Raw genomic sequence first — 72,089 nt, forward strand, 5'->3', positions numbered from 1 at the left:
TTTGTAATCTTGCCGGGGCACTGTATAGGGATTTCTTAACAACGCTGATCAAGGGTAAGTGATCGTTTTCTACAGTTATGTGCCTACCGTAGATATATTGTCTGAACTTTGTCATGCCAAATACTATGGCAAAAGTTCTTTCTCAATCATGGCCCATGACCTTTCTGAGTTGGTCAAGGATTTGCTTGCAAAGGCTATAGGTTTTCCATCTTGCATTAAAGTAGAAGCACAGCCATACTGAGAACTGTCAGACTGAAGTACTAGTGCCTTATTTGGATCAAAAATAAGATAACACTGGGCCTGGACACTCAGTAAGTATGTCTTTGACTTTCTGAAATGCTCGAACTTGAGGAGCATCCCAGTGAAAAAATGACATCTTTCTTTAATATTTCTGAGAGTGGATGAATGATCTCGGACAAGTTTGGGGCATATCTAGATAGATAAGTTATCATGCCAAGTATTGTCTTAAGCTCAGACTTGTCTTTAGGCGCTTCCATCTCTTGGATAGCCCTACATTTTTCGGGGTCTGGTTTCAATCCATCAGCTGAGAGGATGTGACCAAAATACTTAACCTCCGAGACGCAAACAACAAGTTTGTCTTCGTTTAACCTAATGCCCTTTAGGCGCCACCTATCAAGTAAGTTTCTTAAGTTTATGTCATGCTCTTCTCGAGTTGAACCATAAACAAGAATGTCATCTACAATGACACTACAGCCAAGTAAGCCTTCTAAGCACTCATCCATCTTTTGCTGGAAAAGATCTTGGCTGCATTTCAGTCCCATGGGACATCTTAGATACCTATAACGACCTTGAGGGGTGTTGAATGTGGTTAGATATGATGATTCATCATCTAAAACAACTGACCAGTAACCTGATTTGCAGTCAAGTTTTGTGAAATATTTTGCAGACTTTAACTGCGGCAAAATATCATCTAAGGTTTTTGTAGGATAATGTGGCCTATGGATTGCCTTATTAAGGTCTTTAGGGTCAATTACAATTCTAACTTTATCAGAATGTGGCTTGTTGACTACGACCATACTATTCACCCAATTTGTTGATGTGGTGACCTTGGCTATGATTCCAGCCTTTTCCATAGCATCAAGTTCCATTTTAACCTTGCTCTGAAGAGCTACAGAAACGCGTCGGGGAGGATGAATTACTGGGGAATACTTGGGATCTACTTTGATCGAACAAGCACCAGGTAATTTTCCAAAGCCATGAAAAACTTCAGGAAAGTCACGCAAGACAGAATTTTTATTCATTTGCTCCTTCTGGTCTACGGACATTACAATCTGAATTAGATTAAAGTCAAGGCATGATTGTAAACCTAGGATTGAGGGTTTGTTTGTTCTCACAACAATAAAATTCTACAAGTTTTTGTGCATTTCTTCTTGTAGCTGCATGAGAGATCTACTACTCCTAGAACCTTAATTTCAGTGCCTGAGTAAGCAGTGAGTTTGACAGTTGGCTTCTTTAAGGGGGTATTGACCTTGAGGGATTTGAAATCTGCCTCAGAAAGGATGTTACAGCATGCCCCTGTGTCAAGTTTAAACTGTTTAAAATGACCTTTAGAGCCCACCTGTAAATAACAAATACCTGTCCTTTTGAATGTGAATCAACTGCACCAATAAACAAAATTCACTGTCACTGTTACTGTCACTGTTATTGTTTCCGGTTTCGATTTCATGCACTTTTTTTGTTTGACCTACACACAACTGCAGTAGTGATTCATTTATGGCAGTTCTTGCATAAGTTTCCTCTCTGCCGGACATCGATCTTTGCTGTGATGTGACTGTCCACATATTTCCACATTTTGTTATATGTTGGTTTTTGTCCAACTCTTGAATGGTGATTGTGTTTCTTTCCAGTCTCGTTTTGGTGTTTTGACGTGGAATGTCGTTTATGATGAATGTCATCAATGCTATTGGAATTAGTCATATCACGTAATTGTGCCTGTGCATATTCATGTGACTGTGATATCCTGACTGCTTTTTCGAGAGTCAATGCTTCACCTTCTGTGATAAGTTTTTCACGAACTTTTTCCGACGTAATTCCCAATTACTATTTGATCTCGTATTACATCATCTCTGTACCCTGCAATCAAAGCGCAATCATTTGCTAATGTTTTTAAGACGTGTGATGAATTGTTCTATCGTACTGTTTCCCCTGTTTTTCATTGTGGAATTTGTATCTGCTAAATACAGGATTTGATTTTGGTTGTAGATGTTTTTGAATTGCATCGAAATTGCCTTTATTGATTTCCTTTGGAGCTCAGTTAATTTTAAGAGTATTATATATCTGGCGGCCTCTTGTCACCATCCAAAGTAATAAGTAAGTAAACTTGCACTTCTTCATCTTTTTTCTCTTAATGCGCCAGCTAAATATAAGTTCTGCATGCTGCCTGAACTTTTTTGAACTCCTCCATAGGGTTCTGACTGTCCCAGTTCATTGTTGTGTATGGTACACCCATTTAAATCCATTGTAGAGCTGTAGAATTAATTGATTTCTCTGAAGAAAGTTAAATGTTTGTGATGCGCACAATTTAATTTCTTTCCAGAATGCTTGTTAAATCCGATTCCAAATATTTTTTTTTATTAAATTGCTTTTATTGCAATATTATTCCTTTAGTTTACTTCTGACACCATGTTATGTTGTATGGATGATAACAAGATTCAAACTATTCTACTATTTATTATAACCATTTAATACATGTTGTTAAGACCAGAGCTCAAGTGAGAATGCCCAGGTATCAGAGAGGCATGATCATATATATATAACATAGCATTAATGAATATCAAGTATAGGGAAGTAATCCCATTAACTATACAGCTAAACATGTAAAGAGTTATCTAATCTTGATATCATAACACTCCTTTGCGAACATTCATGTTGTGGTGAAATTGTTATTTTATCTACTAATCTGATAATTATAATTCGACAGATAATAGCAGGACAGAAGGAATATTTTTAGTATTATTCAACCTTCACATTTAGTGATCCGGAAGGGGTTTGCCTAAAATACGAAAGTGAGATTTTTGACGAAAGTGAGCGAAAGTGAGCGAAAGTGACTTTTAGAATTTGAATTGTATCGTTTTAATAGAATTTTACAGTAAAATTGCTGTTTTTCGACGTATATTATTAGCAACTTATTATATATATATTATAATAAATAACCATAATCATGATTTAATCGCCATTTATTGGCCTAATTTCTATATACAAGTTCAGCGATCTTCCTTTCGCTTACATTGAAAACTACGAAAGTGACTTGTAAAATATCAAATATTGAGTTTGAATTGAAAATGTCCTTAAACTGAAGTTTGTAAACGTATATTTTCAGAAATTAATAATTTGATATTCAACACTATATTTCAGTTAAACCTTATATTTGATATTTTAGAGGTCACTTTCGTATTTTCACTGTGAGCGAAAGGAAGATTGTTGATATGTATATATATAAATTATGTAGAAAAAATGGGGTAAAATCATCATAATGATTATTTTGAAAATAAATAATATTAATTTTGGATATTATACGCCTGAAAAATGCAATTTATGTATAACTTTCAATTCATATTTTACAAGTCACTTTCGTATTCTTCAATGTGAGCGCAAGGAAGATCTCAGAACTTGTGCATAGAAATTATTCAAACAAATGGTGATTAAATCATCATACTGATTATTATTGAAAATATATATTATATATTTCTGATGATATACGTCTGCAAACTGCAATTTTAGTATAAATTTCAATTTAAACTCTATATTTAATATTTTACATGTCACTTTCGTATTTTTCAAAGTGAGCGAAAGGAAGATCTCAGAACTTGTGTATAGAAATTGTGCAAATAAATGGCGATTAAATCATCATAGGGATTATTTTTGAAAAGAAATATTATTAGTTGCTAAGAATATACGTCTACAAACAGAAAATTCACTGTGAAATTCTATTAAAACGGTACAATTCAAATTTTAAAAGTCACTTTCGCCCACTTTCGCTCACTTTTGTCAAAAATCTCACTTTCGTATTTTAGGCATACCGATCCGGAAGTGAATTATTCGGATAGTCTTAGACTTCTACATTCACTTCAATCAATACGAAATAAGACGAAATAAGACGAAATGCTAGGTCTGAAATATTTTGCATAGATCTATAGGTATTTCATATTCAGTTTAAATATTTCATCGAGATTAGTTGTAAGTCTAGTTTCATTGAAACTATTGAAATTAGCTGGCTGGGAATATATCCAATAAGAATCGGTGGGAAATGTCACTATTATGCTGATTATGGGAGGGGTATCGATTTAGACTGATATTTGTGTTAACTCATCATGATGATCAGTGATGACAACTTCACTGACACAGAAATACTTAAGTAAGAGAACTATGTTATGATGTCGAAAAATATGTCACCACCAACCTGGGAACAGGACACTTCACCCAGTGTTTCAGCAACTCTGCGTTCTTGACGAATTCTGAAAAATACAAAATTAGAATCTATAACAATTATATTTATTTAGTGTCGAGGTTATCTATGCATCAGAGTTATCTTTCTGACCAGAATTGACCTTTTCGAAAAGCTACCTAAACACCGTTTTCCGGTACATTACGTATTTAGCTCTGGGAAATTACACCAAATGAAGTATCCCGGGACAACCAATATTCAATCAGTTAAGCCATTTTTAGCCAATAATAAATGGAAGGAGAAATTATACTTCAAATTTATTTTAGCTATTAATGCATCTATCAACACTTTTTCATTTTAAGGTTGGTACATTTTCAACAAGTCTTGATCTTTCTTAGAAATTCAATAAAAACGATATGACCCACTCAGGTCACTCTCAGAAATATTTTAACCTAAATTCAAACAGCAGGGTAATCATTATGGAAAATTTGTTCAAGATAAATCAGGGCCACTTAAAATTGTAGAAAATTTCACAACAGTCTATTCAACGATTTTCAACAGTTTTTTCAAGATTTTAAAAAACTTACACTAAATGTTATAACATATGTAAAGTACAATGCATTAGTATGACTACTGTTAATGTGTATAAAAAGGCAGTTAAAGGTGTCACTTCTTAGTACGCTATTTGGGTTGCAAAATGATAAATGCATCCAATCTTTACAGCATTTTACCTTCCCCACTTTATAATACTAGCAAATACGGAAACTTGTTTAGATCTGCCAGTTGCTATTGCCTACAAAACAATTATTCTACAATCATCACATGAAAAAATTGATAACAATAAAAGATTTTATTAATAAGGACCCCCATGTAAAGTCTGATGAATATTTAGTGGTACATCATATAAATAAATGTTTTAAATACACTTAGGACTGAGGTAAATGGTAAAACTCTTTAGCCAATACTTTATAAAAAAAAATTAACTTGCTTGGAAAAAATTTTCCACTATTTTAAACAAGTGACTATTTTGATATAGTTGAAGTTGGACAATTTATATTGTGTCACTTAAAACAAACAGTTTCTTATTGTTTTACTGATAACAACTGACAATTAATCAAGTATGGCATTTCTGCAAGTTTTGAAGTTAATACAACATGTGACTTTATGCAATTTAGTCAGACATGACATCAGTGCCACAGAATTAAGAATGTGTTTGAATTTAGGTTGTGATTGAAAATTGGTTGTTTCGGGATACATGAAATTTCTATTTTTGTATCATTATTTGCCGTTTTAATGTTGAAAGAACTTGATGTGTTTGAAAAAAAATCAATGTTCCTATAATATCTATTGCAAATTTTTCAAAAAAATAAATTGTTTATAATGAAAATCAATAAAATTAAATCGGTCGTAGGGCATCTTTCATAATGAATAAGAGATATGCCTTATTCTCATCGGTTCGTGCCTTCTCATCGTTTCGTGAGCTAAATAAATGTCTGGTATAAATACTTCTGCAAGGACATACGCCACCTGAAAACTACACAAGTATTATTAGACACTCGATTTGACAATTCTATCCAATCAAAATGCGTAATTGCACAGTTGTAAATGTGCTAAATACCCTACAATCAGCTGATGACCTAGTTACTTTAAAATATTCAATATAAATGATTTAATTTATCAAACACACTTACAATTAAGCCAATAAAATGTTCATTATGCTGTAAGAATTTTCTTACGACTTTGAAACAAATAATATTGATCAGATCATACTGAAAATAACCATGCGAACATTTAGTGGTGTGAGCACCTATATTTTAATGATCTCACAGGGTGAATCGGATTTCACAAATCGATGGGTAAGCGTCCAGTCGAGCAAGACAGCCATGGTTGACATGTTCAGATGCTCTAATCTTTGAGCGGTTGTTTATTGTTTATAGAAGTAATTTAAAGTTTTTGAACTTTTAGATAATGAATTTTTTTAACAAATGCACTAATTGAACTGTATGTATGTCTGATATTTGTTGTGCAAGTGCAATTTTTCCAAATAAGAGTCACAAATTGATGAGAGAAAAGCATATTTTCTGCGTAAACTTGTGTATTTACTTAATGTTTTGCATGGAATTATTCATACAATTATATTCAATTATTTTCTTACAAAGAAATAACTGTTTTATTACTCTTTTAATTAAAAAAAAAAGACCAAAAACCCTAAGTTCGTTATTACACTTCATTACGTGAATACCCCAGAGCTGTGTATGTATGTGAGAATGTACCAGAAAACGGCGTTTAGCTAAGTTTTCGAATTCGTGAATAGCATAATAAATAAAATATTTGAAATTTGCAAAGCACGTTTTCTGTGACACCAGTCATAATTAAATAATTGGATGTCTTTTCATAAAGTTATTTCTATTATTAGCACCATCCGTTTTAAATCCGCAAATAAATTAGGTATCTGAAATTTATTTATTTCCTGTAACTGCGTGTATGTATAAATTGGTATCCAGGATTAAGACATCTTCGGTCTGGGTAAACAAGCGATTTGTGATCAGATTTGTTAAAAGATGTCTGACAGATCTATTAAATGTTTTAATGCAAATAATTGGTTCTTTCTTTAGATAGAAGATAGAAGTGAGAAATTGAAGTTTACATGTGAAATTAAACAGTTCTGAGATTTACTTTTGTAGTTTTTAAATTTTTTTCAAATTGACCATTCATAAATTTCAAATGACCCCCATATTTTTATACAGAGGGTCACAAAGGACCCCAAAAAATCTAGTCTGGCAGAAACACTGTCCCCCCCCCCCCCCCCCCCAGGCCCCCCTCAACCTAGTATTGGGCAAAATTTTTATATCCTATATTTTTATATGCCTAATGGCCATACTGCTTAAATCAAGTTTTTTACAAATTGGTTCCAAATTTTTGAACGGAAAAATATACTCCATTGAAATTTAATGCAGACATAGCAAAAACATTGTCTGTTGATAATTCAGCTAAACTGGCTTAATTTTATCTGGTTGTGGTATATTGGTAATTTCGGATCATTCACTTATACACCAGTCAGTTTTATGAGTCGCTTGGAAAACATTGAAGCAAAAGTTTCAGGTTTATGAAGAAGGTTTAATTCATGCCCAGATGTTTCAAAATTTTACCAGTTCCTGTTAAATGTAAAATCTGCTTAAGCCGGTGCTTTGGGGGCATGGACAGCAACTTGCACTTTCCAGTACCGTCCTGGACTCCATGAACAGGCTCAATCAAACTACATTGTAAATCTGCAACGTTTTCAATTTTGTCAATTCTGGCGTTCTGTAGGGATTCAGTTTTTTCTCTATTGTTAAAGAATGTTATAATTTTTATTTTATAGATAGAGTTGTCTAAGGAACTACTGGACTGGGATAGTGATTATGTCACAGAATAAGAAAACATCAACTTGTCCACACGTGACCAGTCTCGGGGCTGTTTCATGGAGCATCATCCGAAAAGCTCAAAAGGTAAACATTGAACGCAAAATGTATTACATACACGTATATTTTTTAAAATTCTTCTTGTGAAGATATGAAAATATTTACACCTTTTTATAAAAGTACAACATGCACTTGATACCTTGAAGCTGGGGTACAAGAACCCAAAAAAATTGTTTACTATACCTGTAGGATGATACCTGTAGAATGATTCTGGGCTCTGATGGAAGGGCCACGCCCTTTTTAAGCCCCTCTTCTTTTGACAATCTTTCACTACTTCTTAGAACAGGAGAGAAAATTTGTTCAAACAGTGTTTGCATACACTATATATGGTGACAGTTTTTTTACACATATTCAGATGTGCAAGCTATTGAATTTGATATATCGTCAATATTCAGCTTTCTTATATTGATTTAAAATTTTTCAACAATAGTGAAATACAATTTGATTTTACATGCAAACAAACAATTTTTTTATTTTATGTGTTTATAGTGGTTTTTAGTCACTTTGACTGATTTTTTTGCTGTGTTACTTCTTTTTAGCTCACCTGTCACAAAGTGACAGGGTGAGCTTTTGTGATCGCTTTTCGTCCGGCGTCCGTCCGTCCGTCCGTCCGTCGTCCGTCCGTAAACTTTTGCTTTAAATGACATCTCCTCATAAACCACTGAGCCAATTTCATCCAAACTTCACAGGAATGTTCCTTTGGTGGTCACCTTTAAAAATTGTTCAAAGAATTTAATTCCATGCAGAACTCTGGTTGCCATGGCAACCGAAAGAAAAATCTTTAAATATCTTCTTTTAAACAACCCTAAGAGCTAGAGCTTAGATATTTGGCATGAAACATCTTCTAATGAGTGTCTACCAAGTTGTTCAAATTAAAGCCCTGGGGTCAAATTGGCCCGCCCCAGGGGGTCATTGATTTTCCCTATATGCATATAGTAAAAACTTAAAAAATCTTCTTTTAAAGAACTGTAAGAGCTAGAGCTTAGATATTTGGCATGAAACTTCTTCTAGTGAATGTCTACCAAGTTTGTTCAAATAAAAGCCCTGGGGTCAAAATTGGCCCCGCCCCAGGGGTCATTGATTTCCCTATATGCATATAGTAAAAACTTAAAAAATCTTCTTTTAAAGAACCCAAAGAGCTAGAGCTAAGATATTTAGCATGAAACATCTTCTAATGAGTGTCTACCAAATTTGTTCAAATTAAAGCCCTGGGGTCAAAATTGGCCCCGCCCCGGGGGTCATTGATTTTCCCTATATGCATATAGTAAAAACTTAAAAAATCTTCTTTTAAAGAACTGTAAGAGCTAGAGCTTAGATATTTGGCATGAAACATCTTATAGTGAATGTCTACCAAGTTTGTTCAAATAAAAGCCCTGGGGTCAAAATTGGCCTGCCCAAGGGGGTCATTGATTTTCCCTATATGCATATAGTAAAAACTTAAAAAAATCTTCTTTTAAAGAACCCAAAGAGCTAGAGCTAAGATATTTGGCATGAAACATCTTCTAGAGAGTGTCTACCAAAGTTGTTCAAATAAAAGCCCTGGGGTCAAAATTGGCCCCGCCCTGGGGGGTCATTGATTTTCCCTATATGCATATAGTAAAAATTTAAAAAATCTTCTTTTAAAGAACCGTAAGAGCTAGAGCTTAGATATTTGGCATGAAAACATCTTCTAGTGAATGTCTACCAAGTTTGTTCAAATAAAAGCCCTGGGGTCAAAATTGGCCCCGCCCCAGGGGGTCATTGATTTTCCCTATATGCATATAGTAAAAACTTAAAAAATCTTCTTTTAAAGAACCCAAAGAGCTAGAGCTAAGATATTTAGCATGAAACATGTTCTAATGGGTGTCTACCAAGTATGTTTAAATTAAAGCCCTGGGGTCAAAACTGGCCCCGCCCCAGGTGTCATTGATTTTCCTTATATGTGTTTAGCAAAAACTTAAAAAACTTCTTTGAAAAAAAACAAATAGCTAGAGTTTAGATATTAAGCATTATACAATCTTTAAGTAAATATCTACAAAGTTTGTTCAAATAAAAGCCCGGGGGTCAAAACTGGCTCTGCCCGAGGGGTGTCATTGTTTTTAACTATATGTGTATTATAAGTAAAGACCTTAAAAAATCTTCTTTTAAAAAACCCAATGAGCTAGAACTTACATGTTTAGCATGAAACATCTTCTTATGGGTGTCTACCAAGTCTGTTCAAATAAACAAATAAAAGCCCTTGGGTAAAAATTGGCCGGGGGGGGGGGGGGGGGGGGGGGGGGGGGGGGGGCTATAAACAGGTGAGCGACCTCAGGGCCATCATGGCCCTCTTGTTTAATCATGACATGTGAAAATGTTTGTGTGCTTCTCGAAATCAAGCATATTTAAATATGACAAAGTGTTTTTCTGAAGAGATTTCCATTATGATTTATGTATGATAAATTCTGTTCATCGGCATTCAAATATTGTCCAGCTAAAGTGAAAACTATTTTTTGATATTATTAAAAATAAATTTTAATTTCACTGTCTATTAAAAACAGGTAATAAAACTTATTATAAAACCATATGCTTTACAGTTTAATAAATTTTGATTATACATATGAGCCGCGTCATGACAAAACCAACATAATGGGTTTGCGACCAGCATGGATCCAGACCAGCCTGCGCGTCCGCGCAGTCTGGTCATGATTAATGCTGTTTGCTTACAAACCTTATTACAAGTAGCAAACTGATAGTGAACAGCATGGATCCTGATCAGACTGTGCGGAGGCACAGGCTGGTCTGGATCCATGCTGGTCGCAAACCAACTATGTTGGTTTTGTCGTGACGCCGCTCATATATTTTATTAGCATGAGGTATGTGATACGTGTGAGATGCGAGCCACAAACCTTTGGCTATGTTTGGTTGGCAGATGCACATACGTGGGGTGCGGTGAATCGTTAAAGGACCACAGCTCACATCATGCTCAGGTCAGTACTTTAAATGTCCATTTTCTTGCAAGTTAAATATTCTTGAAATATTTAGGGCCTTGTGAAGGCATGTAGCCTTATTTGTTGCTTGCTGTATAATATTGGTCTTAGAAGCTTTAATGAAATACAGCATCGTATAAACTGTATATAATCTATTTCAACTTATTTTAAAAAAAAACATGTTTGCATAAGACAATGTCATACATTTGTATATTAACATAATGTAATTATTAAAAGACATAATGTCATTAAAAAGAACATAATGTCATTAAAAATAACATATTTACAACAATTTCAGTTGGATTTTCATTGCTTAGCGATTAACCTGGCAACGCTACGAATCTGGTGTTACCGCTGTCAATCCGAGGTGTTCCACGATCGAAACAATCCCCCTGTGTTGTAAGTGTTCTCTTTTCTATTGTATCAAATCTTGAGAAACTGCATGGTCGAGTAGTTAATGTGTCGGACAAGTAATCTAATGATCGCTAGCCGCATTGGTTCAAACCCTTTAAAGGGGCAAGTCATTGTTTCCTTGAGCAAGAAACTTTATACTCATTGCTCAGTACTTGTTGGTTCCAGGAACAGATTCAAAAGTGTGTCTATAAGCTTATAGCTTTCTACACAGTTGAACTAGAATAAATTCTGTATAAAACAAATCAAATATATATAATATAAAAATATCGCTTTTTTTCGAAGATTTTTGCATTTTTCTTTCATTATCGTATATAAATGGTGTGAACAGATAAATTAGGCGTTTTGAAGTGCATTTTGGTGGGTGAAAAGGCAAGATTTTAGCATTTAATCATTCAGGTGCCTTGTCTGGTATATAGTGTCTCATTAATCATTATGTTTGTAGAATTCCGGACAAATTAAGCAAGGAGATGGAAGAAGATGATCAGCATAGTGAGTTTACACCGGATAACTCTCCGCAACATTCTGCCTTCGGTGGTGACGACACAGAGTCTGATGGTGATGACGAGGTGCACCACGGCAAACCTAAAGGTTTAACCGGTCTACAGAACCTTGGCAACACTTGTTACCTCAATGCTGCCTTACAAGCCTTGTCTAACTGGTAGGGTTTTTTACTGATAGACCTCTAGCTGTTTTTGTTGGGATTTTTTAAAAATACGTTTAGGATTGTTATTTTCAAAACTTCTGGAAGTGAGAAATATGTTGATGTTGCCCGACAAAGTTAATAAAGAGATGTAACAGATATAGTGCATGGCAGTGTTTCTGATCAGTGATGTTAAATATAGATGGTAATTGCCCAAAACTCTCAGGTGCTAGAAATAAAGCTTTCCAGTTTTATAAGAGCAAAATAAATGACTTTGCCTAAAATTTTAGATCAGAAATTCTATACCTTTAAAAATCAGTGCTAGTAACAATTTGGTCCTAATTACAGAGTGGTCAATAGTTGTTTTTTGTAAATTCTTATTGCTTAAAACTGCAGTGAACCAAAATTTTCTTAAAAGGTGTGTTATAAATTCCAGTTATAAATACTTGACTTCAGACCCCTTTTCACGGCCTGCTGTCCAGGCCTATGATCCATCATGGCCCTCTTGTTTCAAAAGGGGTCACTAATTACATGTAGAACAATGAAAATGTGTTTTAAAATATTTCTTATAAAAGACACAATTCAGTTATAAAATCATTATTCATTATTATAATCTATTATATATAATACAGGATTTTTTTAATGATTTTACATTACTGGATTGTCATTATTTGTGATGTTTTAAATAATAAAAAAATTTTTTTTTAACATTTTTGGATTGCTCTTTCATTATGGATTTTGTTCTTCTACAAAATAGAGGTGGGGTGGTAGTGTTGAGAGCTAATCGGGGGTGGGGTGGGGGGGTGGTAAAATGGAAACATATAACTTTCCTTTTATTTAACACTCACTGCAAAATACAGTATGAAAATGTAACCAAAATTGAAGGGATCATTTTTCCTTTAGAAAAGCCTTAATTGTGAATATAATGTAATCAAACATTCTTAACGTCATGATGATACCTACGCTACAAGATATGTTATACAAAATTAAAAAATAAAATTTTTAGATATACATATGAGCCGCTTCATGACAAAACCAACATAGTGCGTTTGCGACCTGCATGGATCCAGACCAGTCTGCGCATCCGCGCAGTCTGATCAGGATCCATGCTGTTCGCTAACCAACTCTATTACAAGAAGAAAAACTGATAGCGAACAGCATGGATCCTGCTCAGGCTGCGCAGATGATCAGGCTGGTCTGGATCCATGCTGGTCGCAAACGCACTATGTTGGTTTTGTCGTGACGCAGCTCATATATCTCTTTTGTTGAAAGGTATAATTATTTAATATTTTAAAAACAGTTCATATTGGTCGGGAATGCTGTCTCTGTGTGGGCGGCTCCCATTCAAATCGTTAAACATAATTATAATGTTATGAGATAAATTTTCTGTGTTATTGTTTTAGCCCACCATTGACGAGATTTTTCCTGGATTGTGGTGGATACGTTCATGCAGATCGTAGTATGTCGCTCAGTAAAAACTACATGAAACTTATGCACGAGATATGGCATCGTAAAAGGTATTTAGAATGGATATTTTATATTACTTGCCTAAAACATGAAGCAGACAGCATTATAAGCAAATGACAAATTTTTCCCAGCATGCAAAGAGTTAAAGGGACTCCTCTGTGGTTTTTTCTTGGGTGGGGGGTGGGGGGTGCATGACAGGACTGAAAATGTTTGTTCAAGATTTGTGTACCATTTGATGTGGGTTTGAACCAATGAAATAAAAAAATTGTGTTTATAATTTTAGATCATTCTCTTACACACAGATTTACCTGAATAATCTTTTTATTGTGCAAAGTGACACAAAAAATGAAAAGCAATGCTTTTCGCTCATATTCGGGCTAAGAATTGCACTCAAAAATCCGTATTCAAATTAATTCTTTAGGTTATTTCTTCATAATCATTTACAGATTTCATCCGGTTTAAGTTCTCCACTTATCTATGTAAGAATTTCTAATTTTATGTTTTAGACTTTTTGACCTCATTGGAGTTCCTTTAAAGCAAACTTAAAAGATGACCATTAGAAAAGTTTAATAATGATCAATTAAATTATTTTCATAACTGTTTACATGTGAATGCTATGTGTTGGTGGTCTTTGTTTCCTAAAAATGAATGAGTAAATAACATTAGAATAACATTGTAACTTAAAGATCCTGTATGTTATAATTGAGGTTGTATACCACACTTATGTGAAATTTTATATATGTATATAATTATGTTTATAAAACAATTTTCAAACATAAAATATGTAAAACATGTACTGCAGATATTTGTGCACATTATAATCATGTAATCATTAAATTATATGCATTCATTTCTTATTGAAAAATTTGACTAAGACTTTATAGAAAATAAATTTTTAATTACCTCCCTTTATTTACATAAAATGTTAAATTCAGTAATATCTTATAAATAATGCTTTTCGTAACTTACAATATTGATAAATCTTTATTTGAGCATCATATTTATGATATAAAGCCATAAAAATTGTCTGTTACATGAGAATCTTAAATATTTTTGAGGAATTTTTCCATTAAGTTTTTACATAATCTTTCATTTTGTAAAATATTTTTAGTTATTTTAAATATGACACAACAGGTTATATTCAAATATTATTCTCTAAAGGTTTGAAATGAAAAGCACTGTGCATAATAATAGTGCACTTGAGGGGCCAATCAAATTAAAGTAATTGACTGTAAAATGCTCTCAATGTTTACAGACCGAGTTACTTGGTACCAAGCGGTATAGTGAGTGGTATAAAGTTGGTACATCCGATGTTTAGAGGGTATTCCCAACAGGTAAGTTAAATAATATGAGACGCGTCACGACAAAACCAACGTAATGACTTTGCGACCAGCATGGATCCAGACCAGCCAGCGCATCCATGCAGTTTGATCAGGATCCATGCTGTTCGCTTACAAACCCTATTACAAGTAGAGAAACTGATAGCAAACAGCATGGATCCTGACGAGACTGTGCGGATGCGCAGGCTGGTCTGGATCCATGCTGGTCTCAAACGCATTATGTTGGTTTTGTCTTTGTCGTGACGTGGCTCATATACAATATGAGTGGTATGAAAATAAATATTTTATGAGTGCCGGGAGCCACCAGTGAAATATGTCAATTTTCATACCACAAGATGAAAATAAATCCTGTATTTATAGTTATAGAACAAACTTGAATTTTCTGATTATTATATACATTTTTCTCTTTTTTGACATTTCAATTTTAAGGACTTTTCTTTAAATTTTGTATATTGGCTGAATTTAGAAGAAAGTAGTACGGCAAGACACTAGTGAAAATATGGAAAATATGTTTCACTGCAGTGAAAAATAATTTTTTTAGAGTGAAAATACTGAAAATGAAAATACACATTTTATTTCATCAGTTTATCTCAATATGAGACATATAAGTATAAAATAAATAATTAATTCTTTAATATTCTACATGTTAATCTTTCAGTAACATATAATTATATAGAATTATGTTTATCATGCTGTAACTGGCTTTATATATTAGAGGCACATTGAGTTTTTCATAGTAACTGCATTCAGGGTGCTAACAAAAAGTTACATAGGATATATATTTGACCCATCTTTACCTACTTTTGTGATTTAGCATATAGTGGAACTCACTTAAAGCAAATTAGGATACGGCATAAACTCAGTTATTAGACACATAATTGCTAGGTCCCAATTTGTTCCCTTCTTTATCTTACATGAAAAAGATACTGTATTACTTCGAAAAAAAAGCAAATACATTATACAATGCTGTTTAATATATAAGAGTAAAGAATACATTGAAATTTGCCATTTTTTCACATGCTAGGATACTCAAGAGTTTCTAAGATGTTTCATGGACCAGCTACATGAAGAATGTAAACAACCAATCATTGAGGAGCTAGATGACCGGGAGGCGGAGACTGAAATTCATGAAGAACACCAAACTTCATGTGATTGGTCGACCAGTTGTCAATGGAAACCAGCAGCTGCAGTAGCCAATCAGATGGTGACTATGAAACTTGTGATTCTGCATCAGGAAGTGAACGTGATATGCAACCACTCTAGTGATAGAAAATAGTGATATTAAACGATGTTGTCACAAAAATGAATTTATCAACAAGACAAAATAGGTCAAAGAATTCCTTTTGTAAGTCGGAGGATGCCTCTGATGCTATAAATAGACCTGGTTATCTGAAAGTTAAGAAAGACAGTATAAATATGTCGATGAGAGCCGGAGACAATACAAGTACTTGTTCTGACGATCAGAGAAGTGATTCTGGCGACTTTGTTGACGCAGAAAATGAACCATTACGATCGCGACGGCGTGGTGGCAAGAGGACAGTGTCAGATTCTTCCGACCGAGAGCAAGCCAACTTGTACAGCAGACGACAGCCAGTCCAATATAAACAATCTGTTAGCACAGGTAATATATTACTCATTTATTACACCATAGAATTTGTTGTATTTTTTGGGGTTTTTTTTTAAATAAGAACATGAAAATGTTTATACTTGTTGGATAAGTGGCCAGGATAGGCGACTAATAATCACTTGTCTCCCTACTGCTTTGGGCTCAGATCCCAACTGAGACTTTCATGTGCGGAACATTTCTAGAACGTAATTCAATATTGCGAATATTATCTTTGAGGCATACATCTATTTCCTCCCTCGAGGGTATCTGAATCAGCAATATATTTATTTTCTCAAATGGCTAGCAATTATCTATAAATAGGAGCATTCTAGCATCACGATCATGTCATTATCTGAAACTCCTATGAACCTGTTTATTGATGTTTAGTTCATATCAGAAGGATAGAAACAAACTACTAGTTATTGGCTCAATAAATATAACAAAGCTGGCAATACACATGAAAAATGATGGAAAGCGATTAGGTTAATATTTTTAGCACTGGCACACATGCACCGAGATAGAGTACTTGCACTGAATGAAGGGTTAGACATGTTCGTATTGATCTCAGGGTTTCTTTGTAGCTCTCTTATCTGGCTCTGGCAACAAAATAATATATTTGCGGAGATCACATATTGATTAAGTAATACTTAAATTATTGCACGGGTAGAGTTATTCCATCCCTGTGGCGACTGAGCACTTCGTAGCTCACACTTATGAGTTTTCAACGTGAAACAGACCAAGTACATTAAAAATTATGAGAGAATTTGTTACTCCTGACAGAGTATAAAATGTTGACGGACAGGTAGGAGGAGCAAGAGGGTAGAACGAGACACAATCAGACGGAGACTCAGATTATAATAGTTACTCCTTCTCTAGCTCTTCTCTTCTAAGGCAGGGGGTATTAAATAAGGAATCAATATAGATTTTTGGTATTTCCATGAGATTCTAACAAGATATGAATTTAATATTGTAATAAGAAATAAGTTGATATAATGTTATAACACTAAATATGATGTATTAGACTTTATTTTATATATATTGCATTTCAACTCAATAGAGATAACGACATAATCTTAGTAATTATTATCAAAGACTATCTGTCTAATAATAGCAATCACAGATATTTTTCTCATAGCGATATTTCTCGATTTGGTCGCGAAAAAGTTCGAGTTCTCCTCTATAAATAGGGTAGGGTTTTAAATAGATTTCTAATATTGAAGGTGAGAAATATTAAATATATAACGCTCTAATCAGTAAGGGTTTTAGTTTACCATAGCTGTCATCATAAGGAAATGGTGGTAGTAAATGGATTGAAACTGTCACACACTTTCGATAATAACAAATAGTGAGTATCAAGAATTCTCTATGAACTAAACTTGGGAGAGAAACCATTTAAATGTTTCATAAAATAACAACTGCATTTTGAGAGTATATTGATTATGAGTATTAAACTATACACATAAGTCTCCTTATTTACAACATAGGAAAGTTTCATTAGGATTATAGTTCATTGTTTGAGGACGAATGTTAAGCTGGTAAGTTTCTCGATAGACTATACTGTAGAGTACTCTGGGGAGATTAACGGGAAAAATATCCAGGATCTAATATCTATCACATAAAATATAGGAGCTCATTTATTGATTACATCGTAAAGGACGCTGCATAAGTGCGACAAAGGTACTAAAACTACAGACTGTTCTGAATTTGATGTTTCACGCTCTATAAGAATTGGTGACACGCAAACTCTAATTATAGCGCTCAAGAGTCTAGAACACTTCTATGAGGTTATTAGTTTTGATGTCGCGTGATTAAGCATCGGGAGATATACTTCACTCTACTGTAAGGAAGGAGCATAGTGTAACCTTTGACCCTTGAGACTCTCAACAGCATAACTTCTGTTAGTGCGCAATCCTGAGAATGCATTCCTACAGAGAATTGGCAAACGAGTTTCCAGTGATCAAAAGGTCAAAACACAATGATATCTCAAGTGTCTCAGTAATATTTTGCAAAATATTAATGTCAACTGCTTATACTCTGACTCGCAACTAGACACCTAATGGGTAGCAATCCAAGCTGATAGTATGAATAATTAAGCTACTCGCGAGTTAATCATTCTTTTTTGGCGGTCGATTAGAGCAAAGCAACTTGCAGGTATATTTCGAGCAGAAGCTGAATCTCTTATAACTAAACTTTTGAAGGTAAAGAGATGACGCTTGTAGACTAACTTGTACCACAGCACAACTGTTTGGTTGTCAGAATTGAGTGTACGTCATACCGCCTGTCCTCTTGATATAAGCTATCATACACGCAATATGTTGTCAATGGAGTCATATCAACGTCCATAGCTAAGACCTTCATGCTATTAGTTAGGAAACTCTGAAATTTTTATTTTTTAGTAAACAGTGCTCTTGACCCTTCTGATTCATCAGGGACATTATGAAGTTCTTCAGTTACCAAAGCTGCTCCTTCTTTGCTATTTGATACAGTATCCTATACCAACTGGTGTATCGCGTGTCAATAGTCCAGAACTTCAAGTTATTGATGCAGCAAATCACACATCGAACTATGAAGGGTTTGTTTTACACGCTCACAGTGACCTGACTCTAGATCTTAGAGACACAATTTTTATATTCCATAGGGTAGCGCATATCAGAGCACATCTGTCATTCATTGGATATTCCAATAATTGACATCGACAAAAGTTTGTGACATCAAAACTATTGGTCCAGAGAACGTCAATCGTTATGATGCTCTGAAAACACTGACATTGCTCTATTTTCAGTAACTGTGAGTACAGTTTCGATCTTGTGATCACTCATGATCACTGTGATTTATTGCACTACTTTACTTTATTCTCCAATAACGCGGAGGGTGTGAGGTGGTTGGGAGGATAGGGTCTTTGCAGCGAGGGGTTTATGTGCTCGAAGCCAAGCTGCTCTTCGTGATCATATAAGAAGTTCCAGTTCTCAATAACACACAAGTTTGTGTTGGAGTGAATAGTACAGCCAAAAGCTGAATACTCAAAAGTTTTATTGACAGCACGGAAACTCTGATTATATAGGTCTCTATAGATTTAACAAGATGACCTTGACTGATAAGCACAGACACTGAGTTTAGTACTAATCTATAAACGTAGCCACGTCTTCGTGTGATAACTATTGTAAATTGAATACCTACTTATACAGGACATAAAGATTTGAGTACGTCGAGATTACAGGCCGAGAAAGCTACAAACTAAAGTTAGTGATATATACGAGAGGCTCAGGATATACTCAATAGAGTTTGAGAAGTTGAGCACGCTCCGTCTGGTGTCTGCACCGACCTGTTCACATCGGACGAAAGGCGTTATCGAGGCTATTATCAATTTAAATCACGGTTTTCTCATGTTTGAAAATCTGGTTAGAATACGGTTGTTTTTCGCATAAATCAGATTTCTATATATGTTATCTATTATAGTCTTAAGACACCTTCCATCATACGCCCTCGCATTTTAGTTTACACTCTGAAATGTTAGTTAGACATAAAGATTTGACTAGTTTGTCCGGTTTCGTAAGGTACCTTAGCGCACCAGAAATGTAGTAGCGTAGTTCAGATATATACTGGATATGGAAGATATCATTTTGTGCTAGTTTATATAGATCACTGACTTTGAGTCCCATAATAGAGCTGTTGTAAGGTACAAAGTAAATGAGTCAGCATATAACTTAATTTTAAATCACAGAACCTTCGCGCTTCAGTATCTATAATATGGAAAATATACAAAAATTTGGATTTACGTACATTGTGGTGCTCGATATAACATTATGTTCAGTCCAAATGCAAAGTTTAATTCGAAGATGTGTGTCACTGTGAGCAATTCTTAGTGTACATTCAATTATTAGGGAGTCAGTTTGATACTCAATTATGCGGATAATTCATTGCACTTCAAAATTTTTGTCAGTACCGCAAAACACATGTTTTATGATGTTTTAATAATAGATATATTGTATATTAAGGTTAATGGGCCTTTAATCTTTTTATATAATCAAGGTTTCTACAACCAAGGAGACTTTTCAAGATTTATCATTACCAATTCCATCAAAGGATCATTTGCATATGTTACATTCAACAAGTCATAACTCCGGACAAAAAGGCGGAGCCTGTAGTGAGGTACATCAAGGATGGTTACAGTGGATGGTAGAGTGGATGAGAAGGTGAGATTTTGAGACAACTGTCCTCAAGGTTATAAAACTTATTTTCTGATTTCTGTCTCAGATCTCAGGTTTTTCATTGGTCATTGTACATTCTGTGACAGTTTCTGACCAATCAAATACATGGGATCTGAGAGTGAGCTTGGAGAATTTCTTTATAATCTTGGACCCTGTATCCAATGAATCTTTGTGTGATACCTTAACCAATTAAGCGCATAATATTCTATAAAAGTTCTTCAGTAATTTTTGGTGAAAGTGTCCCATCACCAGTATTTGTGTGGGACTGTATTAATTAAGTGCATAACATTCTATTATAGTTATTCTGTAAAATTTGGTGAAAGTGTCCCCATCACCAGTATTTGTGTGGGACTGTATCAATTAAGTACATAACATTCTATTATAGTTCTTCTGTAAAATTTGGTGAAAGTGTCCCATCACCAGTATTTGTGTGGGACTGTATCAATTAAGTGAATAACATTCTATTATAGCTCTTTGGAAAGATTTGATGAAAATGTCCCATCACCAGTATTTGTGTGGGACTGTAACCAATTTGGTGCATAACATTTAATATTAGTTCTTTGTTAAGATTAGGTCACAACTTCTCCTCATGAATCTTTTTGAAGGACTTATCTTATTCGGTGTATAACATTCTATAATAGAACTTTGGTAAGATTTGGCGCCAACTTCCCTGCATAAACCTTTGCATTTAACATTCCATGATTGCCCACTTGAAAAAAATATGGGAACTGTAAACTCACTATCACTTTTAATTATAATAAATCGATGTTGTTGCCATGGTCCTTACTCTTGTTTTCAAATTGGTTGCCTCTTTGATATAACGATATTCGGATATGAAGGTATAATTTAGATGTTCCCCTGAATATTGTTATAAGTGGAGTTTACTGTATATTGTTGATCTTGATCATGGACATGTATGTTTTTTCTTTTGTATAAAATGGGACAACCATGTTATGTATAACATTGTTCAAACTTCCATATTTCAAATTTTTACTTGAAAATTTCTATAAATCTTATTCTTATCTTGATTTGCGACACGAGAGATGACGAAAAGTGGAACTGTATCACTTAGGTGATATAACAAGTTTTTATGTAGTCAAGAACTGTGTACAATTCTGGATTCGAATGGGTTCCTTGAAATTATCATACTGTTTGTTGTTTCTTTCTATTTGTCTCCCATCTGTCAATTGCACAAGTTAAGCATGATATATGCAATTATATAAAATAGAAATAAGTCAAGGACATAGTGACATCTATATTTGCTTCCCAATCATCAAATTTTTCTCATAGGTCACAAAATTCACCAGTTATCTAACCTGCTATTTGACCATTGTAAGACAAATGTTGATATTTTGTGTTAATGTTTATGGCACTTTTTAAGTAAACATGAATGAGAAACTTGTAATACTTTGTAAATGTTTATGGCCATTTTGAGATTCTGTGTAAATGTTTATGGTAAACTGCAATGTTGAGATTCTTTGAAAATGTTTATGGCAATTTGAGATTTTGTGTAAATGTTGATGGCAATTTTGAGATTATGTGTATATGTTTATGGCATTTATGATTTTTGAGATTCTGTCTAGATATTTATGGCAATTCTGAGAGTCTGTGTAAATGTTTATGGCAATTTTGAGATTCTGTGTAAATGTTAATGGCAAGTTTGAGTTCTGTGAAAAAGTTTATGGCAATTTGAGATTCTGTGTAAATGTTAATGGCAATTTGAGATTCTGTGAAAATGTTTATGGCAATTTGAGAACTTGTGTTAATGTTTATGGCAATTTTGAGATTCTGTTAAATGTTTATGGCAATTTGAGATTCTGTGTAAATGTTTATGGCAATTTTAAGATTCTATGTAAATGTTTACAGCAATTTTGAGATTCTATGTCAATGTTTATAGCAGTTTAGAGATTTTGTGTAAATGTTTACAGGATTTAGAATCTATGGTAGATTGTGCGTCTATGTACAAACTTTTGTTAAAGACATTCTCAGTATAAAGACCATCCTGTAGATAAATGCCACTTTTCAACAACCTTTCTTTGGTTAAAGTCCCAGTTTGGTCTCTCCTTTGTATGAACAGAACATATATTTTACTAAAATCTTTTAAACAGGTATGAAAGCGAATTATATACAAGAAATTAGGGGTATAATTTGTCATCCTATATCAATGTAATGTTAATATGCTTTGCTATGTATGAATGACACCTCTTATAATTTCTGATCTTTTGGCAAATTTACATTATATGTCACTTTTCATGGCAATTAGGTTTAAAAGAAAGTTGATACTGCAAGAAAATGCGGATTGCACGTAGAATTCTATGTAAATATAAATGCAAAATTTAGGATCTTTGTAAATTTACAAAATTTAAAATTCTGTATACATTTTTATGGGTAATTATGATTGGATGTAAATGATTATGTTAAATTTTAGAATTCTATGTAAATGGTTTATATTTTCAGCTGGTTTTTGGGACCTGTAATCACTTTACAAGATTGTCTGGCTGCATTCTTCTCAGCTGACGAGCTTAAAGGAGATAACATGTATAGCTGTGAAAAATGTAAAAAGTATGTACACATTGTTAAAGCAGCACGCCACCAGATTCATGATTATTTTCATGAAAAATTTGGAAATGTATTTAAAAGTAAAATATTGTGAGATGAACAAATAAAGCAATTTACATATTGGAAGCGGCAATTAAAATCCATGAAAATTACCAAAAAAGAGGTCAACATATGCATAGACAGCCCTTGGTTAGTAAGGCAGTAGAAATATGGTGATAAAATACTGCAAAAGCAGTCTTAAACTGCATATAACATGTAAAATATCACTTGGATCTTGAATGTTTTTCCCTTTCTTAAAATTGTAGTACATTTTTCCTCAATATTGATTTTCTTGAAATATTTTGGCTCATCTGGAGGCGTGCAGCTTTAAGCTTTCAAATTTTATTTGTAATTTGCCATGATTGGCATTTTTTATTGATTTATTGACTGACTTGAGATTACATGAATTTGTGTAGTTTAAAACATTTCTTCATGTTTGCAAAATTGATTTTTTTAAAAAAGCAGAAAATTTGACGACTTTGAGTCCACCATTAACAACATTTTGCACAAATGTTTCGTCATAAGGTCAAATAAAAGCGGGATGTTTAAAGTCATTTTGGTTTTCGATTTCTGAAGTTATAATAAGTCTACAGGTTATATTGTGATATCGGTACTGAAATACTTAGTTTAAAACAACACTGAATTGTTTCTATAGAAGAAAATAAAACCTGAAAGCTGCTTTAAAGTAAACCTTGCAGAAGGAGAGCTCTGTGCCATGGTAACATGGCAGTGATTTACAGCAATATACTGGTATATTGTTTCACAACTTTCAATTTTTCATTACAAATACTGGTTTTAAAACACTTTATCATGTAATTTCAGTGCTCTTCTTGTTTGTTTATAGGTTAAGAAATGGGTTGAAGTATTCCAAAGTTTTACAACTACCAGAGGTGAGTTACATATACTGTAACCCAACGAATATTCGCGACCAATTAATATTCGCTTTATTCGCGGATGGCCACGAAGCGCGAATATTTGTTTGCGCGAATAAGTCCGCACGATTTCGCGAATAAATTGGAGATAAATTTTTATTTTAGACGTGGTTATGTAAAGCTACTTGACCGGCTATATTCGAATTTTACGGGCACCTGTTAGGAAGTAATGAATTGTTATGAATATTGCCATAAAGCAATAAAAACACAAACTAAGTAAACTACTACTATTTTATAAATATCAAAAGAACTCTATGTCAATATAGCAATCAAAATAAACATCCACATTTTAATACAGTTTATGAAATACTAATAGGCCTATCCGTATAGGGTACTGAGCATGTGTCAGTTTTAAGTTTCTTCATATTTACACTTCTATACTAAGTATATGCATACAAAGTACTTGCACTTATTTTAAAATAAATGTTTGAATAAATCGTTTGACAAAAGTGGGAAAACTATCAAGCATCACAAAAGGCTATTGTTTTTTGGATCCTATAAAATAATTGTTTGAGTGAATTGTTAAGACAAAGGTGGCATAAACCTATCGAGCATCACAACATGGTATTGGGCGTACATAATTACAAACAGTGAAAAACAAGATGGTTTCATACTAGTATCGATTTTTACCCGTCAAATTTGACAGCCTGTATAGCTCAGTTGGTTAGATTGCGGACTCGTATAACATAATTTTCTCGGCGTGGGTTCGATCCCTGATTGGAGAAGTTATTTTTTTATGAAACGCTTAAATTGAATTTCTTAAAGACTTTTCTAGATAAAATGAAGACGAACGATGCGTACATGTACATATATAAAGAAAATATTTTGCTGAATTGTGATCACAATTCAGTTACCAATACAATATAAGGCTAGCGTATTGTTAATCCCATTTAAGACACCGATAATGACCTCAATTATTGAAGATTAATAGTCGGCTAATTGATCTTAAGGTCCCATCGGACTTTCCAATCCGCGAATTTTTTTTCTTCGGAAATCAAGAAAACGCGGAAATTAATATTCGCGAATATGTCCGACCTCGGCAAAACGCGAAAATTTGTATTCGCGAATATAAATTGGGTTACAGTATAGGATATAGAATTAGTGTATGTTTAGTACTTAATATATATTGAACAACTTGAATAAAATCATATGCCAGCCTCTGGGGAGCATTTTATCGTTTTATTCAAAAATTTCTATAAATTTAGTAATAAATCTACAAAAATATGACATTTTACATTTTTTTATTAGTTTTTTTTAACTAGTTTTATATGGATTTATGATTCAGGACATTTGATTGATTCAGCTCTGTGTTATGGGTATTATAAGCATTTTATTATTTTATTCAAAAAGTTCTATAAATTTAGTAATAAATGTACACAGATATGATATTTTACATGTTTTTATCAGTTTTTTGTCTTATTATTATACCACCGCACAACAAAGTTGTAAGGGGGATATACTGGGATCAGCTTGTCCGTCCGTCCGGCTGTCTGGCCGTCCGTCGTTTTTTTCTTGTCCGCCCAATAACTTAAGATTCCTTTGACCCTTAGTCTTCATATTTGGCATGGAGGTTAGTCATGATTAGTAGATGACCCCTATTGATTTTGAGGTCACTAGGTCAAAGGTCAATGTCACAGGGGCCTTGACTTCAAAAAGCTTGTCCGCCCAATAACTTAAGATTCCTTTGACCCACAGTCTTCATATTTGGCATGGAGGCTAGTCATGATAAGTAGATGACCCCTATTGGCTTTGAGGTCACCAGGTCAAAGGTCAAGGTCACAGGGGCCTTGACTTCAAAAAGCTTGTCTGCCCAATAACTTAAGATTCCTTTGACCCACAGTCTTCATATTTGGCATGGAGCTTAGTCATGATTAGTAGATGACCCCTATTGACTTTGAGGTCACCAGGTCAAAGGTCAAGGTCACAGGGGCCTTGAAGTCAAAAAGCTTGTCCGCCCTATAACTTAAGATTCCTTTGACCCACAGTCTTCATATTTGGCATGGAGGTTAGTCATGAATAGTAGATGACCCCTATTGATTTTGAGGTCACCAGGTCAAAGGTCAAGGTCACAGGGGCCTTGACTTCAAAAAGCTTGTCCGCCCAATAACTTAAGATTCCTTTGACCCACAGTCTTCATATTTGGCATGGAGGTTAGTCATGATTAGTAGATGACCCCTAATGGCTTTGAGGTCACCAGGTCAAAGGTCAAGGTCACAGGGGCCTTGACTTCAAAAAGCTTGTCTGCCCAATAACTTAAGATTCCTTTGACCCACAGTCTTCATATTTGGCATGGAGCTTAGTCATGATTAGTAGATGACCCCTATTGACTTTGAGGTCACCAGGTCAAAGGTCAAGGTCACAGGGGCCTTGAAGTCAAAAAGCTTGTCCGCCCTATAACTTAAGATTCCTTTGACCCACAGTCTTCATATTTGGCATGGAGCTTAGTCATGAATAGTAGATGACCCCTATTGATTTTGAGGTCACCAGGTCAAAGGTCAAGGTCACAGGGGCCTTGACTTCAAAAAGCTTGTCTGCCCAATAACTTAAGATTCCTATGACCCACAGTCTTCATATTTGGAATGGAGGTTAGTCATGATTAGTAGATGACCCCTTTTGATTTTGAGGTCACTGGATCAAAGGTCAAGGTCATAGGGACTTTGACTTCAAAAAGTTTGTCCACGCATTAATTTAAGATTCCTTTGACCCACAGTCTTCATATTTGGCATGGATGTTGATCATGACTATAAGGTGACCCCTATTGATTTTGAGGTCACTGGGTCAAAGGTCAAGGTCACAGGGACCTTGACAAAAAAAAAGCTTTTCTTCTCAATTGCTTAAGAATGTCCTGTCCGCAATGTATTGATTTTGACATTTTCACATTTGAAGCATGTAGAATACATAATGCAATGCACTGGCTTAGTAACCTCAGATTTGGCAGGGAGGTTGTCCTTGAGCTCTAAATGGCCACTGTTGATTCTGACAAAGTGGTATGCGGGGGTATTCACGCCATGATAGTGGCAGTTCTAGTTTTTAACTGGTTTTATATGGATTTATGATTCAGGACATTCGATTGATTCATCTCTGTGATATTGGTATTATGACAATAATTGGTTATGAATTATCATTTACTGATTTATAGTAACACTCTTTACTTATAAATCAAGTCAAGCTATTGCATCAAATAAAAACCTTAGTTAATATTTTGTTCAAGAAATGAACCTTAACTTAACAATGTAGCTAATGGCTACATTAATGTGACAACTTAATGTCTGCGGAAGGGACTAGAGATCAGGTTTGAGAGTTTGAGCGATAGGTGTTCGAGCGATCTGAAGTAGAACTCAATATATTATAAAGGAATTTTGCCAGGACTGGGCGATGAGTTCGAGCGCAAAGAGGTATTCAAATGATCTGAGTTCAAGCAAACACAGTTTACTTGTAACTTAGTTACTATATGAGTAGCATCATGACAAAACCAACATAGTGGGTTTGCGACCAGCATGGATCCAGACCAGCCTGCGCATCCGCGCAGTCTGATCAGCATTCATGCTGTTAGCTGTCAGTTTCTCCACTTGTAATAGAGTTGGTAAGCGAACAGCATGGATCCTGATCATACTGTGCGGATGCGCAGGCTGGTCTGGATCCATGCTGGTCGCACACCCACTATGTTGGTTTTGTCGTGACGCAGCTCAATTATTGTTTTAAAAAATGAACCTTGATAAGAATGTAGCTAATGGCAGCATTAATATGGCAACTATTTTGTTTCAGATATTAAGCATACACCTCAAGAGATTCAGACATGAGTTCTACTCATCCAAGATCGGCACTTATGTGTCCTTCCCCCTGACTAATCTAGACATGAAACCATACCTTCATAAAGGTAATCTTCTCTAAATATAGTCAAACGTGTATTAAGCGACCGGGCAAGGGAAACACCAAAAACGGTCGCTTAATGAAACGGTCTCTTAAGACAGTCAGCATGATATAAAAGTCAAAATTTATAAATGACATCTTTTTTATTCGATGGGATTGTTTTTCAACTTCATTTTTATATAAATGTTGAATAATAACTACGCCACGATAATCTAAACGGATGCAAATGTAAAAATAACGTTCTGATAATTATTGACAAAACAGTTTTGATCCATTACGTACATGTTTGACATTTTTTCAAGAATTTTTTAACTTCTCCGTTGTTTTTCCTTGTCTCCAACACGAAAACCCTGTTAGTGAAGATGTTTTCTGTTGTGCATTTTTTCATTTGAAATAAACAAACTACATCTATTTGTTACGATTAATTTAATGGCTGATCAAGTTCAAGGTCAATTCAATGCAGTCTAAATGTCAACAAGCAAGCGTATACACCATCTCAGTATGGGCGGAGCGTTGCATTGTTTATCCGATATTATTGGATAATACACGTCACGCGTATACTTAACTTCATTTGCATACGCTAAAATGGTATGGGAAATAGAGTTTTTCACACGTTTATTGTAAGTTGTGTTTTGATTGCTGACACTTGTGACATAACGAGGTGGCGTTCTCTAAAAACACAATTACTTGACAGGTAAAAGTGGTCGTTTAATGAAAAGATTGATGTCAATTAGGTGACTAATTAGCGGTCGCTGGTCGCGTCGAGCAAAAGTCGCTTAATACATTAAAGATATAGAGAGAAAATGATCGAGGGGAATTTAAAGTGGTCGTTTAAGACAAAAGTCGCTTAATACACGTGGTCGCATGGGCAAGTTAGACTGTATTTATTACTACATTCTGCCCAAATTAGCAGAGTAGATATATTATCATTTTGGACTCTGGAAACTGATTTTGTAGACTTAATTACATGTATATTTTTTGTGTGAGATAATTATAATGGAGGTAGTATTTCTAATGTATTTCCTACACCTTTGTGATTTCATCCAATTGACATGGAAAAGTTTGCAAAAGGCTAGTTCTGGTGCTGAATCTTAGAAACACTCATTAGATAACTGTTTTGCTTGAATGACTGAATTTGCCAGTCATTATTTTTTTATCATGTATATTGATATTGAGCCTTATCAGCTATATTACTTGTTCGTCGGGTCGTCCGTCCCGAATTCTTGTCCGTCCAATAACTTTTTTATTTGAAGTCGGATTTTAAAACGATTTCACAGAAATGATCACCATATTGAGACGACGTGTCGCGAGCAACATTTGGGTCGCTACCTTGAAGGTCAAGGTCACAGCATGTCCTTGCAGCAACATCATGTCCGGCCCATAACTTGTGTGTGTTATTCTGCTGTGTATTGTTATATGAATGGAACAGAACACCTTCCTATTTAACATACAGGAACCGATCTCACCTATATATGAACCTTTAAAACTAACGTACAACACAACCCAGTTACAATGAAGATGAAACTGGACAATTTAAAAATGAAATTGAACAGATTATAAACGTTTGTTCTATTTGCAATATTTTTCCCATTAATAACAAGTGTAATTGCAATAATCAACAATTCTGGAACACTGCCAATTAGTTTTGGCTAATGTCCTAAATGTTACTATATTTAGTAACAAATTTTCTTTATTAAGTAACATCTGACAAAAGTGTAGCATCTTTTTTTATACCTTAGCTTTATAATTTGTAAAGTTGAAATTGATAACCTGAAGAAGGGTATGTAATACCCGAAACCGGTAGTTATAATAAATTTATAAACCAACCTGGTGTTTTGATGTGTCGTTCTCCCTCCCAATCTTTTAATTTATTGGTTTATTATTTGTTATTTAGATCATGTAAGCAACGTAACAGTGTATGATCTTGTAGCAGTGATCTGTCACCATGGAACAGCCGGAGGTTAGTGTTTATCCTTAAATTGCTGGTTCCATGTTTACAAAAATTAAATTGCTGGTTCCATGTTCACAAAGCAAAAATTGCTGGTTCCTTGTTCACGGAGCTTAAATTGCTGGTTCCGTGTTCACAAAGCTTAAATTGCTGGTTCCTTGTTCACAAAGCTTACATTGCTGGTTCCGTGTTCACAGAGCTTAAATTGCTGGTTCCTTGTTCACAAAGCTTAAATTGCTGGTTCCTTGTTCACAAAGCTTAAATTGCTGGTTCCATGTTCACAAAGATTTAAGGATCAGGATCAAATTTTCAAACTCAAATATTCCCTATTGTTTATCGTCATAGATTGAATATTTAATATTAACTTGATAAAACAAGACTTGAAATAGCATGTTCATGTAATTTTAGAATAAATTTATATATTTTTGCAAAATATAGGCATAAGGTTTTACAGTTGATCCAAATATTGACCTTGATCCTAAAAACGATATATATAAACAATTTTATGTGTGACTTTAGGTGGTCATTACACAGCATATTGTCAGAATGTGCTTACAGAACATTGGTATGAGTTTGATGATCAATATGTGACAGAAGTGGACGTAAACCAGGTCATCAACTGTGAGGCATATGTCCTCTTTTATAGGTAATTTATTTAAATCTACTATTTTAGCTTGACTATACGAAGAGCTGTCCTATTCACCCCTGCGTAGGCATGGACGTTCAGATTGAAGTTTATCTGCAATGAAATACATTTTATTTCAACCTTCAAATATATGTACTTAATCACCTTATGTGACAAATTATAACTAGTAGCAATATTTTCAGATTTATCTCCTTATTTTTCAAAGGATTTACTTTAAACTTTAAGTTTCATAAAAACCCTTACTGTATAAGTGGATATTTATGGGTCACAAAACTTTGCGAATGCCAAAAAGTTAACTTTTTGCATTTGAAAATATTTGCCAATATATGATTTCTCCAATTTAATACATTTTTTGTGTATCATTAATTGAGCAGATACATGTTAAGAATATGCCCTAATTGTAATTGTTCTATTCAGTTGTTTAATATCTTTATTATTTATATAATTGTTTGAAATATACATTGTATGTTTGATAAAGGACCTGATCACACATTTCTTTGTCATATTTTGAAACAAACTTTTGTTATATCAATAACCTTTTGTGTTATAAGCATATAAATTGAGCCATGTCATGACAAAACCAACATAGTGGTTTTGCGACCAGCATGGATCCAGACCAGCCTGCACATCCGCGCAGTCTGATCAGGATCCATGCTGTTTGCTATCAGTTTCTCTACTTGCTATAAGGTTTGTAAGCGAACAGCATGGATCCTGATCAGACTGCGCGGATGCGCAGGCTGGTCTGGATCCATGCTGGTAGCAAACCCACTATGTTGGTTTTTGTCATGACACGGCTCAATTGTTTCATTAAACCATTTGTGATTTGTTAAAGCTGCACGCCTCCAGATGAGCCAAAATATTTAAAAAAATTCACATTCTTAAGAAAAGTGTATTAAGATCTTAAGAAAAGTAAAATATTAAAAGGTTCAATGTTATATTAATTATTTATTAATTATGTTATGTGAGATTTATGACTGATTTTGTAGTATTAATCAATATAATTATACTGCGTTACTAACGCAGTAAGAGATATTCATGTATATTTGACCCCTTTTTGGTAATTTACATGGATTGTAAGTGCTGTTTGCAATTTGCAAATTACTTTCTTTCACAATATTTTACTTTTGAATACATTTTCAAAATTTTTATGAAAATTAGCATGAATCTGGAGGCATTCTGCTTTAAGATCAAACTTAAACAAAAAAGCAATGAGAAAAATTAATCTCAGTACCCGAACAGTCAAACTAATTCATGTAAGATGCTGTATGAAAACTTGTTTTGAAATGGTAGAAGAAAGTTTAGCTTAAAAGAAATAAATTTTGTGCGATCAAATATTAGCGAATAATTTTAATATTTGTAAATATTTCCATGTCACAAAATTAACCACTTATACAGTATCATATAATAATGATAAGGTTCATGACTTTGTCATCAATAATTTTCAGAATTATCTAATAATTCAGCCAAACTTCACAGGAGTGATCAGTACTATCCCAAGTTGTGCATATTACCAGCACATTCCACTTTGTTGCACAAAATGGCCAACAGTGCTATAAATAGAAAATCATGTCCGACTTTCCAGATAGAACTGCTGGTTGGATTTCCCTAGTTGTGCATTTCAACGGCATTTTCTGCTTCGCTGCCCAAAATTGCTGCCAGGGTTTAAAATAGAAAAATTCTGTCCGGCTATTACAGGTCAAAGAACTGGTGGGATTTCCACCAAAATCCACAGGAGTTCAGTACAATCCCTCGAGTGCAAATCGCCAGCATGTTCTGCTCCACTGCACAAAATGGCTGCCAGAGCTTAAAATAGAAAAATCCTGTTTGGCTGTCACAGGTCAAACTGCTGGCGGGATTTTCACCAAACTTCACAGGTCCTGGAGTGATCAGAACCATAGATGGTTTTGGGAAAATATGTTTTTGTGAGAAAAACCCATCAAGTTTATTAGCATTTTCTTGCCTGAAATGTCGCAAAATGATTTATTGGTGTATTCATGTTTGGCATGTCATAAATGACTTTATTGTTGCAGGAAGCAGAACGACCACATGAATAGTGTAAGACAAGAAGCTATGGAATTGATGAATAAAAGAGAGGTAAAAACTTACAAGTTGATATTTCATGTAGGGTGGCTTACCTGTATTTTGTGTCATAAAAGTTCCTAAAAGCTGTTTTCAAAGTTTTGAGACATGATCTTTTATGCAGTTCTCCAGGCTACCAAGATATTATATAATAGATTTTACCCTCACCATCCTTAATATCTTAAATGGACTTTGACCATCTTTAAATCTTGAAAAAAAAATCATCTTTTTAGGCATTATTATAAAATACACTGCAGCCTCGTTATAACGCGCCTCTGAATTAAGGAAACCAAACAAGCCCAAAATCAAATTAGAAATCCTGCTTTATTTATCAAACTTTTGTGACAGGAAATAAATGGCATTTGAATAACAAAGGGACACAACTAAAGCTGGAAGCTTTTACTACAACTGTTTACATTTATGTTTTGTTTTTTGTTGTTTTTTTTTTTTTCAAAAATTTTTTGTTTCTATTAAATGTAGTATTGTTTGATAATATATGTTTTCATTATTAAATTTTTTTAGAATGAAATAATTTTGATATTTATTGAACAGTAAGTAAAAAATCCTTAGCACCATATGTATGGGGTGTGGGGGGCGTAATCCAGTAATTACGCGACAAGCATTATAAATCAGAACCTCCTTATAACACTGTGTTTAGACCTTGGAACCAAACATGAGCGTTATAATGGGGATACAGTTTATGTACTGAATGAATAGCCAACAATGCACTTCATGTCACATGACAATAGAATACAGTACAGATTTAATTTTTGATGTGCCATAATTGTTTATGACATAGTATAATGTTTATTGCAGAATGTATCAAGAGTTATGTAATAAAAACTCAATATTTTCAGCCAAGTTGATAAAAACTCAATATTTTCAGCCAAGTTAATAAAAACTCAATATTTTCAGCCAAGTTAATAAAAACTCAATATATTCAGTCAAGCTAATAAAAACTCAATATTTTCAGCCAAGTTTGATGCATTTCTTTGTATCAAAGCAGTGGATTAACAGATTCAACACATTTGCAGAACCTGGACCAATCACAAACCAGGATTTTCTGTGTCCACATGGTGGTATGTATACATGAAATAAAGTAGCTTCTAGTGGCAGCCCCTTGTAAAATAATGACTCCATATAGTGTTTCAAAGTTATAGTTTGATAGAGATACATGTGTAACACCTCAATTGCTAAGAAGATTGATTGAGGCCCGTGTCTGGCACATCATAAATTGCTAGAGACATGTTATTCCTGAATAAATTCAATGTAGATTGACCACACATGTCATTCCTCATTAATGACATTGTAGATCTTTATATCAGAGCATCAGTGGCCGAGTGGGTAAGGTTATTGACTTCAAACCATTTGCTCCTCATCGCTGTGGGTGGGACTTTGGATGCTATCCAGCTAGCTTACGGAACGTCGGCCGTTCTGCTTAAGTGCCCGTTTGTACCTGAAATAATGCACGGAAGGGCACCTTAGGTCTTTCTCCTCTTGTAAAGCTTGAACGTCACCGTATGACCTATACTGTGTCAGTGTGACGTAAAATCCCAATCAAACAAACAAAGATCTGTGTATCATCAAATTACTACAGGTATTTTTTGTTTGTTTCATGTCTATGTTTTCCACCATTACCAACCATTGTTTGCATGACCATAATTATATGTATGTACTACATAATGCCAATAAAATTTATTAATGTTTTGTTATATTTTGTTGACAAAATGACTGGTAAACTTATCTATATATTTTTTATAGGTGTTCCCCCAAGTAAGACTGAGTACATTGGTGATCTGGTAGAACCACTGACACAAGCAATGTGGGAGTTTCTGCACCAAAGGTAAATATATCTATGATTTTGTTACATAAGTATTAAAGTTTTGTCCCTTGTGGCATTAAAGAGTTGAGGGGTAAAAATTGCAGAACCCAGAACTGCAGAATTCTTTATCCATGCATGAATGTATTAGGTGACTAAACGAGTTTTGAATAACTTGAGTCCCTGCAGCTCTTATCTTGAGCTGGTGAGATGGTTTTGACCACTTGTGTTCTTTAAAGTTTACCTTGCAATTATTTCTTTGAAGTAAAAACATTTGAATTGAGAAATATGCCATAAAAACACGCAGTAGTGAATTCCATGCACATAGGTAGTTAACCACCCACAATGTAAAAATAAATTGTTATTTGTGTGAGATTCAGTTCTTCATGATATATACAGCATTGTATACAAAGTGCTTAAGCCAATCAAAATTTGAGATATTTATTTGCATTATTATAAATGGTCATATAACATGTAGAAAATGCTATCATTCAGGTTTGGTGGAGGTCCCTCGTGTAATCATTTGTTCCCGTGCACAACATGTCATAAAGAACTAGAGACTTTACGAAACAGGCAGAAAACTGAACTGGAGGAGTTTATAAAGGTATTTATTTTGTCACATTTTTTTGCTTCCTCTACTCATAAAAAACAGATAAGATAAAGAACTGTTTGTTTGTTTGTTTTGGGGTAATATCTCTGCAGCTTTCTGGAAGAATAAGTACATGTAACCACCAGTGACCCACAACTTTGTATTGTGTTGTCTTGGTTTTGATATTATGTAAAGTATTTTCGGATTTTCAGCTTGAGCTGTCACCGAACCTCATAAAAGATATTGATAAATTGTAGACATTTTTCTGTTGACCAATAATTTATACTCATCTGAAAAAATTGATCAATGATGGCACTACTTTCAGCATATTGTGTTAAGTCTACTTTCAGCTTATTGTGTAAAGTTTGAATGCATATTTGCTGTGTCAAAGAAAGTTAGCATTTTGTGTTAATCATATTTTGTAATGTATTCCCAAAATTTAAGAGTGTAAAGTTATTGTAATCATATGTGCTTTGTCAATTTTCAATTTTTTGCATGATTGTTGTGTAAAGTAAAGTTATCATATTATTGGCATATTTTGCATAATTATTGTGTAAAGTCAAATAATCATATTAATGGCATATTTTTTGTGTAAATTAAGTGACCATATTATTGGCATATTTTGCATAATTATTGTGTAAAATCAAATAATCATATTAATGACATATATGTTTTGTGTAAAGTATTGTGTAATCAATATTATTGGCATATTTTCAGTTAAATGAAAGGTTTAAGGAAGAAGATAATCCTAGCGTGATTTATGCTATCAGTATGTCGTGGTTTAAGGAGTGGGAAAACTTTGTAAGAGAGAAAGAGGACAGTACGTATAAACAATATTTAAAAAAAAAGATTATAAAGAAAAATAAATCGAGATTGGAACCCACAGCAATCATAACTAAACTGAAAATCAATATTTATTGTGATTCTTAGAGTGATTTAAGTTATAAGGGTTTAAATGTTTCGTACTTTGGTCATGTAGCACAACAAAAATGATCAGTATTGACAAAATGGCGTGAGTGAAATGATCTACAATGTTGCTCATAAGTTCATGGTTAAGACCAACATAAATTTATACAAAAACTTTAAAAAAATATTTCTAATTGTTAATTGTTCAAGGCCTTTGTGTTTTAGCATGACATAAGGTTAACCAACTTGGTTAAGATTTTTAAGGGCTTGAAATAAGCATTGAAGAATATGGGTTATCTAGTTGTTAAGGTGTCTGCCTCTCAAACAAGAAAACTTATATTCAAGCCCTACTCAGGTCACGACCATGTTTCTTCATATGACACCAATACTGGTTGGTTCCAGGAAGCGGACTCAAAAGTGATTAATATAAGTTGCAAGAACTTGTTTCGCAATCAAGCTTAAATAAATATGTTTAAACCAAACTAAGCATGCTGTAGCATATGGGGTTTCCAGTTGCTAGTATAAGCGGAAAAGATATCATTTGACAGTATCTGCCTTGTTTAAAACGCAAATGTGTTTGCTGTATTTCATCAACTACTTCAAATAATTTGTTTGCTGTTTTACATATACAGATCCGCCAGGGCCGGTTGACAACAAGAGAATAGCTGTGATGAAAAATGGTCAACTGATTGTTCGGCCAAACTCTGATCACGGTCAGTTGTCGAAAGATATGTGGCAATATCTGTACCAGATTTATGGTGGTGGTCCGGAACTAGTCATCAAGCAGATCAATACACAACCGGAACGGTCACGCACATTAGCTGAGCAGGCTTCGATGGCATCTGGTACAAAAGGACACGAAAGAGTGAATTCTGAATCCTCATCTGCAGCAACGTCGAGGGGAAATCCAGATTCTGTGGGAAAGGGAAATCCAGATTCTATGGGAAAGGGAAATCCAGATTCTTTAGAAAATTCAACGGAATGTCAGGATTCCACTGGAAATGTAAGAGGGAAACGAGATTCTACCGGGTCTAGCGGAACATCTAGAGGAAATCTTGATACAACTGAAACAGGAAGTGGTCAGGGCTGTTCAGATAATGTGTCAGCAAGAAGTGGTTCTGGTGCAAGAGAGGACGAGACAAAAGGTTCCGAGTCGGACATGCCAGAAAATTTAGAAGAATAAATCGAAATCCTGAGTATTGTAAGATTGTAAGAATAACTAAATTGTGACATTAACCAAATTCGAGGAATAGATCTAAATGTTTATTACTTTTTCTAAAAGTTTATAGAACGATCAGATAAAATAGTAGTAATGTACATGTAAGAATAATAAATGATATAATTCGCAAAGCGATCAAACAAGATGAAAAAGAAATTCTGTGAACTGTAAGAATAGTTAAACGATGACATACACCTGAAAAGAGTGAGACTAAAAAAAGATTGGAGCACCACACTAAATACCGGTACATACCGGACAAGACGCTTGAATGATTAAATGCTAAAATCTCACCGTTTCACCTTACGGAATGAACTTTAAAACGTCTAATTCATCTTTTCAATCCGATTTATACACAATAAGGAATGAAAATTGTGATAATCAGCGAGAAAAAAAACCATATTTGTCTGCTTTGTGATCATGATTTCTGCTCCAATCCTGTTTTGAGTAAAAGATGAAAAGGAAATTCTGTGAATTGTAAGAATAACTAATCTGTGACATTCACTTCTAATCTCTGCAGAGAAAAAAAAGATGACAGACTGTGATGTAAGAAATATTAGTGGTGATATAACTTAACACTGAACTGTACAAGCTGTGATTGTATATGGACTGAGAAGGCATTTTTTAGCTCGACTATACGAAGTATATGGAGAGCTGTCCTACTCGCCCCGGCGTCGGCGTCGGCGTCGGCGTCCGCGTCCGCGTCCAGATTTTAGATTAAAGTTTTGGTGCAGTAAAATATTTTTCACTATAACTTTGTCATTTCTTAAGGTATCAACTTCAAACTTCAAATATATGTTCCTTATCATCAACCACATCTTATGTGACAAGGTTCATAACTCTAGCACCAATATTTTCAGATTTATCTCCCCTTGAACTTAGAATTTTCCTTAAAAAATACTATTTTTTACTGATACTTCTTTATTTCTTAAGGGATCGACCTCATACTTCAAATATATGTACCTTATCATCATCCCCATCTTATGTGACAAGGTTCATAACTCTAGCACCAATATTTTCAGATTTATCTCCCCTTGAACTTAGAATTTTCCTCAAAAAATACTATTTCTTACTGTTTCTTCTTTATTTCTTAAGGGATCGACCTCATACTTCAAATATATTTACGTTATCATCATCCCCATCTTATGTGACAAGGTTCATAACTCTAGCACCAATATTTTCAGATTTATCTCCCTTTGAACTTAGAATTTTCCATAAAAAATATTATTTTTTACTGTAACTTATTTATTTCAATTCTAAAGGGATCAACTTCATACTTCAAATATATTTACGTGATCATCATCCACATCTTATGTGACAAGGTTCATAACTCTAGCACCAATATTGCAAGAATTATCTCCCCATAAACTTAGATTTATTTACTAGAAAAATGTTATTTTTTATTTTAACTTTTTTATTTTTAAAGGTATCTACCTCAAACTTCAAATACTTATTCCTTATCATTAATTACATTTTATGTGACAATGTTCATAACTCTTGAAGCAATATTTACAGATTTATCTCCCTTTGAACTTAGGATTTTCTTTAAGAAATATAATAACTTCTTTACTTTTTAAGGTATCTACTTCAAACTTCAAATATATATTTCTTATCATTACACAAATGTTGTGTGGCAAGATCCATAACTCTAGCATGACTATTTCTATAATTATTCCCCTTGATCTTGGAATTTATGTTAACAAATGTTATTTTTTTACTATAACTTAATACATAATTATACATAATTGATTTTTCTTTCATAGTTTTGTCCTCCTTACTGCGTCCAGTATTTTATTAGTCGAGCTTCGCTGTCTCCTGTGACAGCTCTTGTTAGCTCACCTGTCACAAAGTGACAGGGTGAGCTTTTGTGATCGCTTTTCGTCCGTCGTCCGTAAACTTTTACTTTAAATGGCATCTCCTCATAAACCACTAGGCCAATTTCATCCAAACTTCACAGGAATGTTCCTTTGGTGGTCACCTTTAAAAATTGTTCAAAGAATTTAATTCCATGCAGAACTCTGGTTGCCATGGCAACCGAAAGAAAAAACTTTAAATATCTTCTTTTAAAAAACCCTAAGAGCTAGAGCTTAGATATTTGGCATGAAACATCTTCTAGTGAGTGTCTACCAAGATTGTTCAAATAAAAGCCCTTGGGTCAAAATTGGCCCCGCCCCGGGGGTCATTGATTTCCTTATATGTGTATAGCAAAAGCTTAAAAAATCTTCTTTTAAAAAACCCAAATAGCTAGAGTTTAGATATTAAGCATGAAACATCTCCTAGTGAGTGTCTACAAAGTTTGTTCAAATAAAAGCCCTGGGGTCAAAATTGGCCCCGCCTCGGGGGTCATTGATTTTCCTTATATGTGTATAGCAAAAACTTAAAATCTTCTTTGAAAAAACCCAAATAGCTAGAGTTTAGATATTAAGCATGAAACATCTTCTAGTGAGTGTCTACAAAGTTTGTTCAAATAAAAGCCCTGGGGTCAAAATTGGCCCCGCCCCGGGGGTCATTGATTTTCCTTATATGTGTATAGCAAAAACTTAAAATCTTCTTTGAAAAAACCCAAATAGCTAGAGTTTAGATATTAAGCATGAAACATCTTCTAGTAAGTGTCTACAAAGTTTGTTCAAATAAAAGCCCTGGGGTCAAAACTGGCCCCGCCCCAGGGGTGTCATTGTTTTTAACTATATGTGTATAGTAAAAACTTTAAAAAATCTTCATTTTAAAAGCCCAATGAGCTAGAGCTTAGATGTTTAGCATGAAACATCTTCTTATGGGTTTGGGGGGGGGGGGGCTATATACAGGTGAGCGACCTCAGGGCCATCATGGCCCTCTTGTTTACTTTTATTATGAGATGGCTTTCATGTTGAAAGTTTTTTTCTTTATTTTTGATTGTATTTTATTAAGATATATGTTTTTCAGTTAGATACATAGAGAAGTAAGGAAAATAGGGTTGCCAAGCGTCTTAAGTTCTTGAGAGCAAACAATTTGCGCATCACCTTTTGGAGTTGAGTTCTGCCACTTTTGATTCTTTAACGTGAGGATGCTATTTTAAGGTTTCAATGTCTTCTATTTCTAAAACTGTGTAGATATATTTCTTTAAACCCTTAACCATGGAGCTTGAACCAAAACGAATTTGCCTTTGCCACCAGTGTGTAAAACCAAGTCAGCCTGGACATCCATGCAGTCTGACCAGGCTCTACACTCTTGTCTGACCTAAATTTATTTCTTGATATGCCCATAATTGATATTGAACAGTTTTGAAAATGGAAATGGGCGAGTACATTTAAGTAAATTTAGCAGGTTTAAGGCTAAGTTTAATTTTTTGAAGTTTGGCTTTATTTGTCTCCAGGCATTTTTTGGCTGGGGGCATTTTTTGTCTGGAGGCATGTTGCTTTAATGCTGCCTCAGCACACGTGTTCTAATCAAAATGATATATGTATAACAATAGTACCATCATTTTATAAATGACAGTCTATGGTTATTATGCCACCAGTAGTCTATTTATAGCTTGTGCTGCTTTAGTTTGAATTTTATGACATGTGAACCGTGATAAACCACATTTACCTGAAATTCTTCCATGTTTACATGAAATTTTATCATGTTTGCTTGAAATTCTATCATGTTTACATGAAATTCTTTTACTTTTTTTTTCTTGTTGTGTCATCTTATTTTGAGATTTTATCTTAAGTTGGCAGATTTGTTTTTTTATTTATCTATTTATTAATTTATTTCATACAAGATGTATTTATATCAACGGGTGACCATGATTTGACACCTTTAACTTCATCACAAAGTATTGTTACATACTCTTTATCTGCCTTGTTTTACACATAGCAATTTGCAGATACACAAAAATGTATAACTTTGTGGAAAAAAAATATCCTCCGGGTTCCTTGCAATACAGTTTAGTTCTAGACATATTTGGAACTAGTGTTCAATAAAGGAAAGGGTTGAATCTAGGGCACCCAACAGTATGTTTTTGTCTGAACATAAATGAGCCGTGTCATGACAAAACCAAGGTAATGCGTTTGCGACCAGCATGGATCCGCATCCGCGCAGTCTGATCAGGATCCATGCTGTTCGCTTATAGACCCTATAACAAGTAAAGAAACTGATAGCGAACAGCATGGATCCTGATCAGACTGCGCGGATGCGCAGGCTGGTCTGGATCCATGCTGGTCGCAAACTCATTATGTTAGTTTTGTCATGACACGGCTCAAATATGTTTGTGTTTTTGTATTAATGATTAAATAACTTTTAAGTGATTTGACAACCTGCATGACCATGCCATTATTGATATTTGTAGCTCAATTTTTGTATTTTGATACTAAAATCCCTAAGACTATAAATGGACTATTCCAAATTTCAGAGCAGGACAAATCCATTATTGAAATTTAACAAAACAAGGATTTAAAAGTGATTTAGATTGGTACATTTTTGTGTTAGGGTTAAACTATACTTTTTTTTGCTTTTTCTTGGATTTTTTTTTACACTGACAATAGTGGATTGTGTAAATTATTAAGAAATTATTTCAGTTGGGGAAATTAAGAATCACTTTACACATCAAAAGAAAGAGACCTTTGTGATGTTTGTATGTATATATATATATATATATATATATATATCATATCCCACTGTTTTAAACCTAGTGATATATAACAATTTCTTGCATCTCAGACAGGATTATCTACCGATTACACCAGTGCTGGAAAACTCTGTCTTACACCCCCCATGTAAGACAAGTCGCGTGCTTTAAATGACGTCATTGACGCGCGCCTTTTATGAATGAATTGCGTTCTTAGAATGACGCAATTTTTCCGTTATGAATGAAGTTGTATGTTCATACGCTACTATAAAAAAAAGTGCGTAATGAGAATATCAGTTTTTATAATTTCTGTTCCGAAAATAATTGACATGTAATATGCAAGAAAAAGAATCAAACACCGGCTATTGGTACAGACGGAAATATCTAGCTCTCGGGTAACTTTTAAGCGGAAACTCAGCAGAGCCTCGTTACTGCCGTAAACAGTTACCCTCGAGCTAGATATTCCGGTCTGTACCGGCAGTCGGTGTAAGATTCTTATAATAAATGATGGTTTTCATTACTTACATTTATTTTAATGGAGATGGCAATTTAATGGCATGGCAAAATAAGATGCACAATATACAAGATTTTCACGACCCTGTACGAATGTACCTCATTTGGTCCCAGTTTTGGTAGTGAATATCAGATATGAAGGTATCTCACTTTGAAAGAGAAAAACAGTCCAATAAAATACAAAAATAGAGTCAAGTGATATATAAAAATTGATTTTTTACTCATTATCTTGAAGAAGATCTGTTCCTACTCCATTTATAAAATGAGATATGTTGCTTAACCTTTTACTGCATGAGCATATTGCAAAAAAATGGCCGTTTTCATTGAAAAGCCTCCTGTAACAAGTTCAAACTGCTATGAAACTATGAAAAATGCTTCAATACTAATGAAACTTGGCACAAATGTTGACTACACCATAGCCTATGTAACAGCATGCTCAATGGTAAATTTCCTTTTACCATGGCAACGGGGGACGTCTCAAAATTGCCAAAAATCACTATTTTGCAGTGGTTTTTCCATCAAAACTGATTTCAAAGTGCGACAACTTCTCAATGAATTGAGATAGAGTAAAAGGCTTTTCAGCATCGGTTACTAGTAACCCTAAGATCGACCTGAGGCCATTTTTAGCCTGTCACATGTCCAAAATTTTCTTGGCGATGAGGGGGACTCCGCCCCCTTCAAACCTTCCAAACAAAAGGGGGCACATCCCCCTTCTGTCAACCCCCTGATGATATATTTGGATGGGGGACGGCGCCAAAAAAGTGGTCACTTTTCTTAACAACATTTCTCAAACGGAAAACAGTGTTTGCGGCCTAAATACAGCATTTTTTCACTGTTTGAGGCCTCAAAAGGGGAGAGGGGCAAAAAGCCGTCGAAACACGCTTATATAATGGAAAAGGTTAAATGTAAGAATAAATTAGTTATGTGTTTTGATTGAATATGGACAGTTTAATTGTCATATTTAATCAGAACAAATAACTTATTTACAGACATCTGTTTTCTGGGACAGGCCCGGTCGTCCCGGACGTTATTGCATGTATGTCAATATGTCTCTAAAAAGTGGATTTTTTAATTATTTTTTTTTCATAAACACAAATCACCAGTGAAAAAATAAAGAGAGAGAAGAAAAATCTTTCCAAGTAATTGTTACATATACATGTGTACTCAACAAACAGTTGAGCAAAACAATTTTTTTTACTGTATGATATGTTGTTACGGTTTTACATTACTTATGAGTAAGGTATGGCGAACAATGACACCAAATAGCTCTAATTTATTATGACGCGACAGTGCCATCACTTATATCGTTATATTCATTTTATATTGAACATATATACCGGGAACCAAATGTTTCAAGTTTTTAACAATGTGATATGACATATATCTCACTGATATAGTTTATACACACTTCAAGAATGTTGTGTTTATGCATAACTGTACAGATAATTTTGACTTTGCTCATCAAGAGATTTTTTGGGAGTGCATGATTTTTGTAAAGATGTATATATAATTTATGAATTTCCACCATTTTATACTTATATGTTAACCAGTTGTTGGCAACCTTTATTTTCATTTTCCAATGTTTTGCAAAATGTACATTCTTTAATTTTTACATATTTACATTAACTTCATGTGTGTGTTGAAGTGAGTTTGGTAATTTGTAAATTTTTACTTTCTGTGTCTAGTCCTTTTGTTTGTCATCAGGTGTATATCATTAATGGTTAACTAAACACTTAAACAGAAGTTGACATTCTGACGGTACAAGAAGCACATCGTTGGACGAAGGCAAACTTTCGGAAAAGAAAATCTATCTGTACTGATACAATGCTAGTGTTTAATACAGGCAAGCACCTGTAATTATTATTAGTATAAAAAGTCCAGACAGCCTGCTGTCAGATATTTAGTGGCCATTAAAATGGATTGGTGAATTAATATCAAAATCGGCAGATTAATCGTGCAATTTTCCTCGCATTAGTAATGATTGTAAAAATTGTTATTTATTAATTTGTTTGAATCAAATGTTGTCGTAACGTTGCAGAATAGTAATAAAATTTCATTATGATTCATTATTGGGAATCAAGTTCAATAAATTCTCCCATTAGAAATTAGCGGTATTGATGAACTTCTTAAACACATTTAAATTATAAATCTGCTTTCATATATAGCTTGCAATATTACTTGTTCATGGAGAATATTACTATTCAGGTGAGCTGTATTGGGCCATAATGGCCCTCTTGTTTTGACATATAAGAATAATTTTTAGTCATTTGTTTAAGCAGATATATTAAATGAGAGATCAACATTATGTTAATAACAATGGAAGAAACAGAATAAATCTTGTTAAATTATTTAGCCTGTGTTATATTTATTAGCCCTTGTTTTACTAAGTCATCACTGGACCCTTGAAAAACCGGTAAAAATTGCTATACCGGAGCATTGTTGAGTGGCATTTTCATTACAGACAATAGTTCCTTGTTTCAGATCTTTCTTGTAACTCGCATTTTCCAACCTTAAAACTTCTTAAAAACTTCTTATATATAAAGATTTGAAATTCACAATGGAAGATAGTACAAAGAATGTGCCTTTTCTGGATGATTAGTTAAATTAAATGGTGACTATATAGAAACAGATATCTACTATAAACCTACTGACAGTAAACAATATCTTTTATTCAACAAAGCATCCCATTCTCACTAGCTAGACGACTTTGTACAATTACATCAAATAAAGACATATTGCATCTCCGATTGAATGAATTAAACAAATTTTTGGCTTCTTTAAAATATCCTCGGAAACTTACAGAAAACGGCATCCAGAGAGCTTTAGCAATAGATCAATCAGAACTACGGAAGACAAAACTAAAGACGGACGAAAAAGTCATACCATACGCGTCGACACATAATCTAAGGAATACCGAATTGTTCACAATAATGCAGGAAAATCCACCAATTTAACAAAATGATGAAATAATGAAGGGAATAATTGAAAGGAGTCACATAATTAAAAGTAAAAGACAACCGGCCAATCTGAAGGAAAAAAAAACTTTTGACCAGAGTGCGATTTTCCTCAACACAGATTTTCTGCAACAGTTTAAAATGCGGCCTCTGCAAATACTTGATAGAAGGAAATACATATCATTTCAAGAATGGCCGCGAATTTAAAGTAAAATTCTCAGGATCATGCGACATACAAAATGTAATTTATGCAAAGTGATTATATTGGTGAAACTTCAAATTTAGAAATCGAGTAACATTACACAACCAACATATACGAAATCCATACATTATTGCAAGGTTATAATCATATTTTGACAGGAAATCCCGCCATAATAATTGCTTTATTGAAGCTGCATGTCTCCAGACGAGGCATTTCGTTTATTTCATAAAACTTACTTTGAAAAAAAAGACTTAGAATGGTAAGGAGATTTTATCTGCAGAATTTTCACCAAATTTCTACTGCGTGACTAACGCAGAAAGGGATATTTGAGCATAGTTGGTAACTTACTTAAACTTGATATATCGAATCAAAATTTAATGAAATTGAATTAAATCAATGAATATGGAGTATTTACAGAATAATAAACAAGGGGAGGAACGTTCGCACGACGCAGCGCTTATGTTTGAACATCTGATTATATCAGATATACATTTTCATTATTTTTCAACTCTTAGCTAATAAAGCATTTTATTGATTAAGTCCATTGTTCCTTACATGTATAAGAAAATGTACTGCTCTATAACATAATTGTATGAATGCAATAAGAAATTTGAAGTTAACCTAAAGTAATGATACCAGAAAAAAACTTAAATGACAATAAATATACCGTAATAAGTACACTTACTTGTTTTACAGTTTTGTAATCGGTTCACAACATGTTGAGAAAATATGTCGACAACTCTTCCAACATTATTCAGTAAAACAATTGTATTGCTCCCCTTTAAACAGCACTAAAGTGTTGACATTTTGTATCGTCTTAATTGTTTAAAAAAAAACTTAACTGATAATTTGTCTTGATTACGATTATAACAACATTAAACTACAATGATTCAAAATTTAAAATATATACTATATTTTTTCATAAAATCGTATTATTTGGCGGAAATCGATAAATAAAAATTAGATATATGCGAACCGCAAAACAGTTTCTTTTAACTTTTTCTTTGCTTAACTTATTGTTTAAATTATAACCGAACCATTAATGAAAACGATAATGTCTGCAAAAACAAGGTTCTATTTCCAGTCTTATGTTTCTTAATCATAAGATTGTAACAAAGAAATTAAAAGAAAATTAAAGCAGCACGCCTCCAGATTCATGTTGATTTTCATAAAAATTTTGAAAATGTATTTAAAAGTAAAATAATGTGAGGTGAACAAAATAAGTAATTTACATATTGCGATCGGCTCTTACAATCCACGAAAATTAACAAAAAGTAGTCATCACATGCAAAAACAGCCATTACTGCGTTAGTAACGCAGTAGAATAATGGTGATAAAATACTGCCATTTCAGTCTTAAACCGCACATAACTTGTAAAATATAACTTGGGCCTTGAATATTTTTACCTTCCTTAAAAGTAAAGGGCATTTTTCACAATACTGATTTTCTTGAAATATTTTGGCTCATCTGGAGGCGTGCAGCTTTAAACATTTAAATGATAGATACATTTGAAAAAAATGAAGTATTAAATAATGTTCAATAAATACAATTGTCAGACAGTTAAAGCAAGCTTTTCTTTTCTTAAAAAAGATTGAATACATACCAGTATATAAACAGAATCGAGTAATTTAATAATCAAACTTGTGAAAACACCTTTGAATGACTTTTAATAGTCAAACAGAAACATGATATTCGTACATCGTTACTTTTTATAATTCATTCATACGTAATATCTATAAATATACCATTTAATATTGTATTACCTGATGTATGAGTTGTTGAATTTTCATTGGTTAATAGGCAAGCGGTTCAGTCAACCGAAACGCATTTACAAAATCGTTGACATTTTTTATTCAAACTATTTAAATTCAAGCAAGGAAGCAATATATTGTGGCAAAATCGTTATATATTTTCTGTGATCAAATGTGCTACTGTGATTTCATTAAAACATTGGGCATGTTAACTTTTTAAAGATGAATGCACAATTACAATACCAATTGATTTAAAACACCAAACATGGATTAAAGAAGACACTTTACCGTAAGTAATATATTTTAATTCACTTTTATAGCAGACATCATGTATGCCACCATGGAATGAAAGCTGTCTCGTTGTTGTTGTTTTCTTTCCGGATATTCAATTACATTTTTCCGATCACTTTCGGTTTCCAAAGTTAAACAGGTCGAATTTTGTGTAGAAGAACATAAACTTCGTCTCGGTGTCGGAACCTGAATTGTAATAAAACCTGAATTGTAATAAAATTATTACAAAACTGGTTATGATGCAAACATATTATTACATTTAGGTAGTCAACCTGAATTGTAATAAAACCCGAAAATGTAATAAACGGTCAAAACTCAAGAAAATGTGGCAAGCAAAGTCTCTTTCACATACATGGTGTTTAATAAAACGAATTGGGACTTGGAATTTGGACATCGGAATTTTTATAAAACTTAACATGGAAACGAATTAAAACTAAAAGAAAATACATTTCAAATTTGAAGAGCAGAAATGGTATCAAAAGTTGATGACAACCTGCATTCTTTAAAGTACTTGACATACATTTTATTCCTACGATCCCATTGAGAAATTGATTTTTAAGGTCACAGTAATCAGGGCTGGGAATCAAAACTGCGTCGTATCCTACAAAATGTAAACAAACGCCGCCGTCTTGGAGCGAAAAATGTATGTTTTTGTTTATAACTCTTTTTGTTGGAAATGACTGAAAACTAGATATATGTATTAACACGCTACACTATTTTCCGCTTCGTTCGGTATATGTTGCTTGCACAACTATTTTGTAAAACAAAAGTTATAGCGAACTTGCAACTCGAAGCGGGGCAGAATTTTTATTAAAATTGTTATGCTGTATTTTTTTTATTTAATTTTTTTAAAATACTTTTTGTAAAATTATTATATTTTTTTGTTTATGTTATAAAAAGTTTTTAAATTATTAAAATTTAAAATATGTAAATTATTAATTAGCCAGACCCCTGACATGTTTATTGCAATTTACGGTTTAACACATTTATGTTTTTTTACGTTACATGTATAACAACATAGTTATTATTATTAATTTTATTTACAACATTTATTTAAAGTTTTTTTATTTAATTATTTGTTTAACTTAAAAAAAGAAATTAACAGGCCGCTAACTTTTGACATCTGGCGTGTTAATTAGTTTTAATTGAACCATTTTTATTGGTTAAATTTTTAATTTTATATTTAATAAAATGTATTTTTATTGGTTAATATTTTTTTTGTTTAGGGGTTATTTTTTTATTGGTTAATTATTAAAACCTTTGTTACAATTATTTTTGTATTAATAAATAAAAAAAACTTTTTAAAATAAAGGGATTTAGGCAGTTAAACACTTAACATGTAACGGTTTAAGTTCGCAGTTTTTTGCGGTGCATTTTAATGAACATGTACATATATATTTGTTATTTTAACCGGTTAAAACTGTTAATGTAAATATAAAAATAAAAAAAAAAACTATATTAAAAATAAAAAAATAAACTTACTAAGTTTTGTGTTTACATATAATGCCAAAATTTTTTTTTAATTAATACCAAAAATAAATAAACAACTAATGTTTATTGCAATTTTCGTGTTTAACACATTTATGATTATTTTTACGTCACATGTATAACAACATAATTATTATTATTAATTTTATTTACAACATTTATTTAAAGTTTTTTTATTTAATTATTTGTTTAACTTAAAAAAGAAATTAATAGGCCGCTAACTTTTAACATTTGGCGTGTTAATTAGTTTTAATTGAACCATTTTTATTGGTTAATTTTTTAATTTTATATTTAATAAAATGTATTTTTATTGGTTAATATTTTTTTTGTTTAGGGGTCATTTTTTTATTTATTAATACAAAAATAATTGTAACAAAGGTTTTAATAATTAACCAATGAAAAAATGACCCCTAAACAAGAAAAATATTAACCAATGAAAATACATTTTATTAAATATGAAATTAAAGATTTGACCAATAAAAATGGTTCGATTAAGACTGATTAACACGCCAGATGTTAAAAGTTAGCGGCCTATTAATTTCTTTTTTTAAGTTAAACAGATTATTAGATAATAAAACTTTAAATAAATGTTGTAGATAAAATTAATGATAATAATTATGTTGTTATACATGTGACGTAAAGATAAACATATATGTGTTAGACACGAAAATTGCAATAAACATGTCAGGGGTCTGGCTAATTGATAATTTACATATTTTGAATTTTAATAATTTAAAAACTTTTTATAACATAAACAAGAAAATATAATAATTTTACGAAAAGTATTTTGAAAGAATTAAATGAAAAAAATACAGCATAACTTAAAACCTTTGTTACAATTATTTTTGTATTAATAAATAAAAAAAACTTTTTAAAATAAAGGGATTCAGGCAGTCAAACACTTAACATGTAACGGTTTAAGTCCGCAGTTTTCTGCGGTGCATTTTAATGAACATGTACATATATATTTGTTATTTTAACCGGTCAAAACTGTTAATGTAAATATAAAAATAAAACAAAATTATATTAAAAATAAAAAAATAAACTTACTAAGTTTTGTGTTTACATATAATGCCAAAATTTTTTTTAAATTAATACCAAAAATAAATAAACAACTAATAATTACAAGTTTACGAAATATTATTATACTACGAAAAAAATACGGCAAACAATTATTTGTTAAAAAATATTATAAACATAAAAACCTACCTACCTCACCCCCGTTGTACCACCATAATAAAACCCCGCACCACAAAATGTGTGGATACGACGCAGTTCATATTGCTTTATCTATCGTTTTTTCCTTCAAATCAATTATATACTCGTTTTCAGAGTTCACCATAAACTTCAAAACATAATTTTGCATCATTTACTAAACTTTCATTAAAAAGAGATGTTTATTTTCTAAGAAAATAATGATTTTTACGAAATGATACGACGCAGTTGAAAATTAAATATGATACGACGCAGTTGTATTTTCATTGCAGGCTGCATATTGGTTAAACTATTTAAATTATGTGCTAGGTATGCTAATAACGTCCAACAACATTTCTTGTTTACGACTTAAGTCAAAAGCAGAGGTCACTCATTGGTTTCATAAAAATGGAAATGTAATACAATTCTATTAAGGCTGCATTTTTCGGTCGCATTTTAGTACCTATCATAAGCATCTACAAATTCCGAAAAGCTGTGCCAAATGCAATATACATTGAAACACGTGATCGCACACCCATATGACAACGTGTTCTAGTGTTGCCTTAGCATGCTTATAAACTTGTTCCCATGAGTTCGAAATGGGAGTGATTACTATTTTTGATACAACATTCAATATTCCAGTGTAACCTCTCCTTGACCCTGTTTTAATCAGGAATTACTTTTTTTTATAAAAAAGAGAAAGCATTACAAATTTTGAAAAAGTCTCTCGATATCGGGAGAGAGCTATGCGCCAATTGCATGCCTATCTTTGTTACTTGTAATTAGCAATAATTTCTGTCAATTCCGTTATTACTTATGTCTTTTACGTGCCGATTTTATTGTATTCATTTTCTTAATAATCGGTGAGGACAGATGGGCTTTATTATTTGAAACTGAACATTAAATTTTTAAAATTATATTATAAATGGTTAAGCTACAATATATTTTTGCAAGTAGGTTATGCATTCCGTTTAGACATTTTATGTTCAGCGCCGAGAACTTTACCGCTGATTTTGTCGTACTCGCATTTCTTTATCGCCGTTGGGAAAGGTCTACGGAATGTATTTTTTATATTTGCACTTAAGTATCATTCTTCTCCATCAAAAAAACTTTAAATTTTCAAAATCGAGTTACATATGATACAACTACAAATTATTTTGTAAAGAAAGTGTCCGTTTTGCAAAGGTATTTTTACGCTGTGCACCGATAAATTTGATACAGATATAGGCAGACATGCTTTTTCAACAGTATTGAAGAAGTTTTCACAATATTGTACAGAAAATATAGGTCAGATTATCGCAAACAAAAGTTTTCAGAAAACGACTTCACAGAGGATTACCCCCTGTTTACATTGAAAATTTCTCTGTTAGTCATACCGAAATAAGAAATTTAAATGTTATTCTCTTTATAATTAATTCAAATATTTATAATCTTAAAACTTCACGCCAGAAGTTAATAAAAAAGCTGCTTATTTGTACAGCTGACGTTAACAAATTTTGTTGAAAAAAAAAACAAATCAGACAGGTGTGTCCGACCGAGGCCGAGTGAATTCAAATCAATTGGACTGAACTGCTATGAATTCGAAAACTACCAAACTTTTTATTCTTTCATGTGGAAAACCTATCAAGCTAGTTTAAAAATGTCGATGGTTCTCTGCAGGTGCAGCATTTTGCCTGAAATAATGCACAAAGGCGCACCTGAGGTCCTCGCCCCTAGTAAAGCTAATGTGTAGAGTGAAAGTTTGAAAAGAAGTCATTACCCAGAACATGCAGAACCACAGTTAACTTAGAGCGTAGCTAGCCTAAATGAATTCAAGTTAATAGATTTCTGCAAAAAAATTAGGGATAATATTGAACATACAGGAAAATATAAGAACTTATTTCAGATATAATGATCAATTAGGTAACATGTTCATGTTTAACTGAAAAGTAGCTTCCGCAATGTAAACTTTCAAATTATATGTTATACTGGACATGACACAATGTATTCTTAATAATCAAAAGCAACGAACATTGCTATACACCGCAAATAATCTGGGTTTTTAGCGCAAGTGATAATTCCATAAAATAGAAATATATTGCCAACATTATCCCTGTTGAAAAGACTGCCAAAAATACAACTGCGTCGTATCAAATTTATTTTCAACTGCGTCGTATCATTTAGTAAAAATTATTATTTTCTTAGAAAATAAACATCTCTTTTTAATGAAATTTTAGTAAATGATGCAAAATTATATTTCAAAGTTTATGGTGAACTCGGAAACGGATATATAATTGATTTGAAGGAAAAAACGATAGATAAAGCAATATGAACTGCGTCGTATCCACACATTTTAATAAAAATTCTGCCCCGCTTCGAGTTGCAAGTTCGCTATAACTTTTGTTTTACAAAATAGTTGTGTAAGCAACATATACCGAACGAAGCGGAAAATAGTGTAGCGTGTTAATACATATATCTGGTTTTCAGTCATTTCCAACAAAAAGAGTTATAAACAAAAACATACATTTTTCGTTCCAAGATGGCGGCGTTTGTTTACATTTTGTAGGATACGACGCAGTTTTGATTCCCAGCCCTGATTACTGTGACCTTAAAAATCAATTTATAAAATGTATGTCAAGTACTTTAAAGAATGCAGGTTGTGAATCCATAACTATTTATGGGGGATCTCGAGGTGTTCTGAGAGATAAGGGTCTTTTCTTCATCTGTATAAAAATTATTCATTTTAAATCAATACATGGTAGCAGACGATATATATCTAAAGGAAACCGAACCCAACCTCATACAACAATTGCAAAAATCACTACGCGTCCTTTATCCCTTTAGTCTTATGAACACCTGAACGGGTGCAAACTTGATACTGTTGAATAACTAATTATTCACGAATATTTAAAACATTGTGTTCAGGCGAAACTGCATTAGTGTTTATACAAAGAAGAAAGAAGAGTATCATTTTTCCAAAATAATCATTATAGGCCTGGTAAAGTTTTAATGTAAATCGGTCATTTTCACATTCTAAATCATCTTATTTACAGAATAACCGAATAACAATTTCGACGAGTCTTCACATATCCCAGATTTCAAAAGTTGTCGGTTACGACAAAAAAACTATTTTGCTTAATTTTAACAACAGACACAAAAGAATAATCGCGATATTAAAATATGCGTCAGAGACTCAGAACAAATAACCATTATTTCAGAGTAAACTTTAGAATTGTATTTAAAAAACACACCGACTTCAACAACCAATCTGAATATTTATTATAAAATTATGATCAATGAAAATGTAACGTAAACAATTCATAATGTCATCTTTTAAGATAGAAATACGTACATATTTATTATTTATTATTTATTAAAGTCTCATCAATATACATTCATACAAGTTACAATCAATATATATATATATAGTCATAATAAAATGTATATTGCCACTCCACAGTGGAGTTATAAGAGACTGTACAAACATTATATACACATTATATGAAATCATTTGAAAGGAACACAACAATAAATGATAAAAACTAAATGAACTAAAGGACTAGGCTAAAGGAATTTAAAAGAATTAATAATAATAATAAAAGTAAATAAATAAATAAAAAATAAACGCATAAGCGAAGACACATTAGAATCAGTTTAAGTAGGAAAAGTATATGCAATTATACATACAATCTAATTAAGAAAGATTATTTACAAATTAAAACTACCCGTCTTTGTAATATAAGATAGCAGGTTTTGGCACAGATTCTTATCATATCTGGGTTGGAAAACAAAAAATCAAATTTATTGGCATCAGATAGTGTTAAAAATAAGTCATTATGATCTATTGCACGATTAAACATTTTTTCTCTTATATCACAGTACACTGGACAGTGAAACAATACATGATATTCATTTTCTATAGTTTCACAAAATGGACAAATTCTTTCATTAATTGGCAAACCTTCGTATCTGCCAGTTTCAATTCTAATGGGAGCAACCCCACACCGGAACTTACAAAATGCGGACCTGTGTCTAGGCGGAAGAATCAATTTGCAATATTGCTCAGTGACATATTCGTATTTAACGCATTTATACAACCGGAGTTAATTACCGCATCGTCTAGAAGGACCAGTATCAATATTAATTCTGTCTTTCCAGTTGGTAATGCACTTATTATAGACAATGTTACTGAGTTACTGTACAAAGATGTTGACAAGGGCTGCAAAATATTATTATACATGTTTAAATAATTGTCATCGAAAAATTGCTTTAATAAAAATGGCCAATTTTTACACAAACGATTGGACTTTGACGCTACCCAGAGTGCTATTCGTTTATTGACTCTCTCTGTGTTCATATGAGATAAGCGTGACCAATACAGAGAAACTGATTTCCACTGCCTAACTGACGGAGGAATCCAACCCATGTCACCTGAAACACCATCATTAGGAGTGTACTTTCCGACACCTAGAAAAAAGCGTTGAGCTCTGTTGTGAACCGCATTAATACACGAATAAGACCGAGAACCCCATAGAGGTGCACTATAACTTATTACAGGCCAAACAACGGAGTCATACAATTTAGAATAAACTTCAAATGGAACACCACTTAAACCTTTGCATTTTGCAATTAAAAGACCCAATGCGCGACTAGCACGCTGAGCAACAGCTTTAACAGTTACTGTATAATCGAGATGCTCGTGTAATATGACACCTAAATAAGTATATCTATCAACTATGTTTAATACATTATTACCACATTTAAAGGCAACACTCGTACGTTGAACAGCTTTCGGGCGGAAGTGAATTACATTACTTTTTATAGGGTAAACGGTCATATCATTCAACGAACACCAGTCATTTAAGGCATTTAACAATATCTGTAGATCTTGAGCATTATCAGCTAATATAACGATATCATCAGCGTACAACATGATACAAAGTTTTTCATTACCAATATTTATACCCAGATCAAAAGATTTAATAAATAATGTTAAATCATTGATGAATAAATTAAAAAGCAAGGGAGATAAAATGCATCCTTGACGTAAACCAATTTCACGTCAAACCACTCTGTTTTAAATGAATTAACTCGAACACATGACATCACAGATACATACAAAGATTGAACAGCAGATAACATCTTACCACATACACCAATATCATACAATCTTTTCCAAAGTATATTTCTATTTATAGTATCATAAGCTTTCTTAAAATCGATGAAGGCACAAAATGTTGACAATTTATTTTTCTTTCTTGTATCAATAATGTTATTAAGAGACAAAATATGATCTATGGTACTACGAACTTTTCTGAATCTATTCTGTTCATCTGACAATTTTACATTTGATTCCGTCCAAAGATTCAATCGATTATTTAAAATATAACAATACAGTTTATACATTGAAGGTGTAAGTGATATGCCTCTATATGATAAAGGGTCTCGTTTATCTAAGGTAGATGATTTTGGTATTGGGCAAATTACAGATTTACTCCATAAAGTAGGAACTATACCATTATCAAAGCAAATGTTAAATAAAACATGCAAAAAAGAAAGAGCAGAATCATTGGTAAGCACCTCAACTGGAATGTTATCAATTCCACAAGATTTACCTTTCTTGGCATTAGCCAATGCTTTATGAACCTCTATGACGGAAATATGATCATTAAAGGAAATATTTTCTGAGTGTGAAGTGTCAACAAAAGTATATAATTCACTATCCGTATGAGTGACAGAATGGAACAGAGAGCTAAAATCTGTCTTCCATCTAGCCAATACATCATCAACCCTAGACGAAATCGAACCATCATTTAGAAGAACTTCCATTGGGATAGTGTTACTTTTAGAGCAATTTACTCCGATTTTTCCGATGGATTTCCAGAATTTAGTTGTATCGACGCTACATTCATCTAACAACTGATCCTGCAGAGAATACCAGTAAAGACGTTTAGCTCTCTGAACCTCTCGGTCAAACACTTTACGGATGCTTACAAACTCAGATTTCAATGTAATTTTAGAGCTCCTTATGTTACAAGACAACCAGGATATTTCAGCAGAACATACTCGATTCCATAAATCAGTTAACTTTTCTGACCACCATGGTTTACCTGGGCGTCGTCTTTTATTGTGGTTACCAGAGGAAACGTGTTTAAAAGTCAAATGGTTATACATAGACTTTTGAACAATATCACACCAATCATCATATACGCTATCAATATCAGCTTGCTTTCTAAAACTACTTTCAAGTTTAGATATAGTGATATTTATATCGTTTATAGTGTCTTGGTTCAACATAAAATCATCTGGTATATTCTTAACATCAAATTTAGTAGACGATGAATTAGAACCATCACCCTCAGAGTAAATTTTCATGTCACATTGAACAATTAAAGACCATTTTAGTAGTGAATGATCCGGCATAGCAGTAGGAACAATTTCACCAATAGCTCTACTGTAATTAACTAGAGTAGAAACTTTGATAACTTCAAAATCGACAAAATTATGTAACATACAATGATTTACAAAGCAGTAGTCTACCACAGATTTACCTTTCGTAGAAACAGAAGTAAAATCATTACATACATTATTTCTACCATTCAACATACACATATTAACATTGATCAAAAAGTCCAGTAATAATTCTCCATAGGCATTACAAGTAAAATCAATAACTTCACGCTCTATTACATTATCAACACCTATAATGAAATCCTCTCCATCGCCACATCTACTATTAAAATCTCCACATATATACATATTACCATCATCTTTATACTGATAGATCAATGACAATAATGATTCATAAAAATTATTAACATCAAATGACCTCGAAGAATTTTCAGGTGGAAGATAACACACACAAGGCAATAATGAAAAATTACATGACTTATTTGAAAGTTTAAGTAAAAGTATTCCTTCTGTAGAATTATCAACAATAGAAATATCAAATTCTAATAACAAAGCATCTCTGATAAAAAAACCCAACTCCTCCTGATCCGGTTTTAGCATTCCTATGTATTTGTTTTCTATTATGACCAAACCATGTGTAGCCCTCGAGGTATAAAACATCTTCGTTTAAAAGATGGGTTTCTGCAACACCTAAAATGTCGATATTAGTTGGTAAAAAGCATGAAGATCTTAAAACATAATTATCACAGTTAATATCAGTTTTCCACCCACGTACATTCCAGAACCCGCATACGACCTATCGTCGGTGGTTATAAGATACCGAATTTGAGTCACGAGAATAACCTCTATAATCGCGCCGGTTACCACGATTCCTATCATTGTTAGCGGAATGGCTATCGTTGTTAACTTTTCGGCGGCTATCACCATCACCATAAGCCCGTCGACGTGAATCACGACCAAGAGACCTATCATCGCGATCAGAAGAAACAGCGTCTAAATCAGAATGTCTCGAGTTGCCACTATCAACAACACGATGCACTACGCGAGATCCCCTCATGAAAAGATCGTATGTGCCAGTGCTACAAAATAATAAAGAGAACAACAGAATATCTAGCACCGGCTTAAGCAGAATTAAACATTTAACAAGAAAAAATGGTGAAATTTTAATTTAGAAACATCCGCAGATGTGTTCATACGGCGGTCATCATGAAACCTTCAATGTGACACAGTAGTGTCATTCCATGAAAAGCGGCGTATATGGTCCCCAAGCAAAATGCTTGTGCCCTTAACGAGAAAGCAATGGGCGGAACTAGATAAAATGGAATTTTAAAAGGGGATCGGAGGTTATGAAGCCTGCATATCACAGATAAGACGTCAAAAGACAAAATTTAAAAAGCAGGCAACATATCCTAAGGGTGATTAGACAGTATTCAAGTAGGAATACTGGCACCACCCAAGTAGAAAAAAGGCCGAATAGAAGAAACTAAAAGTACCACATAACATGTATACACAACAATAATGTCGTGCTAAACGGGTCACACGACTAACCGAAATACCGAAGCACTGCCGAAATACCGGAAAACTCCCCGGAATACCCGATAACAGATATAAGAAAGTCAAAATACCTGATAGTTATGAGGTATGAGGTGAAATTAATCAAAAATCACTCAATTAAATACTTTGTGTCATAATTCTCGTATTAACCTAATTGTCAGTTGTGTATTGAACAGTACGAATAATTTCCCGCTATTATTATTATTATTTTTTTATATATTTTTTTTTAGTTATTAACAAAGACAAATAATATGTCGCCTGTATCTGCAATTTTAAATTCTAAATTACATGTATAACACTTTCGACTTTTAAAATTATCTGTGAGTCTCCGCCGGTTTGTAATAAAAACACTTCTCGGTCGTTTGAACTGTTCTTTTTTCTAGGTCGTACAAGAATTTGGAGAGATTGGGTTTTCCAGTCAAGCAACAAATAGATGTTATTTTGGTTTAAACCTGCGGTATTCCGGCTCCATGGCAATATCGGGAGTGTAACGGCTCCCTTAATCTATCATTAATAGGTAATTTTGCTTTCTTATATTTATTACCCGGTATTCCGGTATTTCGGTAGTGTTTCGGTATTTCGTTAGTCGTGTGACCGGTGAACGGTCTTTAAAGATCGGAAATATGACATCTCTGACTGAAGGTACGGGGCGATTTTTACAGCCTCCACATGGCACAAACAACACAAACCATTCTAACTTTTGTTTATTTGACCGTATAAACGAATATTTACGAAAAATATCACTATAGAAAGTTTTTTCTGCTATCCTATTTTAGAGCACCCAAATGATCGCGGGGTACAATAATTAGCTGTTGTTCTGTATTATCGTCATAAAGATAAGTTTAAAAATATCTTTTTTGATTTTTATCGTATTATGTTATGACGAGACAAACAAAAATAATAAAAATAGTATAGGAGCTGCCACAGTACTGTATCTTTTCATGCAAATTCAACGATAAAGCAGATAATTCCCCGGGTTCCAGTCACTTTAAAATAAGTACACTATTAATAATAACTTAAAACATCTATCTTTCTTAGTACAATTTATGCATTAAATAAATCGCTGTTGTAGTTTTGTTTTGTGTATTTTATAGTACATTGTATCAGTTAATTACATATTGTATAGTGAGACAAATGGAATTTCAAGAAAAAATATTGCAAGCAATAACGATACAAAAAAAGTTTTAAGTAAATATTTCAAGAGTAACTATTTGATAAAACATTACTAATAACACAAAAACGATATAATGTATATGTAATATCATTTCATATACACTTTAATTAATGTAATAATTTACAATGTTACATATTACAAGGACATGACATTTTACATTTGTACGTCATACATAACAATTTACATATACCATGATAAATAAAGATATTACACTATGGATAAACATGGTAAGTAAACATGTAAACATAATTTTATATTTACAAAAAGAAAAAGAGAAAAAAAAGAGAAAAAAAAAAGAAAAAGAAAAAAAATACTAAAAAAAAAATTGTTAGAAAAGGAAATAAAACCCATCTTGATTACAAAAGAGACACATGGCCTTGATTTGTTTTCCTAATAGTAAATAAACTTGAACTATTTAAGACAGTGTCCACGTTAGACTTCGTGCAATTTCTCTTGCATTAAATACATGTACTTGACATTATTTTTATAACTTCAGATAAAGACAATAAAAGTAGTATAAATGAATTAGGTTTTATCGCTAAGATATCCTTTCAATCCCTGGTTTTAGCAGAGAGCTATACTAAGTTGAAGGCTAAAGCAATCCGGCTAAACTCGGCTTATTGTGGAAAAAGGCAAGGTTCGCCCCTGAATTCATCAATGCCAATAGAACGCCGTGTTATGAATAACCGTGATTCTCCAGGTGGGTTAAATTGCCCAAGAGTAGACATATTATGTACTTTAATTTTAAATATAAAATCACAATAACGTCTTTATGGCCACTTTGAAATTTAGACATTCATGTAAGAAACAACAAAGACATACATCTGAAGAACACAGAGGGGCACCGCTTTGGAGCGGTCAGCAGCATAAGTACTGCTAGGAAATGAAAACCGGTTAATGGTGCACCAAACCTCATTACTCTTAGCCCCACCATGTTCCTTTAAACGAGACATTCTAAATAAAATGATTCCCCGCCAAGTGAAATTCTAACAGTTGTTATGGTTACAAAAGATGGAATAAGTACAACACAGAAATGATCATGTAGATCATATAAAAGTAAACCCAATGGTCATAATTAAGGTACTCGATGTCTTAAAGCACTATTAAGTGTTGAGAATCAAGTACCGCTCAACTCGTTGCTTCTTGAGTGAGGCATGTTGTACTTATTCATCATCCTTCATGTACAGACGCAATCACAGCGAGTCTATTATATTCATGTGATTTTGCTGTAATTAATGTTTCCGAGAGATCACTTTGTTTCCAGATTCTCATATAACATTATAACTTAAACGAAAAGTACATAAAACATTGACACAAAATATTATAACTGTTATCATAATGCCGCTGTACTTATATACATTTTTATCATTGAACTATTGCCAACAACCTTTTTTCATATTTATACCGTAATTTTGTTACAGACCAAATAAATGAATGTTTTCGGCAAACTATAACCTATACAGTACAATTGACCGTTATTGATCACGTCACCGCCTGCTAGCGCTGAACCTAGCCAATGGAACACCGTGACTGTCTTATGTGATCAATGTTTTTGCTTTCTTGTGAAATGATGATACTATTTTGTCGTTTAAGCATGTTAACATGTGCATTTTACATCATATCTTGTCAAAATACCATGCTGACTTGTGCAGACAACATGTTAACTTGCCAAAGTATAGTGATGACTTGTGCAAAACACATGTTAACTTCTCAAAGTATCATGAGCATGTCATCAAGATAATTCGACAAGTTAACATGCTGTTTGCACATGTCATTATGAAATTTTGACAAGTTAACATGTCGTTTGCACATGTCATCATGATACTTCGACAAGTTAACATCTTGTTTGCACAAGTCATCATGGTACTTTGACAAGTTAACATGTTCTTTGCACATGTCATCACGATAATTCGACAAGTTAACATGCTGTTTGCACATGTCATCACGATAATTCGACAAGTTAACATGCTGTTTGCACATGTCATTATGAAATTTTGACAAGTTAACATGTCATTTTCACAAGTCATCACGATACTTTGACAAGTTAACATGTCGTTTGCACAAATCATCTGGATACTTTGACAAGTTAACATAATGTTTGCACAAGTCATCACGATACTTTGACAAGTTAACATGCTGTCTGCACATGTCAGCATGATAATTTGACATGTTAGCATGGTGTTTACACAAGTTATTATAATACTTACAAGTTAACAGTGCATTTTGACATGTCAGCATGATACAAGATAAAATGTCGTCTGCACAAGTCATCATGATAATTTGACAAGTTACGTATTATTTGCACAAGTCATCATTATATTTTGACAAGTTAACATGTCATTTGCACAAATCATTATATATTTTGACAAGTTAATATATTATTCGCACAAGTCATCACGATACTTTGACAAGTTAACATGTTGTGTGCACATGTCATTATGATAATTGGACAAGTTAACATGCTATTTGAACAAGTCAGCATGATCCTTTGACAAGATATGATGTGAATTGCACATGTTGAATATGCTTAAACGACAAAATAATATCATCGTTTCACAAGATAGCAAAGACATTGATCACATAAGACAGTCACGGCGTTCCATACTAGCCCCTCGTAGTTCTTTTAACGAACATTCGAACAATAATGTAGTAACGTTTTATGTTTTATATATTATGCGGTTGTTCATGTATAAGATAAATCAGCCCCTCGATTTGCATTTCAATTGTATATCAGTTACCTGCAGCTGTGCAAAACAAAAATTTGATATCTGGACTTGTTTTACTCGTGTTTTTTTATATCAAATTTAGCAGTGAACGATATATAATACTTTGATTTGAATCAAACAGTGAACAGAATAAGCATATAGATTACACTAAATGATAAACGAAATCAATTGATTAATGTTGCAATGCCTTATTCAGTCACTCATAACATTCTTTAACAGTATTCAGTATTGTATTTATAAAGTACTATACATGTATACTTTTAGTTAAACAAAAGGGAAATATGATAATTTCGTTGATTGACGTTTTGGCTGGTATGTTTTATCTTCGTCACATTTCAGTGGTGTATACTTTAATGACTTTCGATAACTTTAAAACAGAAGCAATTAGATTTAACCACAGGTGTAGGTACCAGTTAGAACCAAATTAATATCTACATGAACGCCATCATTCCAAAAAGTCCACATTTAAATTGAAAATAAATAATACACGTACAAAATGTACTTGCTAGGTATTATAATTCTTTTATCATATGTGTATACATTGGAAATAATACGATAAGTTTAAAGGTTGTGGCTATATTTATAAACCCGCATAATGATAACCCAAGGTCTTTCTGCTCATCTTGTAATATATATTGAATGTAGCTTTTTTAGCAAAATGACATACCAACATTAAAATGATAATACAGACAATTTGCAATAGTTATGTTAAACAAGAAGTATCTTTCAAAAAGATATCTTTCAAAAAGATACTCGGCCGAAGTAATACTGGTTAACATGCAAAGTTTTGTTATTTCTTAGATTTCAATACAAAAAAATTATATGTTAGCAATGCTTGCATAACAATGACATAATAACTATTTTGTAGCTTAGAAAATACCCATTTTGTTAACATTAACATTTGATTATAGCTTATTGATATCGATATTGATAACTTTTCAAAGTAAGACACTTTCTATTTTTGAGGTGTCCTTTATTTTATTTTTTAACGTTTGACTTTATAAATTTTGTAATCATTTACAAATTAGTCTAAACGTGAAAGAACTATCCTCATTTCTGTACATTTTATTTTAGAACTATCCTTTACATTTCATTTTATAGTGGCCAAACCATCCCTTACATTATATCACAGAGCTATCTTTTAAAATGGTAAGAACATGCTATCCTTTATTACGTTTTATTTTAGAATGGTTAGAACTGTCCTTTGCATTTTATTTTACAATGACCGATTAAATTCGCCGATAACAGTTTGTAATTTTGAAATGACCAATGAAAATTCTTCTTATATTCAGTCCTTCCCTGTTAATTTTAAGGAAATCCAACTGATAAGAGACGGACTTCAAAAGGTAACTTGCATAATAAGACATTTCGACTATAGAGACTGTTAGATACTGCACTAATATCTTTTTAATGACATAACACCTAATCTCACATTAAACTAAGGAAAAACAAATAATAAAATAGCAGGACGTAATGCAGAATTTACCTTTTTTGAAAGAGCAAAAATGATATAATGATGTAGTTAAATTGTTTTTTCCTCTAAGATGATGTTTATTGAAATTAGTGAATATAGACGAGTTGTGAAAGAATGCAATGTTAAATATTCGTAGCCCCAGACAATGCAAAAAGGCATAGACAAGTTTATATCACGTTGTCGTTCACATTACTCAGCTTCACGGAGTGACGTACAAAATATATGATATACTTTTCGGAAAATTCCCATTTTGTCTTTCAGATAGAGTAGGTATGGAAGCCTTGGAGGGTCACTTTTGAGTTTCAACTTATAGATTTATTTTACTTTTTTTTATGACTTTTGATTTATGACTTTTGATTTATGACTTTTGATTTTTGACTTTTGATTTTTGACTTATGGATTTTGTTATTGTCCCACGTACTTGCCTCATAATTTCCAAGGAAAATATGTTAGAATGTGACAACGATTCAGACGAGGTAAGTTCATTTACCTAAGTTTCCTGGAGACTTATTAAAAAGCCAAATGTGAGGGCTCATATGCAAGAACAGAATGTTATTCTTATATAAGCCTTTTAAATTGATTAAGAAAAGAAAATACTTTGCTTGCATTGCATTGCATTGAGTATCCATTTTTTCTTTCGATTTCCGGAACAGGGATATATGCTCTCAAATTGACATGCAGCGTATGAATCAAACGCTTTATTTTTTCCAGTTTTAAATCCAAACCAGTCTCGCATTGTTGTTTGCTGCAGTTTCAATCGGTTTTCATCCGTATTGAATATAGACCAAATTATAGGCCTTATTTTGACAAAGAAATTTGTGGTTAAGTAGTTTCATGAAACATGGTGTTTCAAAAACAATAAATCATACAGCTTTGAAACTCTAAGTTAGAAATCTCTGAATTGCATTGTTATCAAATTATGCCTCTTTTTCGACTTTGAATTTATGGTTTAGAATTTTCATGAAAAATGGTTTCTCAAACACTATTTTAGCGATTCCTTTGAAACTTAAAACACATATTAAGTGTTGACATCTAAGATCAATGACCAAGTTTCGTATGAGTGGCGCACAATTTGACATACTTATTCCCATTTTTAAAAGCTAAAATGTTTTGTCAAGATGGTTTATGAAAATATGGTCCAATAAACCAGTTATGATATTAGTATTGAAACTTTATTCACTTGTTCAGTACAATACTTAAGACACATACCAAGTACAAAGTACATGTTATTTTGTATATAAACTTTTTTTGTATACAGTTATGTATTAAGGGATTTTTTGTATTTCATTTTGTATTATATATATGTATTTCGTTTTAATTGAGATAACACATACTTCTATTGTTTTTCAATTTAAATTCTAGTTAAGCTACCTGTAGGAATTGAGGACGTGTTGTCGAATGGTTTCAACTACAAAGCATTTGCAAGAGCATCAGCAATACATATTTGTCAAGTTTTTCGGATCCAGTTTAGAAGACTAAGAGGTTTCATTGCAGACAGTGTTCGTCTGAGTGAAAAGTAGTACAGTTTAGCAAATGCAAAATGTCCAAACACTAGTGATTTGGTTTTCTTCGTTATTGTCTATGGAAAATTTTCAGACATTTTTGGAATACGAGTGTTACCTTTCCACACTTGTTTCAGACACTCGATAATTTTCAATTTTTAACCCCGCTACTTATTGTAGACGCTTTATTGGAAACACGCAATGTCACGTTCCGCCACGTTTATTTTATACTGTCCATATCTCCAATATGGAATAAAACTTGTATCGATAGACAGGTTATTGTGAGACAGAGAAAAGTGTGAAAAATCATGAATTCATAATTCTGGCTTTCATAATTTTCAGTATTTGCCCATTTTAAATTTTAAAACTTAAAAGAAATGTATCAAAATCAAACTTTTCATGTTCATGTAGCTTTGCGAGGCTAAAAGAAGCATAATTCTTGCTATTATAGCTACATTTTAGAAAGTCCCCTTTGTTGTTGATTTTTTTTCATACTTAGATTTTGTTAAACTCATAATTATCTCAAAAACTGTTGAAAGCATCAACTTGAATTTACTGGCGACACAGAGTGCATTGTGTTGTTAACAAAACTTTTGATTATAACATTTAATCGTTCTCCTAAGTTAAACATTCCCTTTTTCGACATGCTGTGGGTTTGGGGTATGCTCATTACGAAAGACTATGAGATTTCCATTACATATAAAGTCGGTTATTCTTCGGGAAAAAAACAACCTTGTGGACGTTATTTGATATATACATAATACAATGTTTACAGTTTCTTAAATTTAACTAGGAATTTATTAGCTAGAGACTATGTTTGTTTTTTTCTCTCTTTTGAACATTTAGAAATGAAGAAATAACGCCTTGACAATGATTTTAAAAATCTTGACTTCATTAATAATACAAACACTCTAGCGTTGCTAGTTCACCTAATTTATTTTATGCTTTCAAAAGTTTCGTTAGAACACTCATGATTTTCTTAATTTTTCATCAGTAACGCATCAGCGATATGTTGTTTTGTAGAAATATTGCATGGACATATGTCTTTTGTGACGTAAATACTTGATGTTTTTGTTGATGGCATTGTTTATTTTTAGCTGTTCCTTAGTGTTAGCTTTTAAGTAAGGCATGTGTGCTATTTTAGAATAAAAATGCTTACCTCTGTATTTCTTAATTATCTCTCTTTTTTTTAAATTAAATATAATGAGACTCACATTCAGTTTGTTTTGCCTATCTAATACATTTGTTTTCTTATAAGAAAAAATGTTTGTTGTTATCTGTTTAAATGCATTTATTCCAAATAATTATTGATAGCTCTGCCAACCTGTCACGGTCTAGACCGTGAGGTAAGAACCTTTGGTAGTGTGGTCTCTCGGTAGAGGTAAATTTAGGTAGTCTGTTGAGGGAGTTGGCTGGTTCCACACAGTTAACTTCTATAGTGATTGCTATTCTATTTCTACTTTGCTCATTTCAATCCCTTATTTATAATTTTAATGGAACACTATCTCTGCATAGATAAATAAATTATCTGTATTATTTAAATACTGTTTATTCCGGTGGTAAATTGCAAGTTTATTTTGGTTATAACAAAGTTACAATAACACAATAATAAATTATTAACAAATGAGGACAATGTCTTTTTATCATTCAGGACCAGATTTAATATGATAATGTAAATAAGTACAAGTTTGAAGTAGAAATCATCAAGAGTTTTCAAGTCATATTTGTGTCAAAACCGTTTTCTAAATTTTATTTTATACCTATAAATTTTCTTCCAACGTATAGAAAATTTCGTATTATGTTAGTGACAAATACGGCACCATATATTGAAATGCCGGATTATTTTTGACATTGGTTCCGATCTTAGCTGTGTCTTACGTAGATTTAGGAAACGGGAACCAAAATTATAAGAGGCGTCGCTGGTTTTGCATAAATTACGTATTTATCCGTCAGTCATAAATTTATTTTTCATTTTCTGAAATTTCTTATAGAAGTGCAGTTTAATGAAAATCATTTTTTAGTAAAAACGAAAAGGTATATATTAAAAGTAAAATTATTTTGTAGTAGCTTTCTGAGGCTATGCATTTTTCTACTTGCAACATTGGAAAATTGATATCTCACTCGACCTTTGGTCATGCGAGATATCAATTTTCCACCGCTGTTTGTAGCAAAATACAAAGCCTTAAACAGCTACTACTACATAATATCCCGTACATATATCTCCTTTTATTCAATGTATTATAATGCCTAACGCTTGTACCCTCTTTAATAGTCAACACGGACAAATAGCGTTCCAGTCAACCGTGACTAAATTCAACAAAGAATTAGATAATCTATTTCAAGATGTAAAAAATGTTAATAAAAATTTGTAGTAAAGCTACACACAGGACTGTTTAATCTGAATAAAAAATTCGTTATTTACCAAGAATAGTTTATATACTTTAATACTTAATGCTGCAGACGGCACTTATAAATTAATGTCCCGAATTGAATATTTTTATACATATGATTTCACATTAACAATTGATGTTGATTCTTCCCGTAAAAACGATCAACTATGATAAAAACATATGAATGCAATAATTCTAATGCAAAAATGAGGCTAGTGGCTAAATATACTTGTAAACATCATATGACTTCAACACCACTCTCGGCTGATATGCTCCCTTGCGTTTGGTGATTGTATCACACATTTGCTTATTTTGCATTAATCTAAAATCAAGTAAAACTATTGTTTATACCAAGGCAAATGGTAACAGCAAATGGCAAATGTTATAAGTCAGAAGATAAAAGTCATAAGTAAAAAGTGATAAATTATAAGTGAAAAGTCACAAGGCAAAACCTAAAAAAACGAGAAAATAAGTCAGCATTTATTACAAAGATCAATTATTATTTTTGAAAATAACAATTCATATATATTCCTTTTAAATACCATAATACATCCTATAAAGTATGGTTGCTATTTGTTGCGAATGAATAAGACGTTTGAATCTAATTACACAATACTTGAAATTACACTTATATGTCACGGTACGAATCTACTCAGTAGATGATGTGCAATCTCGGTCGGGACAGAAAACTAGCCCTGTAAGGGGTTCCGGGTTCGAAATCCCGCTATGGATGCATATCTTTCTCCCCCTGTTTGGCATAGTGGAAAAGTGTCCCTGCCAGTCACGCGGGAGACCGAGGTTCTATTCCTAGTCGAGCAGCCGTTTTGTAACCAGGGCTTGATAGGAACGATACAACCAGAAAGTCGATTTAAATAGTGCAGTTAATCTCGTAATACGTATGCCAAAAACAAAAAAGAAATACTGCATGTATTTTACGTAAAAAGTCACAAAATTGCACATACATATATTGTGATGTAAAAACTTTACAAATTAATATTTACAGGCTGCTGAGTTGGAAATCTTTAAAAGGACCATTAAATTGTAGTATAAATGTGTTTAGATTTGATTTTTTAAATAACTTAAGGAAGATTCCCACTACACGTACGCTTTTCGTGAAAAATTACATACACAGACTGTTTAAGAAATGACCCGTTAAGGTATCACCATCCTAATGCATTACCTCCATTTCAAGAGTATTTACATTAGTTGCATGAAATCAGAGGGTTGTGGGTTCGAATCACATAGGAGCCAAATTTTTTCTTCTTCATATTTTTTCTTTTATCAATATTTTTGTATTTTTCTAGGTATATTAAGATGGAAAAATATGCTCGTTTTCTATCATTATATTTTTTTCACAAATATTTATTGCCTAATTAATGCTCAATCTAAGAGCAAATACGACATATAACATTTTTTAATGTTTTAATGTTCTGACTCATAATAATGCCTACAACTCCAAATCCGTACGGTAAATTTTGCTTACATTGTGCATTCAGGTGTCCTTAGGTATACCACTTAACAATGTTGTCAATTTTACAATGTCTTAAAGTGCAAATTAGAGTGGTTATAACTTAAAGATAATTTACAAATTATTGTAATTTGCTCAATATTTACAAACCAATATCTTAAAACAACCATATAATGAGGTGAAATCGTAGACTATCGTCTTTATGTTTTTAAAACATCATTTTTTGAAACTTAACCTATAGTAACCTAGTATATATCAATAACACGAAAAAAATCAGTGTTTCAAAGCGTAAATCCATTCTCAAAATTAAATCTTTCAACTCGGTACACAGTTGTAGTGCTGAATCAGCGTCCAATGGCATCTGTAGATGTGGCTTCAGAAGGAGTGCTAATTCTATGAATTCCTCACATTGTCTTCTTGGGCGTGAATACATGTTCTTTGCAAATATATACGTCTCTCAAGTTACCTGCATTGCCGAAGTCGTGAGTTTCATACAGACCTTGTACAAAAAAACAGAGTGTCAGGTTTACCACAAATAACAGAAGAACAGATTTGTTGCCTTATTTCGTGTGCAATCCGGCCTAACTCGGTTTAAGTCTTTGAAAAAAAATTAATCCACAAATGGATTTCATTTTTTCTCGTAATGTAAACCACCACTTCTCAATGCGTTGGTTAGATGTGCTTTTTCCAGCTACAAGGCTTCGAGTACCAACTATCGGATCTGTAGAATCATGTCTGAAGTATTTCTGCAATAGTAAAGCAATGCAGTTTTCCGTACCAACATCACAACCTAGTATTGGGTGGAGGGACTTGATACTGTTCATTCAAGGTGTCTAAAAGTATCTTGCAATAAGGTGTGGGTCGTTATTTGAGGTCCAAAACCTCTAACCATGTTATTTTTCTACTCAACCCATTCAAAGCAGCATGGATACAAAAACCCTTATGGTTTAAGTTTGTCTTAACCGTCCATATGTCATAAAAAAACTGGTCCTTTTGGTGAAGTATACGCGTCGGCATAAGCGATGAGCTTTTCGCATCTCAATACCATCTGGATCAAGCGCTCTCATTATTTCCATGACGTCGTCTGCCATGTAGTACATGTGGTAATCAAGCATTAACCTATGCCACATTGTACGGTATCCTATGCGTTGTCCATATGTTTGTATTTCTCTGTTTATAACATCAGACACAGTCTCAAAAGGAGTATATATTCCACTATGCCGATTTAAATTTAAGCGTTTTAAAAGTCTATTCACTGTACTAAATGACGTTGTAATGCCATGCTGTACCAGAAAGTACTCTATTATCAGCATAGTTTTGCTTGCTATAGATGTTGAGGGTATGTATCTTGGTACGGTAGCTTTGGTAATGCTGAACAGTATAATGATGAAGACACAGATCAACATCAAGGTTTTCATCCTCGTTACCTTTTGTCCAGTAGTTGTATCTGAAATAAATGTTTATCATTTATCTTAATCTTTATACATTCATATTATATAAAATGGGTAAATCTCTTAGCTCCGTTTTTTAAAGATTGATAGGTGCGCAAAAATATTTTAAATTCTAACTGGTTCTATATCTATGTTTGTTCTTAAGTGTTCTTTTCTCAATTGTTAAAATATACAATAAAATTAGACATTGATGCTAAATGCAAATGGTGCTCGATCACAATTTTAAGTTAACTTTGTACTTGTGTGTATGAACATAGCACTTGCCGTTCTGTTAGCTCAATGAAATGCTGAATTGCGATACATGTTTAATACTGTGCACCATGCCACTTTAAGACGTAAAACTTGTATTCCCTGTCTACTTGTAAAACAGTTATTTTTCTGTTACTCATGGACAGATTTTGTGATGAGGACAAATATATCAGCACTAATATAATGAACATATTTAGAACACAGCAAATTGCACAAAACACACAGTCACACTTGTGGAACTTGTTACCACTATGGGGTTATATCAAATGATATTAAATTCCCTTCTTAACACATCCTCTCCTCCATGACAAATCTGAATGAAATTATTTAAAACGTTTAAAAAAACATACCTGAAACCAAAGTTACTGCTTTCAGCTTCTCGAGCACGTGTAAAATGGGTTAGCCAAAAGTCATAAGACGTAAGTCACAAATCAAAAGTCAAAAGTCGAAAGTCAAAAGTAAAACATCTGTAAGTCGAAACTCAAAAGTGACCCTCCAAGGCTAAAAAGGTGACCCTCCAAGGCTTCCATAAGTAGGCCTTTGCATGTTATAATGCTTGTAAACCTCGCTGAACTTTATGTACAAATTTATGTCTTGTCTGTAACTTTTGTAGTACAAAGAAATCCGAGTCAGCCTTTTCATATTTAATTCTATAGTTGTTTGTCAATGTATAAATATTTGTCTGTCACATTCATTTCATCTAACATTCATTTAAATTAGAGTAGAATAGCTAGGATCCTACAAAGCTGATCTTAGCAGCAAACTATTGCTCAGAACTATCATCACAAACCGAACTTAACTTTTCTTTTAAATAACATTTTTTTATCTAATTTAAGTCCCTTAAAATAAGATGTACAAGATATATCACTATAAAAACTATTTAAACATATTTCATCGAGTATAGAAATTAATTGCATATTTCAGCAAACAATGGCATCTATTATGTATTTTATCATAGTCTCATACATACATACATACATACATACATACATACATACATACATACATAATACAGAATAGAGATAAACTTATAATAAGAACAATGTATAGCCATATGAGAGAATGTTTTTTTTTCTTTTTACAAAACTAAAATATGTTTCCAGTTTAGCTTTAAATAAACCGTAATTTTCCTGTTCATTTGTAAATATTTGTATGCGATACAAAACCCTATGTTATTTAATAGAGATATCTGGCTAAAATTTGTGTTTCTAATGCTAAATACTTTTTAAATTATATCTCATGTTTAGGTAATTTGAAAAAGAAAAAAAAAATGTTACCATTCTTGATTACAATAGAGGTATTTGGCAATGTTTTGTTTTCCTAATAATAAATAACTTTTAAATTACTTAATAAAAGCAATCATATGTTAGACTTCATGCAAATATCTGTCAATTCAAAACTTGATATTATTTTTATAACTTTAGATAAAGATAAAATTTAAATGACATTTCATCGCTTAGATTTCCCCTTGTAGTAATGACACTTTGATCCAAGAGACTGTAATTGGCGTATTCTCAAAATAAGTCAAGGTACGCCCCTGGCATATTAGTGTATTTAATGATGTTCATAAAAAAGTATTTGCTCTTGATAAATTGCTATTTTGACATTATTTTCGACCGAATGCCATCTTTAATCAGT

The 72,089-nt window shown here is 32.9% G+C and overlaps 1 protein-coding gene across 1 annotated transcript; it reads left to right on the plus strand.

The window, feature by feature from the left end:
* Positions 1-4,104: 4,104 nt before the first annotated feature.
* Positions 4,105-38,338, plus strand: LOC132742507 (ubiquitin carboxyl-terminal hydrolase 20-like). Its single transcript, XM_060730946.1, has 22 exons — positions 4,105-4,157; positions 7,767-7,893; positions 10,695-10,814; positions 11,113-11,213; positions 11,671-11,886; positions 13,272-13,385; positions 14,591-14,669; positions 15,700-15,918; positions 16,026-16,296; positions 19,064-19,068; positions 20,311-20,474; positions 22,947-23,051; positions 23,932-23,977; positions 27,785-27,896; positions 29,784-29,849; positions 30,357-30,483; positions 32,514-32,577; positions 33,536-33,641; positions 34,324-34,405; positions 34,877-34,985; positions 35,688-35,790; positions 36,509-38,338. The coding sequence occupies exons 2-22, from the start codon at positions 7,807-7,809 to the stop codon at positions 37,057-37,059; spliced, it is 2,847 nt and encodes a 948-aa protein (XP_060586929.1). The 5' UTR covers positions 4,105-4,157; positions 7,767-7,806; the 3' UTR covers positions 37,060-38,338.
* The last annotated feature ends 33,751 nt before the right edge of the window (positions 38,339-72,089 follow it).

The sequence above is a fragment of the Ruditapes philippinarum genome, unplaced genomic scaffold (assembly GCF_026571515.1).
Source record: "Ruditapes philippinarum isolate M1 unplaced genomic scaffold, ASM2657151v2 ctg5976_1_1_1_1, whole genome shotgun sequence".
NCBI lineage: Eukaryota > Metazoa > Mollusca > Bivalvia > Venerida > Veneridae > Ruditapes > Ruditapes philippinarum.

What these genes read in the sequence shown, in the direction of transcription:
- LOC132742507 (XM_060730946.1), top strand. Translation starts at nt 7,807, where the DNA reads ATGTCACAGAATAAGAAAACATCAACTTGTCCACACGTGACCAGTCTC. An exon ending in CGAAACAATCCCCCTGTGTT is followed by an intron (nt 11,214 to 11,670) that starts GTAAGTGTTCTC and finishes TTATGTTTGTAG; the next exon opens with AATTCCGGACAAATTAAGCA. An exon ending in TTAGAGGGTATTCCCAACAG is followed by an intron (nt 14,670 to 15,699) that starts GTAAGTTAAATA and finishes TTCACATGCTAG; the next exon opens with GATACTCAAGAGTTTCTAAG.